General features: G+C 36.8%; 1 pseudogene across 1 annotated transcript; it reads right to left on the bottom strand.

The window, feature by feature from the left end:
* Positions 1 to 33,358: 33,358 nt before the first annotated feature.
* On the bottom strand, positions 33,359 to 45,949 carry LOC149194328 (BTB/POZ domain-containing protein At5g48800-like; annotated as a pseudogene). Its single transcript, XR_016254531.1, has 4 exons — positions 45,146 to 45,949; positions 41,751 to 41,817; positions 35,014 to 36,204; positions 33,359 to 34,369 (listed from the first exon to the last, which is right to left on the bottom strand). The product of XR_016254531.1 is annotated as a BTB/POZ domain-containing protein At5g48800-like (transcript).
* Between the last annotated feature and the right edge of the window lie 26,140 nt (positions 45,950 to 72,089).

Below are 72,089 nucleotides of genomic sequence, written 5' to 3'. Positions count from 1 at the left end.
GCATGATTGTGCCTAAGTTTTTCCAAAAGGTTGAATGCTATGTTTCTAAGGTGTTCTCTTCTATGGAGACATTTTATTTTCTTTGTTTATGTAGGCCATCTAGCCACATGGTGGCCACTATCACCCCACTGAAGAAAACTTGTCCGAGTTTCATGATTTTATGGAGAAAAATGGTAGACATTGCTAATATTCAGGTATATGTTGTATGAAATTTTTATAAATGACTTTAATTTATATTCAAGTGTTCATCGTCTTTCATGCCTTATACTTTGTATTGTGTCTTCTTTCATTTTTAGAAGAGGAAATCAATATTGTTGGTAAGAAGAAAAAATTGAAGAAAGAGGAGAACGATAACACTCCATCTCTTCAATTACAACTAGATTTTATGAGATTTTTTACTAAGCCTTGGTTTATAATTGTTTCATTGACAGTTTGTTGGCGGCCCAAAATGTGTTGGTTTCTCTCTTTTGACTTATAAAGGAGGAAGGGTTTTTATTTTTAAAAGTTTTGTTTAATATTATATATATTATGAACACACACATAATGTCAAAGCTACCATTTTATAATTTAAATTATTTCAGAAGTTTTTTTTACAAAAGGAAAGAAACAGTTCCTAAAACTGCTTCAAGAATCAGTTTTGAAACTAATCATAATAGTTAGGCAGTAGGGCTAGGCGGCAGGATAAAAGGAGGGAAATTAGATTTTGAAAGGGTTCAGAAGGTCATAGTCATCCATGATTGGAAATGTAAATAAATCATTCTCTTTGAAATCTAAAGATGAAATTGTAGTTTGATTCCAGCATTGGGAAGTTGCAGAGACTGTCTTTTTCTTGAGTTTCAACATTCATATTTATGTATTTTCCTCTCTTGGATAGTGTAAGATGCAGTAGGTGCTTTGGTTTAGTTTTTGATGAATTTACTTAATTGTACTCATTAAAATTAATCTTGAAGCCCTTAATGGGCGCTCCACATCCAGGAACCTCATTCATGTTTTCTCAATCTTACATCATTATTTCTACATATTTAAAGCCAAAATTATGTCTTCTCCATTTTATGCTTTACATCACCACCTTGCAACTCCCATAGCCTCTCTGGCCATTCTTCTTTAGAAGGCTAGGGTTTCCGAATTGGAAGCTTTGCTTCCAAGCCCTCATGGCCTGTACTTCTAGCCATAGAATTTAAATTGTTTTTAATTAATCTCAAAATGTCTCAGGCACTGGTTCCCCACAAATAGGAACTGTCTCCTGAGGTATGACATAACACAAATACACATTTGTCACCATGCTTGGTATAAGGAAGGCCAGATATATATTCCATGGAGATAAATTCCTAAGGTTGTTTAGGAGTAGGCATAGGAATGTACAAGCCTTGCTTCTTAATGGTTAGGTTGGTGATGGCACAGACAATGCAAGATCTGATATATTTTCCAACATCCTATTAGAGTTGTGGCTAATAAAAATACCTTTTCATTATTGTTACGGTTTTCTCCAAACTAAAGTGTCTTGTGATCCAACTATAATGGGCCTCCCAAATTAGCTTGGCACACTCGCTTAAAGGAACACAAAGGTGCCCTAGGTAGCATAACAATTCATCCTGGAGGTGGAAGTTTGGTACTTGCTTTTCATCCATGAGCCTCTAGTAGGTGGTGGAAAATTCAGTATCATTTATGTACAACTGTAGCCATCCAAAACTGTTCAGACCTCTGAAAGTTCACGACCTGAAAACTGCCAAAAATAGTAAATTGTTTTAGAAATTAAGAAACTGAAAGGAAATTTTGTTGGGGGGCAAATGGAATAGGCGAGTGGCCACCAATATCCAACTAGATTAGTCCTCCCCCCTTAGGAAGCAATGGTCCCCATTGTGTTGAGTGCCTACATGAGATGGGGAAACTTCTACTGAACTTGGTCCCTCATGAGCCACTTGCTTTGGTGCAGGAGCTGGCTGGCTTTGACTCCATGACACAATTGGATCCTCTGTTGCTGAGTGTTCTTAATTTGTGCGTCCGTGATCTAATCAGTCGTCGTCTATTCAATGCAATCTAGGTTGAACTCTGTTGTTGTCAGTTTCTCAGCAATGTCTGATGTGTCCAACAATGACAGAAAGTATGACCGAAGTTGGTCCAAATTAAACATTGGGTGCATGCCAAGGAATGGGGGAATGTTAACCTCGAATGAATTTTCACCCACGACCTTAGTGATGGTGTAAGGCCCATATCAGAGTGGTCAAAGCTTCTGATGGGTTCTGGTAAGACGTTTCTTCTTAAAATGAATCCAAACTGTGTGCCCACTTCAAACTTATGTGGCACCCAATGTTGATCATCATGTTGTTTTTACTTGGAATTGGATTTATATAGGATATCATGAACATGTTGGTGAATGTGTTGGATGTGCTCAATAAACTTGGTGGCTTTATCAGCTTCAGATTGAACATGTGTAGATTATGCCTTTGTAGTCATAAGAGGAATTGCAACATCAATGGGACACAATGGTTGAAATATCATGCCCACTTAAAAGGGGTTGTGGCTAGTCGAACTATGAAGAGATTTGTTATATTTTTGTTGAATATAAGGAAGACTATCATCCCATTTCGTGGATGCTTGGAGTTGTACATGCGTAGTATATGAATTATCATCCTATTGAAAACTTATGGTAGAAGGAAGGCCAGAGATATAGTCCATGGAAATGGGTTCCCAAGGTTGGTTAGGAGTAGGCATAGGAGTGTACAAGCCTTGCTTCTTAATGCTTGGATTGGCGATGGCACAGGAAATGCAAGATCTGATATATTTTCCAACATCCTATTGGAGTTTTGACCAATAAAAATACTCCTGCAGTATTTCCATGATTTTCTATAAACCAAAGTGTCCTGTGACCTCACTGTAATATGTGTCCCAAATTAGCTTGACACGCTCTCTTGAAGGAACTCAAGTGTGCCCCAAGTAGCATAACAACACATCCTGGAGGTGGAGGTTTGGTACTTTCTTTACATCCATGAGCATCTGGTAGGTGGTGGAAAATTCGGGATCATTTCTATACAATTGCGTCCATTGAGAAGTCTGGTGCTTACAAGAGTTGAGAACAGTCGTTAAAGCCACAACCAAGGGCTAACTAAGGTAATCTGTAACGTTATTGGTGATTCCCTTCTTATATTTAATGCTCAAATGGAATTGTTGTAGGTATGTGGACCATTTTTTATGGTGATTTTTTTGCACCTTATCTTATGTCTGTATAAATTGAAGAGGTTAGTGATCTATGTGGATGACCATCTCCTTCTCCATAATGTAATGTTTCCACTATCGGCAAACATGGATGATGGAGTACATCTCCTTATCAAAGGTGGGATTTTTCTGAATAGTATCATAGAGTGTTTCACTATGATATGTCATTAGATGCCCTTACTAGGTGAGAACTGCAACAATAGCATAGTCAGAGGAATCTATCTCAATTTCAAATGGTTGTCGTAGGTCTGACAATGTGAGTACTAGCGCGGATCAATGATGGTGTTTCAGTTCAACAAATGTCTATTGTTGTGCCTTAGACCAAAAAAACTTTTCTTTCTCTTCACCCGTGGTAACTTGACTCAAAGGCCAATTGATATGAGAGAATCCCAACACGAACCTTTGATAGAAATTGGTAAGCCCCAAAAATATGCGAAGCTCTATGAAAGTTGTTGGGGATGGCCAATCCTGAATAACTTGGATCTTAGTTGGATCCACATGCATGCTTTGCTCATCAATTACGTATCCCATATATTGGACCTAATTCATGCCAAAGGAGTATTTCTCCAAATTGGCACATAGTTTCTGTTGTCGCAGGGTTTGAGGGACCTGCTAAATATGTTGCAAGTGCTCTATGCAACTCTTTTTGAAGATGAGGATGTCGTCCAGATATACAACCACGAACGAGATGGTGAAAGGTTGCAAGATGTCGTCCATCATCCTCATAAAAGTTGCAAGGGAATTTGTCAACCAAAAGGGCATGACCAACGACTCAAAGACACCCTCCTTGGATTTGAAGGTGGTCTTCCATATATCTGTGGATTGCATAGGAACTTGGTGATAGCTAGACTTCAAATAAATATTTTTCAAGTATTTGGCCCCTTCAAGATGGTCCAGAAGGCCATCAATCTGTGGGATCAAGTATTTATTCTTGACAGTGATCTTATTCAGTGCTCAATAATGAATGCGGAGTCTCCAGGTCTCATTCTTATTTTGCATGAGTACAATTGGGATCCCACAAGGTGAGGAACTTGGTCGGATGTGCCCTTTTTATAGTAACTCTCGGATTTGTTTCTTTCTTTGTTTTCCAAAAGGGAGCAGTGGTATATCGACCCATTGGGTAGAGGTTCCCTAGGAGTTAGATCGATCGAATGCTTAATCTGATAGTGCAAGGGTACAGAAGAATATGTCCTCATTAGGGGAATTTTGAGGTCTAAAATGGGCCTCCTAAGGAAATTATATAATAATAATGGAAATAATAAAGTAATATTAGATTACATCATCAAATTTTATAGGGAAAAAGAAAACTATTTTTTTCAACTCGTATTTTCAACTTATCTCCCTATGGGTTTACTCAAATTTCAAGCAGAAACAATCATTGGATGTAGAACTTGATTCCTCGTCCAAGGAGTACCCATGTTGCTACTTTCGATGGACCCTACTACACGAAAAATGAGAAATACATGAAAGACGTAATTGCAATCACTTTTTTTCATGTATTTCTCATTTTTCGTGTAGAAGGTCCATCAAAAGTATGCAACATGGATACTCCTTGGATGAGGAATTAAATTTTTCATCTAACAAGTACACTCTCTCAAAATTTAAATAAAACCTTAGGGAGATAAGTTGAAAATACGTGTTGAAAAAGTAGTTTTATCATTTTACTATTTCTTAATATTTTTACTTTTTTACTCCAAAAATGGTGAATCATCCCCCATGGTTGACATCATCATCTTGAATCCTATTGGTTCTTCTAAAATTTATTTTTGTTGTGCATTTTTCTTAGGAGGCCCATTTTAGACCTCAAAATTCCCCTAATGTGTACTCCTCCACGACCTTGTCAACTTGCTTCAGCTGCAAAGGGGAACCCTTTCTAGGGGGCCATGGATGTGGTCATGATATTCCCCTTACTTTGAGAGTGAATTAGAAAGAAAACAAATTTCCTAGTCTAGGAGATGATATTACTGCATTTCTTAGCACAGATCAAATAAATGGCGGTAGGTGGGGCTACTTTCGGTACTCTGTCTAGTGTAAGGACCAGTTGTATACTATATATTTTTAAAATAAATCACAATAAAATACAACCAGAAGAGAAAGACATTGGAAATTAAAATTTATCCAGCACTGTCTATCACATCCCTAAATTTTATTTCACTGAACATATCATAAAATTTACATATATTTAACTAAGGCCATAAAGAAAGCATACAAAATAATATTGCAACACATATGTACCATTCACCAGAAGATGAGACTCTAATTGATTTGTCTTTACTTGTGTTCCCTTGTTGTCGGTCACCTCCAAGAGTGAATGATGACATACTTGATCCGAATGCGATGACCCACTAGTTAACCTCCCAGCCTACTCCTTGGGTACTCTTCTTCCCCGCAGACCCCCGAGCTGCAATGGGGTTGTAAAATGGAGGAATGCAATAGCTCGTAGAGGAGAGAACTTCTTGGCTCAAGAGTCCCCTCTATAAAATCCTCTACCTCACCAAACTCACTATAGTTTTGTAATCACTACTCTGACATAGTCTCATCCATCCAACAATAGGGTTCCCAAAAATTCCCTTCTCCCATGGCTTGCCCCTTCTTTTATAGGATTCCTCATAGGTGACACATGGCATGTCATGCATAATTAATTAACTTTTTATAATTCAATAGTTTGATTATTCACCCACCCATGTGTCACTCTCTCATCAAGGGTCTAAAAAATTATTTACTTAAATTTTAATTTAAAATTAATATTTTCCTCACTTCAACAAGATTCCTATTTCTTCTCCTAGTTGCCTCTTGATCTCCCTTTTTATTCCTTAATTTGTGTTCATTACTAACGTCAATTAATGAGTCAAGATTTGATCCCCTATCTACTCCCTAATTGAACTCAAGTTATCTCTTAGATGGATATTCTTATGTTGGTTGTTGCCACATGGAGGTTCTCTACATTTCTCTAAATTTAATTTATTATTTTTATTTTAATTCACCTTCCTCTTCTCTTAATTATGTTTAACTAGTTTAGGATTAATCTTTATCCTTACAATTATGTCCCTCTTTCCCCTTTTTCCTAATTAAACTACATAATCTACCTAATATTTTCCAACATGGGAAGGGTAGAGTTTTTAAGGTAACCTATTTTATTTCTTCATGTGATCCTCTTAACCCAAGTTTTATTTTTGATTTAATTACCTCAGTTTCTAACATCATTTACCCTTGATGTAAATTTACCTAGTTTTCATTTCTTGATTATATTTATCAACTCATTTATTTTTAATGATTCCATGGGTGCCAAGTTTGGTCGTGCCTTTCAAGAACTTCCCTTGAAGTTCCAAGGGTGCCACACATAATAGTTTATTTGTTATTCCAAGGGTGCCAAGTTGGTCGTGCCCTTCAAGAAATTCCCTTGAAGTTCCAAGGGTGCCACACCACTTGCCCTTCAAGAATTTAGTGACTACGAGGGGCAAGTATAGGTGAAACATCATAGACCACTATCATATCTTATGTTGCCTACCATAGTGAGACTAATGGTGTCGGGGATTAAGGAATCCGCCTTGATGCGTGCCCCCCGGTAAAATCCTCATGCGTGACCCAACTTTGGGACCTGCCCTCATGGCATCGTGATCTTCAAGGTGAAGGTGTTTCAACCTTTCCAGCCAAAGTCATAGCGGGAGTGCTAGTGGGTGAGATCAGGGACATTGTCCCACCCCTCCCATGTAGTTCCATCCACTTGTACAACCCTATCACCCATATGTGATTCATTCGGCCAAGCAACTAATCTATGCCTACAACCATTAACATATCATCAAAATATAGATAAACATATATAGCAGGTTTAAATATTGACTTAGAATTTCAAAGATAAAACAATATAAATTTTCATAAAACTAGGTGTCGTCAACTCGTCATGTGCGAGTGCCTCTGGTGGTTTCCTACCATACTCAATAATAATCAGTAACAAGGTTTCTCAGTGTTAGTTATTGTCATAATAGCATTATTACCACCACCTGGTCATTCTCATCATTGTTCATTGTGAACCGAACTCATGCAAGTAGGTAACATAGGGGACACATCCATCATGGCTATCATCATCATAACATCAAATAGATAACAAACATAACCATTTATACCACAATCATCAGAATATCAATAGAGAACATGCATAACCCTTAATGTTATCTTCATCATAATATCAATGGAGATCATACATAAACATCACAACCACTAATATCACTACCAATAAATAGAGTCATGTGTCCAGATCCTCAACCTGAGGTCCTCAAATAATAAAGTGTGGGCCTTAGGGCTAAATAAATTTTAACCTCATATTATTGTCAATCAACTAGAGCGGGGCACTACATACACCCCCTCTTAATAATAGACTTCGTCTCGAAGTCCTTGGAATAGGTAAGGAAACAAATGGTGACGCCTCTCCTCGGCATCCTCCCAAGTAGCTAAACTAAGACTATAATTGTCCCACTGGACCTTAACTTGGTCCACTAACCATCATCTAATCTGAAAAGTTTGCTAATCTCCAAATCTTTAGTGCATCAACATTTGCTGCCATTTCTAGATCATGGGTTGCGTAGTTTTCTTCGTGGGTTCAAATTTTCCTCAATGCATAATTTATTACTCTTTAACCATTGGAATGCCTCTCCACATTTTTCAATCCAAATGAATTTCTTTTTATTTCTTTGGTGCTCAGTAATGGGGCTTGCTATCTTCGAAAACCCTTTGACAAGTCTACAATAATACCCTGTCACGTCCATGAAACTTCGTATTTCATGAACATTGGTTGGTGTTGGCCATTCCATGATGGTCTTAATCTTTACCAAGTCTACTGCAATACCATCCCCAGAGATAATGTGCCCAAGATAATGAATCTTGGTTTGGAAAAAAGAACACTTTGAAAACTTCCGGTATAATTGGTTTTCTCTAATACATTGTAGAACTATCCTCAAGTGTTCGTCATGCTCCTCTCGAGTCTTTGAGTAGATCAAAATGTCATCAATAAAGACTTGTACAAACTTGTCTAAGTAATCCCAAAATATTTCGTTCATCAAACTCATGAACACACCCGGGGCATTTGTCATTCTAAAGGGTAGAACTACCAATTCATAATTCCCAAATATCATTTTAAAGGTTGTCTTCTAAATATCTTCTTCTTTGATTCTCAACTAATGATATCCCTATCTCATATCTATTTTTGAAAACACAGTCGACCCCCCTTATTTCACGACCAACTTGGCATTTCAGAATACCATTCAACATTCTTCCAACGTTTATAGACATTAATATAAGTTCCTTTCAAAGAAAGGATACTCATGTGCGTCATATGGCAGTGAAATATTTTGCATGTGTCAAACAGTTTATAGGAAAAACTTCTTGTACCCAAATGCAATTATCAAAACTTTTGATCTGTTGGGAGATTTAATGATGATTTATGTTAGAGGGGTGCCATGTTCTACATGTGGTTGTGTCATCACTATTATAGGTTTGGGTTTTTTCCTATTAAACATAACAAAATTCCTACACCAAGGACCAATTGCATGCAATCATGACATGGTTAACCAGAGCGAACTTAGTTTAGCTATTACTAGTTAATACTTGGGTGCCAAAATCAGCCATTGAATTTTTCTTCTTCTTCTTCTTCTTTTTTATTAGTCAACTATGAAATATGAAACTGTTCAAGGATATTGTTGATTAATAAACAATGTATATATCAACTGAATTTCTAATGGTTGAATATTCAAAATGGGTTTAAAAATTCAGGTCACAACATTTTAAAATAAAAGCATATCTCATGTAGGGAAGGGATTTCTTGAACCTATTACCACCGTTATTGTGGTAATTTTCATATTCAAAATCATAATATCCACGTCTCAACTCCTACAACCTTTGCACTCTGTAGATAAGACTTCACAAGCTATCATCTTCCGACTATGAGTCTGAAGGCCTCTTATTATTAAAAGTGACATTCAGATACCCTCACTCTAAATTGGACCAAAACCTATATTTTTTGAACTAGATGGTTTTACAATGATTTAGAATATTTCTTGACTTCATAAGCCATAGCATTAATCAATAACTATGCAATCTACACTAGCACAAATATTATCCTAAATTCCATGTTAGGATCCATGAAGTAATTGTACATTTTGTCAATCCAATTTAAGTACTAAAAAAAAAACAAGTAATTCTGCAGTTGGAAATGCTCTCTCAACTAGATAATAATATTTTCTTGTTTTCTGAACTGACATTACATTTATTTTTGTTTTGTATTAATTAATTTTTATTTTTTTGAGCTGACATGTGCCAAAATTATCCACTTCGCATTATATTACGACATGTTGGGTTGTAGAGAGCCAACATGAGCCCGCAATAATCATGTCTAATTATATGACATTTATGGTATACAGGGCGATAGAGCACCTCTTAATGCAATGAAGAGCATACAAACTCAAAAACAACTTGCTTATGAAAATATATTGAGTAGCTAACTGTGGTAGATGGGATCCAATTTAAAAACTCGTGTCACTTAAAAACTGAATTGTTGGTGTATAAAGAGTGTTGTTTTATAGACTGTTAGGGGGGGAAATATGAGACTCTAAATCCTATAAAAGGACTCGTTTTGTATTTTTAGCATAAGTCACTCGTGAGTTTGGAGTTAGTGTAGGAGAGTCTGGACTCTTGACACCAATTGTCCCTTGTTTTGGAGTATCTCTCATTTAATGTTTATGGATAAGAATGATGCCACTTATTCCGTATCACGGTTTGGTTTTAATTGTGGTTACATTAGTAGCTTGGCTTTCACAGAATGCATTGTTGTTTTTACTGGTATTCCATGGCAAATACAAATGAAATGTGTTTATTCTTTGTTGTAGTGGGGACCTTGGTGAATGCACTAGCTTATTTCTAGATTATTTGCATTAGGAGCCCTAATTACTATTATCTATTTATGTACTATTTGAATCACTAATCCCAAACCCCAATTGAGAACCAGAAACTCCGCATGACTGTCTCTGAAAAATAAGTAACATTAAATCTGGAAGCAACATCTTACCTTTCAAAAAGAGACTAATGTCGCCTTCTCAACTGTTGGGCTGAAACAAAGGTCTAAATTTACATTAAGGGGAAAGATTTCGATGTAACAAGAGAATGAAAATCATGAAAAACGTTAATTCATAAGTAGGTAAATTTCTAAATAGCCATCACAAAACAAAATCAGAATGGAAATATTGGATTTCTCAAATCAAATTTTGATCATATTCCCGAATTCGCCCGGAGCATTATTGAAAATGGACATTGTTTTATGTTTTTGAGAACATAAAAATTAATTTAGGAACCTTTTTTTCTTTAAAGAACAAATAAAAATATGGTGCAAATGGGTTATACGTGTCAATCAATGTGGGTTATACAAAAGAAGATCTGATGCTACTTAGCAATTTTGTAGGCCACTCATTCTTGCACTTCTAGTTCAACATCAGTTCAAGAAACCCTTTATCTTGAATATCTAATATCACTACTAGATTTTATGAAAGCATATGTGTCTTCAAAGATGAAGAGCATTGAAGAGTTTGGTCAGCGAGAACAGTTCAAATGTCTTCCTATTTCATCGCATGCTAGTGGAGATTTGTATCCACACACTGTACGCTATAAATTTTGGTGAAAGGAGTGTGGCGCTATGAGTAGATATTATGAAATAAATATGCATAGAGAACACATAGTCAAGTTTGGTAAAGGTAATTCATCGGTGGTATCTTACATACGGGATCGGTTATGGTAACAAGGAGCTCAACTCAAGTTATAGATTCAAAATTCACCCTTTATGGTCCCTGGGTTTTTATTGCATTTCATTTAATTTCATGGGTTCCTCTGCATTTTGTAATGGATTTAAGATCAGCGTACCGAGGTTGTCCACTCCTAAGAGCTTTATTATTAACAATGAGGTTTGGTGCAGTAGCCAAGAAATTTAAAGCGGTCATTTCTCCAATAATTTCAATTTGTCTCTCGCGATGGCTAAGAATGGTTCAATGTCTCATACAGATGCTCCAACAAAACATTTTTATAATTTTCATGAAAACAAATGTCAAGTTTATCCTCAAAACGAGATGGGTGATACGAAACACAAAAGCCCTGGGTCAATTCAGAGATACAAAGAATTGTTCTTACAAGTCTCTAATGTTTTTTTTTTATCTTTTGCTTTTCTCATTTGTTTTAGGGTTCTAAATGAATTATTTAGACGTAAATCCCTTTATTAAACCCTTATGATGATATTTGGGAACTGAGAGCTAGACATTCATAAAATGTTTTGGTCTTCAAACAACATTGCATCAAAATAGCCAGACTCGATGTGAACAACTCGGTCGTGATGGAAGTGAAGAGTGCGACTCGAAATCAGAAAAAATTTGGCAAATAAAAAAAACTTAGGTAACACAATATTTAGCCAAAAATAGGTTGTTAATGAATGAATTGATCCCAAAGGAATTTTGACGGATCGAGAAGCTCGACAGAAAAATTTGGAGGACTGAACTTCCAACAAGGAAAGAAGAAAGCATATCACTATAAATCATAGGGATCATCATATTGGATCCAATATATTTTTCGAATCAAACTCTGGTTTCGAGTCTAAAAAAAATCAAGAGCTATTCTAAAGTTCTGAGATTTTTCCAAGATGTTGTCACAGCGTGTTTTTGCCTAGCCGATTCTACTCGATAGTGGACACGGTTTTGGCATGGAGTCGTGTATGATTAACGAGTCGATGCCATCTTGCTTCAATGTAAGGTATGGCCATCCTGGTTGATATTATAAGTTGGGTTTCAGGGCTATTTATTTTTCCAAAGTCACTAGTAACTTTGATCTGCTCACTTTCCATTTTGAACTCATACCATTCTAAAGGGGCAAACTAGCGGGAAAATCCTCAGTCTCAGCAATAAACCCAACTCTCGGCTAGAAATTGCTCCATAGTTTAAAAGTTAAGTTGGAAATAATGCTAATCTTTAGATAGTAAATTTTCAATATTGAAGTAATACTAAAATCATGAATACATCTTTCTTCGTCTTTTATATTGTTTCTCAATACATTTGCCAACAGTTTTGTCATCTATCAGTTTCAGTTTACCTTTGTTCTCAATTTTTATGTATTCCTTAATTTTAAGGTTTTTTTTTTTTTTAATCAAGGGAAGCAGTCACATGGACCACCATAGTCACTGGGTACACTCAGAATGGACCCACAGAGGAAGCCTTAAATCTATTTGGGTGGATGCAGAGAGCACGAATGAGATTGAATGAATTCACATTTGCCAGCGTGGTCAAGGCAGGCGCCAGAATTGCGGCTCTGGAAGAGGGCAGACAGGTTCATGCTTCTATTCTCAAGATAGGATTTGATTCGGATATATTTATAGGCAGTGCTCTTGTTGACATGTATTCCAAATGTCGTGTTATCGAGGAAGCGCAGCAAGTGTTTGACTGTATGCCTGAAAGGAATGTCGTTTCATGGAGTGGGATGATTGCAGGGTATGCTCTGAATGGGAAAGATGAAGAGGCTCTCAAGGTGTTTAGGCAAGCATTGATGATGGGTTGAGGCTGAATGATTTTACTTTCTCGATTGTTCTTTCAGTTTGCGCAAATATAATGGGGCTTGATCAGGGCAGGCATGTTCGCTGCCTCAACTTAAAATCTTGATTTGGTTCATATATTTTGTGGGCAGGCTGGGTTCACATATGTATCATTCTGTTCAAGGAATGTTGAGGATGTGATTATGGCAGATAATTTTGACAAGAGAAAACATCTTCAAATTTTTGAGGTGTAAATCTTATGTAAACTGAGATTTCCCAATGGAACACTTTCCCAGATAATATCCCCATTCAGAAATGTTTTTGTAAAACCAGAAAGGTCCAAATTGTCAGAAACTCCATGCCTATTTATGTCTTTGGTTTCATTCCTGTCATTTCAATTTCTGAAAAGAGCTCAAGGGCCTCCTTTGTTAGCCCATGTTGTGCATATCCTATAATCATCGCATTCCATGCAGCGAAATTTCGTTGAGGCAATTTGTCAAACAGTCGACCTGCCTCTTTTATACACCCACAAATGGACCAACCCTATATATATATATATATATATATATATATTCACAAGTGAGACGCCTTCCCTTGGAACACTTTACTCCTTAACAATTTTCTGCTTAAGTTTTGTACAATTCTAGTCAAACTTGCAATCATTCTAAAGCAAGCTCTTAGTTTTAGCTGTGTGGGCTTTTCTACATTCCTACTAAGGACAAAATCACCAGCAAGTAAATCATAAAAGAAATGGAACACATCTGCATTGGGATTCTGGGAATCATCAATTGTTTTCATCTCAAATTGCTAAAGGACATGAACTCAGATGCTACTGAATGTTCTGCTTTAAAAAAAAAACGAAATGCTATAATACACAAGTTACAACAAAATAGTAACACAATAATGGAAGATCAGTGGTCTGCAAATGATCTACATGCAATATTTCACGATGATGCAGTACTAATATTCAAGGGATGTTCAACCACTAACAAAAGAATGGACATATAAACTCAAACTTTAAGAAAATTATAAATAGCTTGAGTGTTAAAAATAATGAAATATGTCTTATGAAATGGGTTCCTATATTGCACTGCTTGTATTCGGTTGTAGGGACGAACCTTCTTTATATGATAGCTGGTTTTTTTATCTTCAAAATTTGTCTAAAAATAAAACGTCAAAGATTCAGCAGTTTCTTAATCTTTTTGAAAAGCCAATCTTAGTGGATATAGTTATGCTTCCTTTGCAACCAAGTATGCAACATTAAAATAGGCTTCCTAATATTCAACTTGACTGCTGCTCTTGTTAATTGAAAAATTTAATGACAGGCCATGGGACATTAACATGCGAGAAATTGTTATGGTGCTGGGACATTAACATGCGAGAAATTGTTATGGTGCTGGCTTGTTTTTCATACAATTTACCCAAATTCCCCATGCCATAGTTGATCAAAAGAAGATAATTAACAAAACTAGTCATGCATGCATGGGCCCATAGGTCTCAAGGGTTCAACATAGCTCTGATACCAAGTGTAAGGACCAATTGTATACTATATATTTTTAAAATAAATCACAATAAAATACAACCAGAAGAGAAAGACATTGGGAATTCAAATTTATCCAGCACTGTCTATCACATCCTTAAATTTTATTTCACTGAACATATCATAAAATTTACATATATTTAACTAATGCCATAAAGAAAGCATACAAAATAATATTGCAACACATATGTACCATTCACTAGAAGACGAAACTCCAATTGATTTGTCGTTACTTGTCTTCCCTTGTTGTCGGTCACCTCCGAGAGTGAATGACGACGTACTTGATTCGAATGTGATGACCCACCGGTTAACCTCCCAGCCTACTCCTTGGGTACTCTTCTTCCCCACGGACCCCCGAGCTGCAATGGGGTTGTACAATGGAGGAATGCAATAGCTGGTAGAGGAGAGCACTCCTTGGCTCAAGAGTCCCCTCTCTAAAATCCTCTACCTCACCAAACTCACTATAGTTTCGTAATCACTGCTCTAACATAGTCTCATCCATCCAACAATAGGGTTCCCAAAAAGTCCCTTCTCCCATGGCTTGCCCCTTCTTTTATAGGAGTCCTCATAGGTGACACTTGGCATGTCATGCATAATTAATTATTTTTTTATAATTCAATAGTTTGATTATTCACCCACCCATGTGTCACTCTCTCATCAAGGGTATCAAAAATTATTTACTTAAATTTTAATTTAAAACTAATATTTTCCTCACCTCAACAATATTCCTATTTCTTCTCCTAGTTTCCTCTTGATCCGTCTTTTTATTCCTTAATTTGTGTTCATTACTAAAGTCAATTAATGAGTCAAGATTTGATCCGCTATCTACTCCCTAATTTAATTCAAGTTATCTCTTAGATGGGTATTCTTATGTTGGTTGTTGCCACATGGAGGTTCTCTACATTTCTCTAAATTTAATTTATTATTCTTATTTTAATTCACCTTCCTCTTCTCTTAATTAGGTTTAACTAGTTTAGGATTAATCTTTATCCTTACAATTATGTCTCTCTTTCCCCTTTTTCCTAATTAAACTACATAATCTACCTAATATTTTCCAACATGGAAAGGGTAGAGTTTTTAAGGTAACCTATTTTATTTCTTCCTATGGTCCTCTTAACCCAAGTTTTATTTTTGATTTAATTACTTCGGTTTCTAACATCATTTACCCTTGATGTAAATTTACGTAGTTTTCATTTCTTGATTATATTTATCAATTAATTTATTTTTAATGATTCCAAGGGTGCCAAGTTTGGTCGTGCCCTTCAAGAACTTCCCTTGAAGTTCCAAGGGTGCCATGCCTAATAATTTATTTGTGATGCCAAGGCTGCCAAGTTGGTCGTGCCCTTCAAGAAATTCCCTTGAAGTTCCAAGGGTGCCACACCACTTGCCCTTCAAACATTTAGTGACTACTAGGGGAAAGTATAGGTGCAACGTCATAGACCACTATCATCTCTTACGTTGCCTGCTATAGTGAGACTAATGGTGTCGAGGATCAAGGAATCCACCTTGATGCGCGCCCTCGGTAAAATCCTCATGAGCGACCCAACTTTGGGACCTATCCTCATGGCATCGTGATCTTCAAGGCGAAGGTGTTTCAACCTTTCCAGCCCAATTCACTGTGGGAGTGCTAGTGGGTGAGATCAGGGACATTGTCCCACCCCTCCCATGTAGTTCCATCCACTTGTACAACCCCATCGTCCATATGTGAGTCATTCGGCCAAGCAACTAATCTGTGCCTGCAACCATTAACATATCATTAAAATATAGATAAACATATATAGCATGTTTCAAAATCGACTTAGAATTTCAAAGATAAAATAATATAAATTTTCATCAAACCAGGTGTCATCAACTCGTCATGTGTGAGTGCCTCTGGTGGTTTCCTGCCATACTCAATAATAATCAGTAACAAGGTTTCTCAATGTTAGTTATTGTCATAATAGCATTATTACCATCACCTGGTCATTCTCATCATTGCTCATTATGAACCAAAACTCATGCAAGTAGGTAACATAGGGGACACATCCATCATGGCTATCATCATCATAACATCAAATAGATAACAAACATAACCATTTATACCACAATCATCAGAATATCAATAGAGAACATGCATAACCATTAACGCTATCTTCATTATAATATCAATGGAGATCATACATGAACATCACAACCACTAATATCACAACCAATAAATAGAGTCATGTGTCTGGATCCTCAACCTGAGGTCCTCAAATAATAAAGTGTGGGCCTTGGGGCTAAATAAATGTTAACCTCATATCACTGTCAGTCAACTAGAGCGGGGCACTACATCTAGTTTTCTACCCAAAGTAATAATAACAGTGTGAGGTCTGGACTCATACATAGCATGATGCTTCCACAAGTATGGTTGACCTAATAAAACATCTCATACTTCAAGAGGAGAAACATCACAAAATACCTTGTCCGTGAACGACTTGATGTTGTAGGGAAGATGACTCTGCTGGCTGACTTGGATTCTCATCCTTAGTGAAGCCACCTTGTGGTTTATAGCTACATGTGTGGTTTGATTGGAAAGCCCAACTGCATAATGAACTCTACTAAGATGAGGTTATTTTGGCTCCCATTGTTGATAATGAACTGTAGTGGATAACCCTTCACCCACATCTGTGAGTGGAAGAGATGCACCCCCTCCTCTGGATCTTCAGGCTCAATCTTATGGACCTTGGTGGTAATAACTGTGGAACTATGTTCTGTATCACTAATTTGCTTCCCCTTGTCATTCCTCTTATTGGGTTCTGGCTCAGAATCAGAACATGCATTTGACTCTAAAGCTTTTAGCTCAACCACCAGTGACTGCTTAGCACGACATTCATTTGTGTTGTAGGTGGGGCTCTTGTGGAACACACACCAGTTTCCTGTGTCATTATTTGTCTTTGTGGTGTTATTCTTTGCTTACATGGCTTCAATGGATTGTCCTGGGTCACTCCACCTTGGCTCTATCCTTTGTTCTGTAGTTTGGAGGTACCTTTTCCCTGCTTCAAATTCGTAGATCCAAAGTCACAGTTCTTCTGTTTAAATTTTTGTTTGATCCTTACAACATATCGGTACGCTGCACCAAGTGAAGAGATGTCCAAAAACTCCATTTTCCTAGATGCATTTGTGTAAACAACCACGATACTTGAGTATATGATATCACTCACAATCCTTAATACCCAATTCCATGCATAGGGTATGGAAAATGTTTGTGAACTCTGGCAGATCTTGGTCCCTTCCCTGTCGTAGTGTGGTCCACTTTATGTACTTATCTTCATAGCTTCCAATAGGGTAATATTGTTTCTTGATGATATCTTGAAAATAATTCCAAGAGGGTGCCGCTGAAAATAGTGAGGGTTCCTCCTCGTCCCCTTGCTCACAGTAAGTTTTCGATTAGTCCTTGACATGGGAGGTGGGTTTGAGGAGTGCAAAAGTATTTTTTTCCCTATAAGAAAAATTATGGACCAAAAAAATCCTTCCAGCATATTTAACCATCTATCTAAGGCATCTACATATATTTGGCCTTCAAATATAGGAATGTCAAATTTAACTTGTACCTTAAAGGGGGAGGCTCCTTTGAAGTGACTGTTGCATGAAGACGCTTCGCCTACTGATACGAATTGAAGGATCTGAGAAAAATTGTCTATCATCTCATTCTTTTGTCACTCAAGGGTTTATTCAAGCAAAATTTTGAAAGGATCTACTCCTCTTTCGTCTTTATTTTCTTTCGCCATGGGAGGCCATCGGGTTCGGTAAGGCTAGTCTTGCAAGGGTTCAACCAGTTCAAGTATCAACTCCTCACACCCCAACCTCATTGGAAACATGCACAGAAAAACATAGAAAGAGTATACCACTTTGATACCACTGATCTAGATTTACGAAGGAACAAAATGAAATACAAATTCAAACCAAAACACAAAGATAAAATGAAACAAAACTTCAATTAATAAATAGCAATTGTTGAAAATTGTTTACATACATAAGAGAAACAAACTAGTTCATGGGATGGTAGCTTATCTTTGAGAATAGATGTGACCGCTACATACCTTATGAATTGTGTTACAATGAAGCTCGTAGACCTTTTTATCAATAAGAAACAATAGAAAACCTTAAACATCCAAAAACCTAACCTTAAGAGATGAAACGTCAAAAGTTTGTGGACCTCGTTGGGGTTAGTTGGAACATCAACTTCCCAGGGTTGTAACTTTGACATACGATCTTTGTTTGGCGCGTATGATACCATGTTAGAAATATCTATCTAAGGAAAACAACCTTTGAATGAAATCCCTTAGTGTAGACCCTTGGTTTTCCCATTTTCCAAAAAAACGTCATTTAGGGCCTCAAACAGCTCCGGAAGTTTGTGATCGGAAAAACTACCAAGAATAATAAATTGTGCTAGAAATTAGGAAACTGAACAGAAATAGAGTTGGGGGTCCAAGTGGAATAAGCAGGTGGCCACCAATATCTACATGGATCAGTCGCCTAACAATGAGCTGAATGCTCCTGGTTTGGGTAATGTTGTTGATTAAAGATAGTTGTCAATTGTTTTTGGGTTTTGGGATTCTTCTCGTTAATGTGCGCAGCCTGCATGAGGTTACTTAGCTTTCTCATGTTGTTGTCTTTTTGTTTTTGCCACTATCTCCTGGCCAACAAGTCTGGTAGGAATGAGGTCGGGAACATTTTGTCTTTCAACTCTCCACAATGTACTTTTATGATTAATTAAGAGAAAATATTGATTTACAAAAAAAGACAAAAATGTCATAATTACTTTAGAAATAAATTTAATATGTATATTATTTTTTTTGTAAGCTTGGTAGGACTGTCCAATTTTCATGTCCATTACACACCCTGCTACGGGGGAAGGGTAGCCCAAAATTTGAACCCAAGACTTCTGGTTCGGTGAGACTTCATTTCCACGACCACTGCCACTTGAGCTACCCCATGCAAACTTAATATGTATATTATTATAAATATTCTAGAATATTATATTGAGATTAAATCTCTGTCATCTAACTAGTAATTATTAATAATCTAATTGAAATTATAAAAACCTTATTCCAAAATAAAAACATCTATTAACTTAGATATAAATTAAATCTCAGTGCAATACACAATAAAAAGAAACTTGCAAAGCATGACACACATTTGTCCTTTTAACATTCCAACAATGACTCACTCAATTCAGGCAGAACTACAATGCCTATATTTTCACACAAAACAAGATACTCAAAGGTAATTTGAATATCCTTACATAAATCATTGTGATCAAAAGGAAAAGACGCCTCATCTATAAGGACCCCTGCTACTTCTATGCTTGCATCTACTCACCTAACAACAACAAATATATATATATATAACAACAAATATATATATATATATATATATATATATATATATCCCTGTGCTAATGCAACTGTCCAAACGTACCCCATATATATATATAAAACTGGAAAATGTAATGAAAGCACACTATAATGGCAGACACTAGGATGTTGGCATTTTTTATTGTATGCTGCAGGTAACCCAGAAGATTGACAATTCATGTTTTCTAAAGCCGTAGTCTAACTAGCCGGAGGAATTGGCCGGAAAGTTATGGAAATTCTAGTTATATTTAGAGAAAATCTGTGAAGGATTTTTGTTAATCCAAGTTATAGTTGTTAAACTTCAAAATTTTAGGTGTTTTAGGTGTTTTTGATGGTGCTAAATCCATTTCCACCATCAAAAACATGATTCAAACACTACCTCTACAAGATTTTTTGAATTTTTTTTACCTGAATTCCAGCCACTTTTGATTGTCCGGGCAATTCCTTCACCTCGGTAGACGAATCCTCTTCTAAAGTTTTAACAATTCGATGTAATGTGTCCAGATGGTGTTAACACAATATTTGCCATTATATACACTTCGATAGAACCCCATTATGATATGGAATGTCGTCTTCTCCTAGAATTTTGGTATCCGATGATTGATATTTCTTTGTCATTAAATTTAGAAGAGATATGGACAACAAACTAGATGGGGAGGCGATCCTTCCTTTTCAAGTGAAAATATCTTGAAAGCAATTTAGCAAAGGAGTCGTCTAACGAGGCCCGGACGACCAAAAGTGGCTGGAATCTAGGTAAAATAATTTCAAGAAATTTTGTAGAGGCAATCTTTGAATCGTGTTTTTGATGGTGGAAATGGATTCAGCACCATCAAAAATGTCTAGGACACCTAAAATTTTGAAGTTTAACAACTATAACTTAAATTTACAAAAATCCTTGCCGGATTTTCTCTAAATATCACCGGAATTTCCATAACTTTCCGGGAAACTCCTCCGCCTCGTTAAACTACGTATTTAGCAAAAGCCATGACTCCATATCTTATTGAAATGAAATTTTGCTTTATGATTTTTTTAAATATTAAAAAAAATTACACAAGTGTTTGATTTGAAATAATGAAATTTTACGCTAGTGTTTGAGTTTTTACCATTAATTATGATTAATGTCAATTTCTAATATTCAAAATAAAATTTTATGTTAAAAGTTGTAGTTTAAGTGAAGTAAGATTTTTAAGTGATTTTGATAATTTAAATGGGTTTAAAAAGTGGTTTCATAAATTAAAATTAATAGAATAAATAAATAAAAATATAATATTAAAAAATATATATATATAAATTATTACTTTATAAATAAACATATTAATTAATTAATAATTAATCAAATATCAATTATTATTCCTAAATAGTAAATAATCGATATATATTTTAATAATCACAAAATTTAAAATGAATTTAATGGAAGAAAAAGAAAAAGAAAAATGTTATTAAAAATGACCATCATCCTTTATTATTTTCATATTTTTTAAACTAAATTGTAAAATGTTGTTTTCATTTTATATATTAATTTTTTAAATAAATATGGGTAAAGAATTTAAAATTTTTAATATATATATTATTAAAGTATAATATTTTATATTTTATGATTTTTTTCAAAATTATAAATAAATGAGGTAGAATTATGTTAGGTGATGGGCAAGCTTTGGAACAAGATTTTCGTGTTTCTAAAAACATATTGACTTTATAATGTCTGGGGCAGAATTTTCATAAGATTTCATAGTAGAAGCACTATTGGTATTGCAACCAAGTTGGGTGGAGCCAGGTTGGGTGGTCATTATGACCAATCTGGCCTGGACTCCTCCCTATGACATCAAGGCCTTCAATCACCTAGTATTGAATGGCCTAAGAAACCGAAAGGCTAAGCCCTCTCAATTTGTCAAAAATTTGGATGAGATTCTGAAGGTAGATGTTTCTGCCCCTTAAGTCATATCAAGGGATTTACAATTCATAGAAAGAGGATTAGCGGGTTAGTTTATAGGTTTTCGACCTTCCCCTCGCCTAGTAAGACTGTGGGTAGAGAAAAATTGGAAGTCTCTTATCAAAGGAGAGATCTTATTGGGTTAAGGATTTTAACCTTCCCCTCACCCAATGAGATTGTGGGTAGAGAGAAATTGGAAGCCTCTTGTCAAAGGAGAGATCTCCCCCTCCTCCCATGGAAAAGGATTTTTGACATTTTATTATGAAAATAAGGCAAATCGAGATCTGATCTTTTGAAGCGAGCAATATTTCATGGGAGCCCAAGGATTGTATTTGGACCATTGGAGTCCTAACTTCAACATTAATAATGATGTCCCCTCTACATTTCCAATATGGGTTAAGCTTCCTTTCATACCTTTGCACTGTTGGAACGATGCAACCTTCAGAAGTATAGGTATTGCTCTTGGGAAATACATAGAACGTGTTGAACCTCATGAGGGTTTGTTCTCCTATGCTTGAATTTGTGTTGAGGTATATTTGGACAAAGGATTTCCAATAGCCATAAATCTAAACCTGGATGATTGGTCTCATATTCAAGAAGTGGACTATGATTAACTCCCATTCAAATGTAAGTATGGCCATGAATATGGCCATTTTTATAGAAGTTGCACAAAAGGTCAAGAGGAACAATCCAAACAAGGGGAATCAGGAGAACAATGGCAACAACCTAAACAAAGAAAAGGACTAGTCAGATCATAACCAACCAGCACTGCACACACAAAAAAGTATAAGGAGAGGCAATGATAAAAGTACCCCTTCACCAAATAAATATGGGAAACGTTGCGGAGAAGTTACAAGTAGAAAAAACCATGGAGGTGAAAACGAAAATTGATTTGAAGTACTAAACTTGGAAGAAGAAGAAAGGGAAATCCATCCCATCCTCGCCCCTTTCCCAAGCAAGCGCAACACCAAATTGCTAAAGACGGCACCTCGAGGATGTTGAACCGCCCTTGGATCAGAACCAAGATATGACCTACCCAGAACCTCTTATTAGAGATAGAGGATGAATTCCTTTCCCCGCAGAATGTTAAGGAAGGCTCTATGCTTCCCAGCTCAGCAAAAGAAAAATCGAAGGACCAGAAAAGAAAAGAGAAAGAACAGAAGAAGCGAAAGACAAGAAAAAAAACAAACCAGAAGGTACGCACATAACAAACATAAAGAGAGAAGGAAACGAGTTATCAATACACTATAGATCCGAAAACTATAGATTTGAGAAGCATTAGGAAAGGGAAGAGCTCTACCCCATCTCATGGGGCCCCTCAAACTCGCAGCAAATGATGAAGGTCCTTTCCTAGAATTGTAGGGGATTAACGTCAAAAAAAGGAACGACAAAAGTAAAATCTCTTCTAAAAAAGGAAAAATCCCAAATAACCTTGCTCTATGAGATGAAAATGGAGGATCCATAAATCCTCCAAAGGTATCATAAGATCTAGAAATGTAGTGCGATCATGGTAGTCAATTCAAGGGGATCTTTTGGAGGGCTTTTCATAATGTGGAATCCTAAATACTTCAAGTTACTGCATCAATCCAATACTACCCATTGGTTGGACATTCAACTCCAGCATCTTCCCACCAATTAGGGATGCTCCAAAATCAATATTTATATGCCTTTTCAATTTAGGGAAAAGCAAGAGTCTTGGCCCTTGGGAATCCCTATTAGCTTTGGGTGACTCCACATATCATGCAAATTGTATTTTGGGTGAGGATTTCAACACCACTCTTCATAAATGGGAAAAAAAGGGGCTCTCCCATCAAAAACCCTTTTCAAGAAAATATGGAAGGTCTCTTTCAGAAACTCAAGCTTATGGATGTTAAGCCCTCAATCAAAAAATATACTTAGAACAACATAAGATTCGAGCCTAGTCATATAACCTCTCCTCTGGGTAGGTTCCTCATTTCAGACTCTTTCCTCACTCAACGCCTCACAGCCCGGTCACATATCCTTCCATGGTGAACGTATGACCATAGACCAATCACACTAGAATCTTGATGATGAACCACACTGGATGGTTTGAAATGCATTGACAAAGAAGCTCTTAATGTGATTACTTCCAAAAAATGTTCCTACAATCTTAATTATGGGTCACATAAGCCTAAATTCCGAAAGAACTATTAATTATGGACATGTCCCCTTTATATTATGCCCGGTATGGATAGTGCACCAAGGGTTCAATAAATTAGTATAAAACTCATGGAGGGAGTGGGTCGCAGGTAACCCTATCACCATCTAGGAACCAAAATTTATGAGGCTGGAAGGAAAAATAAAACAATGGGCCAAAGAAATACATCTTGAAAAACAAATGGCCCTCCAAAAAGTTGAGAAGTAGTTGGAGAAAATACAAAGTAAACTAGCATCAAGCCAAGTAGCCTATGATATACTTCATCAAGAGAAAGAATCCTTTGTTGAATATCACACCTTGTTGAAAGAAGAAGAGGAAGTGTGGAGTTTAAAGTCAAGAAGCCTTTGGCTCAAAGTTGAGGATCAAAATTCCAAGTTTTTCCATAATTAGGCAAGAATCCAAAATGGAAAAGCAATATCCAAGAAATAATGGCGCAAGGGAAAAATATTGTGGACTTCCAACAAATCAAAAGTGAGGTAGTCCAACACTTTTATATAGTCAAGAAGACATGTCCTCAGAAGAATTCGAGAGTTATATTTTGCAACACACCCCTAAATTAATCACAATAGAATGGAGCTAAACACTCATACAATTCCTCTCAAGTGCAAAAATCAAGTCGGCCATGTTCTCTTTTTTCCTGGACAAATCCCTAGGGCCTGATGGCTTTCTGACACATTTCTATCAATTTTATTGGGATGTTATCCAAAAATATCTTCGCAGAATGGTGGGCTACTTGCTAAAGTAGAAATGCATTGGTGGAGGAATTAATTCATCTTTTCTAGCTCTCATCCTGACAAAGTCCAATCCTTCTCATTTCTCTCGCTTCTGCCCAATTTCTCTCTACAGTGTTTCTTACAAAGGGATATCAAAAATTATTTGGAAACCATCTCAGCATATTGAACTTCCACAAATCATCTCTGAAAATCAAGGAGGTTTCGTCCCTTAAAGACAAATCCTAGACAATATTGTCTTGGTTCAAGAAGCAATTGATTCCATCTAGAAAACAGATGACAAAGGCATGGTCATTAAATTAGATATGGTAAAAGCCTTCGACTGGGTCAGACATAAGTTCTTTTTGTTTTCATAAAACAATTAGTATTTGATGAGTAGTTCATACAATAGATAAGGATTTGCATCAATTCCCTGTGGATTTCTCCTCTTGTGAATGACAAACTAGCAGGTTTCTTTAAATCATCCTAAGGAATCCTGCAAGGTTTCCCTCTCTCCCCCTTCTTATATATAATTATGGTTGATAATTTGAACCGTAGGATAAATCACGAGTAAAGGATAGGGAACCTTTTAGGAATTTGATTCACCGAAGAGATAAGGAATCTCAATCACTCATAATTTGTTCATAATACTCTCCTTGGAGGTGGATTTGTTGTTATTGCAAAACAATTTAAGCAAATCTTGGACCTCTTTGTTTGTGCCTCGGGTGGACAAACAAACTCAGAAAAATCTCAAATATTCTCCTAGAATATTTGTGTCCTTAAGCAACGCCAAATTGGAGAAATCTTTGGCTTTCAAACAAACTAGAAGGGATTTAAATACCTGGTAATCCCTATTTGCCTTAAATGTCATTCAGCACAAGCCTGGGCAGGTGTTCTTTCCAAAGTCAAAGGGAAGTTGGAGGCTTGAAGAGCCCTTTGGCTCAATCTTGTTGGTTTCATTGTGCTTATAAAAGTTGTCTTATCAACTTTCCCACTCTACCAATTCTCTACTCTTTTAGCACCCTAGACTCTTCTACAGCAACTAGCTAAAGAGGTCAGGGATTTCCTCTAGGAAGGATCCAAGAACAAGATGAAAAAGTTCCATATGGTAAATTGGGTCGTGCTCTGGGTGCCCAAACATCATGGTGGGATAGGTATTCATGATCCAAGTGGATCCCTAATGGCCCAAAAATCGAAGTCCTTGGATCTCGATGAAACCAACGTTGGATCAAAGAGCTCGTTGCAAGATTCCCAACATCACAAACAATGCCTCAATCAAAGTTCGTATGTGGATGTTATTCCTAATCAAATTTCTAGTCAAACCTGGCTAAAGGACAAAAGTTAGCAAAGCGCCAAAAAAAATTAGAGCATTGCCAAATTGGCAATCTAGACACACTGGCAACCAAACTTGGCGTGCCTCGGTTAAAATTAGTAAAGATTTTTAACTGGAGTTAAATTTGGCAGCACCGCCAAATTTGGTGGAACCCTCGCAAACTTGGCAACAATTTGTGACCCAATGATATGGGGCAATGTGGCCCAGTGAATGGGCGCCACATGGAACCCAATGGAAGACCAGTTGGGCCCGGTAGATCAAGAGTTTAGTGGATGGCTAACGATGGTTTCAATCGACAAATTTTATGGTTTTGAAAATATTTTAAAAACATTGAAATTTCGAAACGACATGGCCAAACCAACGATTACATTTTGTGATCGGCGGTGGTCATATTAAAAATATCAACAATTATATCAAAAAGTTCAGCAGAAAATGTTATATTGTTAATGGATGGACAGAGTTTTGCAACGAGGGTACCAGATTATATAGCGGTTGTTAATCGCCAACTAAATTGAAACCATATGTCAATGATATTAATGGGTCACCAAAATGGAGGATGGTTAAACAAAGTGTAGTTGTTATGTTAAACAGTGGTAATGGCGGGGCTTGTTATACAACCAAATGGAACTGCACAGGGTTTGAATCGACGATTATACCTTATTGTAATAAAATATGTAATGGTTCTATAACCGCGGCGGTCAAAGGTTTAATATGATGGTGGCTAATGGTTTATTAAAACAAAATGTTCCATTTTATATAATAAAAAAACAACAATGGTTGAGGGTTCGTAGGGTTGGAACCTTGGACCCTGCCAATTGAAATTTTTATATGCCTTCTACCAATCAACCGCCTATCAGTGGGCTTTATAACCTCCTCTAACACACATTTATTTAAGCTTGCACTGTTTCATTCGACGAGGCAGTGATAAGTGGATTTGTGAGTGGGAGCAGAACTTAGACAACGGAACTAGGATGAGGAATGGAACCCTACGCGCATGAAACTAGGAGGATGCGGTTCCCAATGGTATATTATAGGGGAATATTCCTCTTTTAACACTGTTGTGGAATCTTGAAGATTCCCTTGGGGGTCCAGGGATGACAATGGAAACATATTGGTGAGTTTATACTCATTTTAACCAGAATTTTGGAAAGATTTCGATGGTGTAGTCATATTTGGGATCTAAGTAATGGATCTCAGGGGTCATGGCAGAAAACTACATTTCTCATTAATTGTTGGACACGAAGTATAAGAAAATAATGCACCTTTTAGAAGTGGGTCATGTTTATAGTCAAAAGTCTCAAGAGGAGGAGACAAACCTCCTAGTGTTGTGATTGTTGTGTTTTGAGCAATGGAGCTTCAAGTCACTCCCAAGAATGAAGGTATAATGATGTATTTCGTCATGTACTTTCCTTTCTTTTTTATGAGATGAATGAAGCATCGTCCCCACTATTGAAGTAGGGCCCAGAGACATAGTCCACACTGGACAAACTCTGTTATCAAACTATTGTGTGCATTGTCTTTATGGTCTCTTTTATGTTGCTTCTTCTTTAAGTGTTTGTACATATGGTTTTTACATGCTCTTTCATGCAATTATGTCTCTTAAGGGATATATAAAATATGTCAATCATCCCCCATGGTTGGCATCATCATCTTGAATCCTATTGGTTCTTATAAAGTTGATTTTGGTTGTACATTTTTATTTTGAGGCCCATTTTAGACCTCAAAATTTCTCTAATGATCAACTAAGTAAAAGATATTGGATTATGCTGGTATCCAAAGAATACCATATCAATTCACAAGCCCATTCTTTTGAATCAAGTGATGGGTGCAAAGTTATCTTGATGTTTCATTACCCAACCTACTAGCTAGTGGTTAAAGGTGTTGCAATCCAAATATTTATTGCCTAATCACAATAGGAGTTTCAGGCATCTACAACCCACTAGGACGGGATCTACAATCTAGAAACTTATCTCCTTGGTGGCTTCAATAATTTGCAAGAATCTCTATTGGATCCTTGGGAATGGTGTTCATATCGATATTTGGTTGGTCTCAATCATGGGAAATCCACCTCTTGAAGAAATAAGGGAACTCATCTTTCAAGGAGGCTCTCAGGGAAATATCTCCTAGTGGGACGTGAGCAGACATCAGATTGGATGGGACCTTAGTCAAATCCCCAACAAACTTACTCATTGTGCCACTATCCTTCGGGATTTCCTGGTTGGTTGTGCTCCTTGGAACCAGCGAGCGGATGATCAGATAGGCTAGAAAAAATCACATTACTCTATCAAAGGTGGTTATGAAGCTCTACATTATGCTACACATCTACCTCCCAAATCCTTCCTCTGGAAAAAGATATGGTACAATAATGCTAATCCAAAAGTCAATGATTTATACTAGTTGTTCGCCCATAAGAAACCTATGATTGCTAAGAATCTTTTGAAACGTGGAATCCAAGGGCCTTCATGATTTTCCTTACGCAAACAACATGAAGAAACGCTTGTTCACCTTTTCTTACTCTACCCATTTACTAAATGTGTATGGATGCAAGCTCTCTCTCCTATGTTCGATTGCATTAGATGGCCCTCTAACCCTTTTTTCTTCTTGGTCCAAATTCTACGATGGCTCATTCGTTGGCAATCGTCTCTTTAAATGGTAATGGGATTCTTTCCTTAAATTCTTGTGCTAGAAAATATGGTTGGAAAGTAATTGTGCCACTTTTAAAAACCATCTCCCTGTCCCTCAATCCACTGCTACGAAAGCGTTATGTATGTGTGCTGAATATGGAAATCTCATCTCAAGCAAAGAATACCAAAATCTTGCTAATAGAGAACAAGAATGGTTACAAAAGCTTGTAGATTATAAGCAAAGGTGTTGTTGCAACTTGTAAAATCAATCGGGTTGATTGCAATTGGCTTCTTAGATTTTCAAATCATGATATAGCAATTTAGAATAAGAAAATGGAAATTTGGATTCTCTATTTTGATGTTGCCTTAAAGCAAAATCCAAGGGTGGCAGGAGGGGGAGGGGTTTTGTATAACCCTGATGGAAAATTGAATACAAAGTATGCCTAGGGGTTGGGAACTATGACAAAAAATCAGGCCGAATTGCACGACACGTTGCAAGGTTTGTTGTTGACAAGAGCTCTTCAAGTAACCAATATAACCATCCTTGGAGACTTTCTTATTTTTATGCAACATCTCCACAAATGCACTTTGTCAAAACATTAGAGAAATTTTGAGGTCTAAAATGATGATGATGAATAATAAATACATGAAAAACGTGATTGCAATCACATATTTTCATGTATCTCTGATTTTTCGTCTGGTAGGGTCCATCGAAAGTATGTAACATGGGTACTCCTTGTATGAGGAATTAAATTATGCATCCAGCAAGTGCTCCCACTCAAAATTTGAGTAAAACCATAGGGAGATAAGTTGAAAATACAAGTTGAAATGTTCTTTTTTCCCTCTAAAATTCGATGGTGTAATCTAATAGTATTTTATTATTTCAACTATTATTTTATAATATTTCTTAGGAGGCCCAATTTAGACCTCAAAATTTCTCTAATGGATAATCATCTAGAAAATATTACGAGGATAATCAAATCATTGCTGGAAGAAATTCTGCTTAAGGATTTCTTCCATATATTAAGGATGCAAAACATTAAGGCCAATTAGCCTACTAGCCGAGCTTGTCAACTCAAAGTCAGGGAATTAGAAGCCAATGGCATCCAGAGTTGGTGTAATTTTCCATAACTTGAATCCTAATCATATGGCAATAAATCATATTAAGATCTACACATGCCAAATCATTCCAATTCCAAGGCGTAATCTCCATATGTCAAAGATAATTATTGGAAATCAATCCCAATAGGTGGTAGGAAGATTGAACCAAGTCATGGCATCCCATTATTACCTCCACCCTGAAGTTGACGCATGCTACATCTTCCTAAACATAATTTCCCTATCTGGAGGTTGCAGAACAAGTACAAAGGTCATTCTCCTATTGAAAGCATGAAGGATGTTTGTAGTAAAGGAATGACGAATAGGTTTGTGGCATTAAATCTCCTCGCAAGTGGTTTATCTAGGCAGCATCAAGTCATGATGACCATGCCTCTGCGTAGCCATAGAAACTCATCCTTTTTAAGCGAAATTTTGGTGGATGATGGTTGTAGAGAAAGGCATGCGCTATGACTTTAAAGTCAAGCCGCGGAGGTGCATTCCTAGTCGGTGAGACTCAATTTCATTTTGGAAATTGCAAGTGGGGAGACAATTCACATTCCTGAACCAAAGCGAGAGGCCTAGACTGACACCTTAACTTTGTTGGTGGTACTCTTGGTAAATTAGGATCCAACTCCACATTTGGAATGTCCCCCTTGATAACTCGAATAACATAGGCAAGCAAGGCAAGGTGACAAAAGGTGCAAGTGTGGTGTCTTCAAGGAAAAATTGTTGGTGCTCACACCGTCCAAGGAATCCTCTACAACGTAGTTAGGCTCTTAGGCATCCTTGGGCTGGCATAGTCTCAAATATCTACTTTGATTTGGCGAATCAACAATCTTCATGTTGGTACGCAAGTAAATTTACAGGGCATAACCCTCTCGCACTTGTTGGCAGGTGTAGGAGGACTAGGGATAGGTTGAAGGTGATGACAATCCATGGAGGACCAAGAGTCAGAATGTGGAAGCGTTTTATAGAAATGGAAGAAAGTAGCCATGGAACTGAGAGATTGAATTGTGCTAGCATAGATGTTGTTACACAATTGAAGCAGAAGATTGACACTATGCATATTGACTTACTTGTCTTCAATCTGAAGATAAAGGATTATATGTTGTCCATTGTCCAATTGTAGGAAGAAAATCATTCCCTTAAAAAAAAACTTACCAAGTAGGATGATGAATTGGAAACTCTACACAATCAAATCCTAGACCTTCAGGACCAAATCAACCTCCTACATGCACACCTCTCTGAGAATGAAGATGCAGCTAGAACTCCTGATGACCCGCGTTTGGACCTTAATAGACCAACTACAATAGAGGAATTCAAATGCATTTGAAATGTGTTACAATTGTAAATTTTTCTTTTTATTAGGTAGTTTTTGTTGTATTTACAGTTTCATGAATGTTTTTCTATCTGATATAGTTAGGTGTTTTGTTAGTATGTTATCAGTTGTCCTTAGTTCTATAGACATGCAAGATGATGGACATATTGTAAATTTCTCGTGTAAGCATTATGTCTAGGCATAGATTTAATATAAAACCTACTATATCCTATCCTGTTTAAAAAAGTAAATAAATTATATTTTACATGTAAACGGGGAATGGGGGGGTGTTAATGGGTGCGGCCACCACTCTTCATGCATGTCAATCACTCTGTCATTTTGCTATGTATTGAAGGTCCAATATAGTGTGAGATAAAGAACCTAAGTGAGGTTCATTCCAAGGAAGTAGGAAGGAAGAATAGGAACTTCATCTTATCATATGTTCGATATGATTATTTAAGGTGAGGGTATAGTGAAAATACCACCCAACATTTGGCCAAAGAATGCATTTTATGGTGGTAGAGTACTATAAATAGCTTTTGTGATGATAAGCCAAAGAGGAGGGGACAAGATGAGGTCAACATCATGGTGTTTTCTATTGGGATAGGTGTCTTTATTCTATGGTTCGACAGCAACATTAAATTTCTTGAGCAACCTAGAGAAAGATGGGTTGTACAGTTATGTGACTAGCACTTGATAGCCACATGGAGCAATATCCCATTGATCAAAGCACCCCTTTTTTTGTTACCTGTAATGTTTTTAGTTATTGTTCTAGGTTGGTGTGAGGGTGGATCGCTAGTGGTTTGATTTGGGTAAATTAGTTAAATTCGTATTCTTCTCTAGAGGGGTGGTGGGGTCTCTTTTTGTTAGAGGTATAACCACTGGATACCCCCTCCTCTTAATGAACCCAATTTTGACCATTGTGTTGATAGTGTTGGTTACATACCTATATTTGAGTGAATTTGCCTATGCTATGATGAATTGTAACACAACCAAGAATGAGAATAGGAGAGGGAAAAGACGGGGCTGGTTCTTACAGGGGCCCAACATTAGGGAACCCAAAACAAGTCTCCAAAGTAGAAAAGGAGACAAACTAACAAAAATATGATGAATCTTAGTGCAAACAAGGATGGGAATGAGACAAAGAGAAAAGACCACGCTGATTCTTGTAGGGCCCCAACCTTAGGGAACCCACAACAAGTCTCCTGAGTAGAAAAAGAGAAAACTTAATAGAAAACCATGGCATCTAGGAACTTAAGGGGTGGGTTGAAGATTTGATATATTTTCATACCCATGAAACTAAGTTCTTTAGAATTATTGAGACATATTGGTTGGTTAAAATCTTATTTCTCCATGCTCGTGAACACAAAAGGGAGCAACAAGATATCCTTCATACCATTAAGATTTTTTAGAGAAAGTTTGAGGTTGTTTGTAAAGTGGTATTTGGGATTGAGATATCTATCACGTAAATACAAGGAAAATTGAAAACGTGAAACAAGAGGAGGGGTTCTCTCAACTTAGAGGGAACTCAAGTTGACCCTATTGTTCTAGTTGAAGATCCAAAGCCCTCAATGATTATACTAGATGAAAAGAGGGAGACGAATGTGCTTGTACATGTGACCAAAAGAAAGTGCTCCCCTCACCCCAAACTACTTGATGCCTGATTTGTTTTTTTGTTATATTAATATCGTGAAATGTTATATGTAGTTAAGACTAAGAGTAAGATCAATATACTTATAAATGTGAACATGAAACTCACTACTCAACCACCCACTACTTGATGTTTGATTTATTTTTTAATTATACTAGTATCAAGAACAATTATATATTAAGCCCCAAAAATAGCTCACTTGGTAAAATTCTTATTGCTAACTCAATATTGTTTTAATATAATTATTATTAAAAAATATTAATATTATCAAAATTTTCCTATTAAAAATAATTATAGTTAAATACAAAATAACACATATAAATTAAATATAAATATAAATATGAAGTGAAGTCAATAAACCAGAGCAACCACTCAGTGTATATACCACCCTTCCTCAATAAATTATGATATCCCTAGCAACCACTCAGTGTCCATACCACCCTTAATAAATTATGATATCCTTAGCAACCACTAGCAACCACTCAGTGTCCATACCACCATTACTCAATAAATTACTCAATAAATTATGATATCCCTAGGATGAAGCGGCCACTCCTATTAAAGCAGATATATTTATATATATATATATATATATAATTATGATATCCCTAGGATGAAACGGCCACTCCTATTAAAGCAGATTTATTTATATATATATTTATCAAATTTGGAAAAATATTTTTAATACCGTTTTAATATAATTATTATTAAAAAATATTAATATTATTAAAATTTTTCTATTAAAAATAATTATAATTAAATATAAAATAGCACGTATAAATTAAATATAAATATAAGGTGAGGTCAATAAGCAGTAAAACACTTGGAACAGCCTGAAATAAATCCCTTTTAACATTCCAACGATGGCCGACTTGGCCCACTTAACTCAGGCAGAACAACAATGCCTGCGTTTGCCCACAGACATACAAGATATTCAGAGATAATTTGAATATCATTACAGAAATCACTGATCAAAAGGAGAAAAACACCTCTATAAGGGCACCTGCTGCTTCTATGCCTGCATCTAATCACCTGACGAACAAACTGTATTTATGTATTTATAAATCCGTTAGCCTGTGCTAATGCAAATGTACAAACGTACTCTTACAAATATATATCTGTACAATTGACTCCAAAATGTAATGAAAGCAGGCTGCAATGGCGGGCAATGGGATGTTGGCCTTGCTCATTGTACGCTGCAGGCAACCGAGATGATTGAGATTCCATGTCTTCTAAAGTTTTAACAGTTCGATGCAATGTGCCCAGATGGGCTTAACACACAAAATTCGCCATTATATGCACTTCCACAGGAGCCCATTATGATATGGAATGCCGTCTTCTCCTGGGAGTTTTGGCATCAGATGATTGAGATTTCTTGCCATTCGATTTAGGGGAAATATGGAAAAAACTTAACTTCCCAAATTTCTTTGACAGAGAGCTCAAGAACTTGGACGAGGCGCGGGACTTCTCCATGCCTCGTTTCATGGAGACCTGTTCCTTCTCAAGATCGTTCAATCTCATCCTCATCCGCGCGATTTCGAGCTTCAGCTCCCTGTTTTCGCGCCTCAGCGATGCATAGTTATCGCGTGGGGACATGGCCGCGCTGGGCGCCCCGCTGCTTATTCTCTGAGATGCGTAGGCCATTGTGGTTTCTCCGGGATCTGTATAAGTTCCCGCCAGGGCATTGCGGAGACGCAATTGTTCGAAGTAGAGGACTTGGACAACCAGCTGGACGGGGAGGCGGTCGTTCTGTGCTGCGTGTGAGCATGCTTCTTGGGAAAGCTTCTGGCAATCGATGATCTTGCAGAGCTTCCTGCGTTCCATGTCTGTCAATCCGGGATGGGCCTGCACATTAAAAATGTTGTTACAATAGTTCATGGACATTGTTACAAAATTTCATCGGTGACCACAATGAGGGAAGTGTTTGAACCCATAGATTTGGTATCAAGTAATCCATGGAGTGTCTGAACTTGGAGAATTAAGTGTTTGAATTTGGAAAGTTGTTTATGAAAATATTTCTGATTGACAGAAATGGGGTGAAACAATTTACTGGCTCTTTGTTTCATATTTTTTTAAATCTGCAAGATGCCTCAAATTCTAAAATATTCTTAAAATTCAAAATTAAGATAATATTTTTGAAATATGCAGGAAGATAATTTTATTTATCAATAAATTTTCTGGCTTATGGAAGTTGGAAAATGACAAATGATGAGGATATGCATATATCAACCAATGTGGTTATGCTAATTTTATATATCAAAAACATTTTTTTATATTTATTGTGACATTTTACTTCCATAAATTCCATGGAAGACAATAATCTATTTTTCTCCAGAATTTCAATTAAGAAAACACATATTCTGCTATACTTCAATACTCAAAACCTGGGCAACGCAAAATTCAAAATTGAAAGGATAATAACAGAGCAGTGGAATATGGCAGAGAGATCCTGATCCTAAAATATAGGATGGAGGGACCTCGGTATTTACCTTCAAGTAGATATCAATAGCTCTATACAACCCATCGTCCACCGGGCGTGCATACTCTGGCATCAATTCAGCAATGGCTATGAATTTCAAAAGCTTGAGATTTGCATCTGGTGCTATTTTTGCCAGGTAGTTATCCAACAGCTTGGAAACTTTGATGATGGCAGCCTGAGAAGGAGAATCGGCCAGGCCATCAGACTCGTATCCACCCAAGTTTGAATCCACCGCATCCTGATTCTCATCCTGCTGTAAAAAATTCCCTAATATTCTATGCACTGCATCCACATCAAACAGAGTATCTCCGCTGTGCGAGAAGGAAGGGATAAGCAGATCATCGAGGCAGGCACATTCGAGCTGACGCCCAATTCTTTTCTCCAGGTCCAGCCTGCAAGCAACGGTGGTGTCGAGCATCACAGCAGTACGAAGCAGGCCGAAGAGAAAGGCGATGGGTATGGCGTTTTTCTCTGTAGGCAAGAGGCTCACAATAGTCTCCACCACGATTCTCTGTTCGTGCTGCTCCAAGGCAGCAGCAGGGCTAGGCAGCTTTGTTCGAGCAGAGGCATCCCATTTCTTGGCAAGCCCTTTCAGGGCCTATTCGGCATAATGCATGAGCGATGTCCTGATGCTCTCATGCCTTACGCCTCTGGATTTCATGGCCAATATTACTTTCTGATACATTTCGATACCAAGAACCGACAAATCTTCGATCCACCAATCTCCGCCTGAACAGTTCTGTTGACAATTCTTGCTCTGCAGCCTGCCAGAGCTGCTGTAATCCAGACGTGACAGGCTCGATGCCATCTGTTCCCTACAGGCCTTTGAAGCAATTGCATCAACGCATTTGCTTACAATTTTCAGTTCCTCTGCAAGGGGAAGCAGATTCCCGCAACTGTGTATAACTTCTATAGATTTTTCAAGGCTTTGGGCCACAACTTCGTTAAGGTAGGCTTCCGTGCGAGCCATTAGGTTTTCTTCTGCGTAGTCCTCAGTCATTTCAAGATATTGGGCAGCACAGTGAAGATGGGCCACATTTGATGAGGTGATTTCAAAGTTGATGCCATAGCAGAACTTTGCTGCTAATTCAAAAGTGTGTGCTCCGCCGGGTAAGTCAGGGAAATCTAGCTTTAAAGTATCCTGGTCTCTTGCGTCTGCTACTAGCTTTCGGATCCGCCCGCTCCGTGATACCAGTGGGAACTGTAACCAATTTGCAATTATATCACAACACAAATACCATCCATTAAAACCATCTAATTAATCGAAGATTTATTGTTACCAAGAAGTGCATTTCTCTCATCAACGAGCATAAGCAGAGAAACAATGAAATTGGGCATAAGAAAAAGAAACGCTCGCAGTGATCGACGAATTTCACTATGCAAATGCCTTTCTTCAAAAAGGTCTTAATGATCTGAGTTTGCAAGAAAGCTTAGTAGTCTTGTATTTATAAAAGGACATTGCAACCTTATTTAATGCACATCCTGCAACAAATGAAGAATGAGGAGAAGTGACTTTTATTTTTGTGTAGGGAGGTCCACTATCTTGAACTTAACTTGATTGCACATTTTGGGAATATTTCAGAATCTATGGACAGCAACGAAGGCAATTGTTTGCCGTCACTCCTGTACATCAGATTTTTAAATATTCCCAAAATCTGCAATCAAGATAATGATCGCAGATGCTGTAAACTAATCCAGAGTTAACTAACTCCTAACCCACCCTTGACGATGGCAATTAAAACAGATTAGTAAGCCCGGCTGAAAATATTATCCTAGTGCCAAAGAAAAAAAGGAATCACTGTTCAGAAAAAATCACTAACATAGAGGATTGACTTGACTTTTACTTTTACTTTTACTTTTAAAGGTATTCATTATAAAAGAAAAGCAACATACTGGAGGATCGATTTCCACTTTCATGTTTGAAAATTATAAAGTATCCAACAAATTAGGTTAATTACTTGACAAAAAACACTCTAAACTCTTCTGTAGAAGAATTAACTATGTATCCCTGAGCCTTGACTTGACTCTGGCAGTGACAAAGAAAAAAAACAATATTAAGCCCTGGCCTGCTGAAAATATGTCCAACTCCTGCCAAAAAGCAAAGAACAGTTACCGTGAAAAAAGGACTTAAAATAAGGCAACGGTACCCACCCACCCAAAAGGTTTAAACTTTAAAGGCAATGCACAAGAAATTACTTGACTTTCACTTCTGTGTTTGCCCAAACAAATGGTTTAAGGCAATCCACCAGGATATACTTGAATTTTACTGTTGCGTTTGCCCAGACAGGAATTTTTGTTAAGAAGAAAGACGAGGAAGAATGGGGCAACAGTACCTACCCGCTCTAAAGATTTATGAATTTTGGATATTAAAAAAACAATGGGTAAGAATTCAGTGCACATCCGGCAATAAATCAAGAGCCCTTGAGAATTGACTTTTACTTTGTGTTTATCGAGACCCTTTGAAAATCGACAGTTTCCTTTTGTGTTTCCCAAAAAACAGAGTGAGTTATTTAAAATAATAAACGAGGAAGATAATAGCAACATTACCTACCCACCCAATAGGTTAATAATTTTCTATTTACTGGTGAAAAAAGGGCTTACTGTGGAAGATAAAAAAGTCAATAATCTTGTACTAAAAAAAAGAATAGAAAAACATTACCTACTAACCCAAAAGTTTATTAATTTTGTATTTAAAAGAAAAAGGTTATGTATAAGTATTTCAGAATGTGTCTTTCTTTGAAGATCACAGGATTTAATCAGGAAGCGTAGAGTGAGATCAATAGGATATCTGGCTAGATATAACAGCCAAATCCTTATAGGGAAGGAATTCATTATTCTACAACTTCAATTTGACATCTGACTAGACTGTGCTTTTAAATTAAATTATTGTTATATATATGTGTGCGGAGCCAATCCAACCAAATTAATGAATTATGAAAAAACCATTGGTAAGAAGGCCCACCATACTAAGAACCAGGTCTAAGTTCCATGAATTGCACGTCTGGTACTCTACCCTCTGGCTGGATGGTTGACATGAATTATGAAAAAGTTAAAATTCCATTGGTAAGAACACTAAGAAGAACGGCAACAAATAAATCCTATGCTATCGGGCTGTATTGAGCGGCGGCTGTATATGTCCACCATTCGAGCGGCGGCTGTATATGCCCACCGTTCGAGCGGCGGCTGTACAGTGGGCATATACAGCCGCTGCTCAATACAGCCCGATAGCATAGGATTTATTTGTTGCCAAGAAGAACGTACAAGTTCCATGAATTGCAAGTCTGGCACCCTACTCTCATGGCTGGATGTTTGACTTATATCTTGGCAATGTTTTCCATTTTAGTGTGTTTTCACAAAATTTCTCATAAGTAATTTAACCATTCCTGAACAGAAGAGAATGGAATTGCTTAGTGGTTACAATCTTATCCACATTTAAAAAATATATATATTCAGATTAACTGTGTCTTTAATTATTATTATCCAATTTAAAGGTAACAGCCAAGCCAGACACCAAATTGGAGTATGAGATCCCCTTGTTTGTGGGACAAGAGACCCACCTTTGCGCAGCAATTTCACTGCTAAGTCTATGAAGGCATACATACTCTACCCCCCTCCGGTTTTAAACCTTAGACCTCTTAGTAAACATGCTCTTAACCATTTGGCCCACTCAAGCTATATAAAAAGAACATTCCACTTTCTTTTTCTTTCTTTTTTAAATAACTAGCGGAATTGATAACATGTCGGCTCTCATACTCGCGTGACACCGGGTCAATCCTTGACGACTTCCACTATAACCTCCAGGTGCAATTGCACCGCCCCCAAGCACATTGCACGGGTAAGTCGAGGATTGAACCTGTGACCTGCACAGCGGCACGAACGCCTTAGCAGTGCATTCGAGGGTCTTTGATGGTCTTCAATTTCTCTGGGCACTTAATAGAACAGAGGTTAAGATTGACATAAGTTAGATTAACCATGTCTTTAAGCATCTAGAGATCTACACTTTGTCCTTGACGGTCTCTGATTTCTCTGGGCACTTAATAGAACAGAGGTTAAGGTAGACCTACACTAGGTTAGCTAGTCATAAATAAATAAAAAAAGAATGGCTTGATCCTACAAGGCTACAACAACCTCATTATTCAATAATAAAACCACAGCCAATCTGCAGCGCAAAATCTTTTTTTTAAACATAACGTAAACATTAACATACCTTCTACCTTGATTCTTGGATTTGGAGCTCCTTTGAAGTTTCAGATTTTTAAATCGTATGGGATATTTGAATTTCTATTTTCCCACACGGAGCTAAATTTACTACAATATCCGTTGCTGGGGCAAAATTGGTGGGCAAGACAAACAGTTCTACTCCCATAATTCTTCAGAAGAAAACTGAGTGAACTAACGTTTGGCTACTGCTTGGCTACAGAGAACAACGTACTCAGGGAGAGCTATCAGAGTCAATGAACTTTAAAAAAATTAAAAAGGATTTGTTGGAAAAAAATATTGAGAAAAATAAACTTTCACAGTTATAAGGTGTGCTAACTAATATCAAATGTACTAACATCATAAGAGCTATCAGAGACAATGCACCTCGGAAAAATCAAAAGAGGATTTGTTGGAAAAGTTAATAACAAAAGTAAATCTTCACAATTATAAGGAATGCTAACTAATATCATATCTGCTATCCATCTATCTTTCAATAAATTCAAGCAAATAGTTTTTATATCAATGCCCATATCTGTAATTTTCATACCTAAAACATCGTTGCCATATTTTTCCATAATTTTTACTAGCTAGCTATCCCAATCCTCCTAAATGTCTAACCTTGTACTTGTGATATTATACTCATTGGAAGCTGTACCATATGAAACTATCAATATATGTAAAGCAACATCGGAGATTTTATATTTATTCTGTTGTTAGCTTTGAGGAGATAATCTCTCTTCAAGTTTACACGTCCTGTGCTTTTGCCCCTTCCTTTCCCTACGTTTATTCTTTCCTTGCTTTATTTTATCATTTTTCCTTCCTTCCCCTTTCTCATCTGCATTCTTTCTCCCACTTTCTAATGCACACTTTAGTATCTGGCGTGTCCCACACATGTCTTTGTTTATTGGTCTACCTTTCATTTCTTGGATGCATGCTTATCCTCTGCTCCCATACTCTTCAGTCATTGACTGCAACATCCTAGCAGAAACCCAGCACAAAGGAAAAGTAGATAAATGTTTGATCCAAGTGCAAGTTTGCTAAGCCCTGGGGATGCAGGTATCTGCAGAGTGCATTAATAGTGTTGGTATTTCAGAACTTTCATTTCTCCATCCACGAACTGACTATAGACATCCTGGGTCAGTGATTTCCTTCTGGAGATGTTCCTTTTTATTCAGTGCTCAAGATCAATCACTGCCTATACAGGCCTACTGAGCCCATGAGCATTCATATAAAATGGAGGCAAGCAAGTGAACCCAGAATTTAGATTTTCTAGACTTGCCCATTTGCTTGATCTTGTTAGGTTTAGAGGCAACAATTCTCATAAATTTTCTGTTTACCCTTTCCATTCATCAGCTTCTGTTATGCAATATTATGAGATCAAGTTCGTATGCAGGTTTAGTATGTCCTTCCCTGATTTTGTTATCCTTTTTTTTCAGTTTTCCATTTTGTGTTCTGAAACACACCTTGATCGTATCTGTTTGCAGATTCATCGTTGTTTAATTATGAACGAGTTATCAAAGTGTAAGCCTTTTCGACAGGATTCCTGTTCATAATATATAACCAACATTATCACCTGGTCAGATTCTTACCAAGTCACCAAAATTGGTTATGGTATTATGATTCGATCATGCTTAATGCACACAATTTTTGCATACAGTTAGCACATTTGACTGAGATGATGGACTTGCAATGGACCACCGAGTGACCAATTCCACCATCTCTTAGCTCTGGTGAATAATTATGTTCCTTCCTACCATCCAAACGAGAGCTCAACCGAGCACGGAATAGAATAATAATCAGTGATTGTCACATATTACCAATAGTACGAGGATGCCACGACATGGCACTGCCGTTCATAACTTGGAAAACCAAAAATCAGAGCAATGATCCAGGATTAGCAATAGCCTCGGTCAAGATCCTTCCACGTGAGTGTGCCAATCCAGCAAATTCCCCTTGCAACCTTCGAGCGCAGCAATGCTTGAACAAATACAGAGATTATTCTTGTGGGGTAAATACTAAATACAGTTTACTATGAGATCCTGACGTTTCCCAACCATAGAATGTCACTGTTCTTCTATTAAACGAATTGTCAGTTACGACGTCTCTTTGTATTTTTCACCTATAAAAGGAGATTTTGTTATATGCTTGAGGAGTGAAGGCATGTTGTCAACATCAACCATCCTTTCTTTCAGGCATTTGATATAAACATCTAACCTCAAAGACCCACTAGTTCACAGAAAGCAAAGCATATATTTCAGTAGATATTAAACAAAAATAAATAGAGAACTCAATCATGAAAGGGTTGTTCTTAATGCCTGCTGCAGTGGTGTACTTATGTGATCACAAAAAAAAAAACTTTTGGCGATATAATTGGTTAACAGTTACGTCTGATACAAAAATACACCATACGTGCAAGTTCCATTTTCCTTGGCAACCGAGAAAGAAGGACAAGAACAGATATATAATGTGTGAGATGCACTAAAGCTAGTATTTAGAGTCAAAAATAAGTGTGGGCGTTTGAGTTCTGGTAGAGCATGAGAAGTTTACCTTGTGCAATGCAAGGCATCCACCATCGACATCTATAAGAATGTCACTTGGAACATCTGAAAATATCCTGCAGATGAGTTTTCAAATAACATAAATCACTGTACTGGTTTGAACATGAAACAAAATAGAAAAATTCTTGAAAACTCTTAGTCAAGTTTAAGCCCTAATAAGAATATGCAGAAAAGGAAAATAGTTAGGGCTTTCCAGGAGACTTAAGTCAATGAAGCATTGTCAGATGATATTCTATATTTAAGTCAAGTTTATGTATTGCATTGTTGACACATTCTCTCATCCTGTGAAAGAAAATCCACCAAGTGAACAGGGAAAACCTTCAACAAGGATGTCAGATGGAAAATGATTAGACCATTATACTGAAGAATATTTTTTCACAAATGACCGCTCACAGGGCATACAGCAGACGGTGACAGGGTGTTCTGTTAAGGCACTCCGTGGTGTAAAGCTCACCAGTTTGAAACTCTGTGGGCAAAACTCCAGCCATGTTAAGGGCTGGTGTGGCTTAGGCTGGGTACTATCCCGGGTGATTTTGATGGCTTAGATGGCCCTGGGTTGTGGTTACTCAAGGCACAGGTTAGGCATGCCAGTCATCTAAGGACTCACATAACTTAGCAAAAAATAAAAATAAAAATATTTACAAATGACCTAGTTGCATGGGGCTTAGTAAAATCTTTGCTACAGACTTCATACAACTCCCAGACATGAGGATGCAGTCAAAAAGGAACTTGTTGTAAGCACTGGCTAGTGATGAATGGATCGTAACTCCAGCAGAAAAAAATAAAAGACTGGGGCCTTAAGATAATTGAGAATAAAATACACTAGAAAATCAGCAAAGTTAACTACTTTTATATCACACTGTGCAGTGCTCCTCATTTAACTAACACTGCAGTTTAATAACTTCAGAAAGGGAAACCCAAAGCATGATTGTCAGGTTTTCATTGTCACTGAACTTTCAGTTTTCAATCATGAAATTTGAAGCCCGCTTTTACTATGGTTGCTTGCTAATTAGATTCGGAAGCGAGCAGACAAAAGTATTCAACCTTAATATCATCAATCAGGCTGCTAATGGGAAAAGTTCCTCAAATGACTGGATTTTCCAATGGACGGAACCGCAGTAGGACTCCCGACATACATACTGAGGCCCAATGAGTAATGCAAACTGAGGCCTTAGGACAACGAAGAATGAACTACACTAGAAAATCAGCAGTGTGATAGTTAAAATGCTTTTGACTCACTGTAAAATGGACCTCATTTAACCAACGCGAGTTTAATGACTTCAAAAAGGTAAATCCAAAGCATGACCCTTTGGTTTTAACTGTGACTGAGCATTCAGTTTTCAATCATGAAAAATTAAAGCCCACTTTTATTTACAAGTTAGATTTGGAAGTGAGCAGACAAAAGTATCCAACCTCAATATTATTGATTGAGCAGATAATGGGAAAGGTCACCCAAACGGCACATTCTCCAGTTGAATGAGACCCCAGTATGGCTCTGAAAGTCCAAATAGCACCCTCATGGACATAGCAAACAGGCTGATATTTGCCACTACACTACTCTGGAACATTATTCTATAAGGGTAAACAATGGAAGTGCGTGTACTTTCATGTCTACTTGCTATAATATTAATTCTCACAAAGCAAATGTAAGATAATTGCAAAGTTTACAGGCCACGCACAATACCCTCTTGAGGTATGCACTGAGCTACAGTTATATTTACCCCGAGGGCCGATAGGCGTCTATATCTCCACTTAAGCAGATATCTCACAATTTCTTTAAAAAATTATAGATGTTTAAGTACTTTTCATATTCCCTTTTCAGCCAATGAACTCAGTGAAGCGCGATCTCTTCCCCGTTCTTTTACAAGCTGTAGAGACAGGTCAGTGTTCTGAATTAGTTTTCCAGAGGGGTTTCATCATTTTCTTAGTGCTTTCATGCTGTAAGATTTTTTTCACAGAATTGCTTTCGTTCAACACCACTTTGAATTGTGGTGCAGCACTTCAAGTATACTGCTTACATCTTCTGCAAGTCAGCGTACATTTCTATTGGGTCAACTGTCTCTTCGATTCCTATCTGCCTACACCAACCATCGATTAGTGTGGTTGTGCTAGTATTTCCCTTTATCTGGCATTTTAACCTTCCTCTAGTAAGGAAAGACAGAACAGTATGCCCCACAGAAAATCTTCTGCATTTGCAAGTTTTGAGAACTTAAGCAAGTAAATATAGTATGAGTCTGACGAAGGAAAGAGCTAGTTTGTTCAAATTTTCAAATTTGTAACGGCCAGCGTAGACCTCCCAGGCCAGGGGCGGAAAGTAGGTGAAAGTGGGCTACAAATATACAGGGAGTTATGTTTGAGCTCTGAGCTTTCCCGGTTTAAAAAGCAAAATTCAAAGTACGCTAAATAAAGTGATTGTAAACTTTTGGAAAGATAACATAAGCTCTGAGATCGAATCAAAAAACGGCAACAGACCAACTAGCATGCATTTTTAAGTTGTTGCGACCTTTTTTATGGCTTCCTGATTATGAGTTCAACATTTGCCCTGCGATGACAGACTATACTCGGCCAGGGGAAAGTAAAGTTCCAATCATACATGAATTTAAATTTAACATGGCTTCTTCTTTGCAGAGATGATCTCGCCGCTAAAAATGCTACATACCTTTGCGAAGAGAAAATAAACTAGGTCTTTCTAATTGTGAAACAACCAGAAAGTTGAAACACCCCAATCCAAGAAGGAACGACCGGCTACCAGCATATCTAGACTCTAGAGTACTAGAAAACTCTAATAGAAGATTAGGGCTCTTGTCTGGCCATGACTAGCGTGCTCTTGAGCATCTTTTGTCGTCTAATACCAAATGGTTTCCGAGTATGGACTGGAGTAGCTTGAAAAGAATCTGCAATACAAGTACGCTTATCTGCTGTTATTGTATTGGCATCTTTCGTTGCCAGATGTTTGCTTCCCCTGCTTTTGCTCTGAAGCCCATGTGAGGCAAGGGCGGAACCTTGCCTGTGATCAACCTAATCCTTATATGGATCCAATAAGAAATGATGAATGTAATCCGTTTGAACACAGGGAAGTGATAGCTGAGCTGACTTCACTGAAACAAAATCTCGAAAGAAGCCAAACAGTATTTGAATGCATATGTAAAGCGAAAGTGGGACTAGTTTAATGCCAGGAAACAATTAATTGGCTACCCGCAGTACGACAGCAGTTCCATTTTCATGTGAGTCCTTATATTAACTGGGTGCAAGGCATTTCCTGGCCTAAAATACTGAATGCTAATTCAAACCTAAAACAGCTTAATGGGTATTAAAATTGTGTGCGCGAATGCGCTTTTCTGAGAAGAGGAAGTAGACAGTGATGGGAATCAAGAGGAGACATACCATTTGCTTCCCTGCTTTCCCAAGAAGCTGGGTGGGTTCGAACGCTTGAGCAGCACCAGGGGCTTATCGGCCTTGCCAGTCCCTGCCATTCCCCTCCACCTTAAAGCTTTGAAGTATATCACTCAAGCCTCCAAACAGAACAGAATAGATACCAACTGTGGCAAAAGTGAGAAGAAAGGGATCAAAGTGGGCTTCTGGAGTTTCACAAAACAAAAGCATTTATGCTGCTGGAGATGGGTTTGAAGATGATGCGGAAGAAGGAATCCTGGATAGCGAGGGCCCCAAAAAGTCTCTCGCTCACTCCCATCTGGGTGTAACAAAGCTCGTTTGAATGTGAAGGCGTTCTCTCAGGGCCCATATTAGAGTTTAGCATTGTATTAAACTAGAGGGACCCAGACATCCTTAAACACAAAAGGATGAATGTTGGTTTTCTCCCACACAAAAAACCAACTAACTAGGCCTCACTAATTCAAATCAATGGGCCACTGTGGAGGTCATACAACTAGACAAGTCAACGAAAACACCAGCTCTATCACACACCTTCAATTAAAAATACATATAGAGTTGCACGAGGGGATTACTGACAGTGAATATGGAAATATTAGGAGTTCAGACCTGGTTCTCTGTATACAGGATATGGCTCGTAAAAAGAAACATATCAATCTTCTTTTCATTTGGGCTTATTCGGCTCTCTTTGTTAGGTATGTTGCTTATGGTTAATTGTTTGTCCGCATTTGATTGTGGGCATTCAGGCCTGATTCCAGGTCTTGCAGAATCATCCTTTAATATTTTTAATGGGTTTTCCACAGTACTCTTTAACCTTTTGTCTGCCAACTCAACACATTACCTTAAGCTGCCCTATCACACTATTTAGTCCCCATTTCTAATCAAGGGTTGTCAGGAGAGATGGCATATATATATATATACATATTTTGCCCTTTCGACCCCCGAATATCGGGAGACCCACGCCATGCCACTAGTCAGTTGCATTGAATTATATATATACACATTGTATATACATCATGGATTATGTCGTTAATACCACGTACGCAGGTATTTCTAAACACGTTAGGCGTGAAGCGGCCGTTCCTTGGGACGTCCGCATCAAACGCTGCAAACAAACATCATAGTCTATGCAAGAGCAATTCTTGGAAGTTTTACCCAATTCAAGTACAATAGGTTACACATTGTATATATTACACGTGTATACCTATGCCAAACGACCAGACGTTTGAACGACCGAGTGGTCCTGAATGGCACGCATAATCTGCATTCCCTATATAGATTCTTCTTTTCCTGTACCATTTCTCTGCTGCTGCGCGGATATTAAATTGATCCCTTTGAAAGGGAATTCCTTTCGCCGTAGTTTACTGTTCTATGTTATGGAGTGTTTTGGTTTTGGGATGGTTTTTTAAGTTGAATTTGTTTGAAATTCAGGTGGAATTATTATTTTATGTTGTTAAATATATCAAGTTTGAATGTTTCAATAAAATTTAAGTGTTAAATAGTTTAAATATTTTTTTTGTTGGCTTGATTTGATAGGATTTGGATTCTGAATTTCACAGTTTACATTAATTTATAATATAGAACTGTATTAATAAGTATTAAATAAATTATAATATTTTTTTAAGTGTTTGATAAATTCGAAATTAAAATATATTTAAATTAATATATTCAAAAATACATTTTAAATAACAAAAAATTTATAATTCGATACCATCTTTTATTTTCCAGCCTTTCGATTAAAATTTAAAAACTTTAACCACGCCATTTCTCACACCATTCCTCCTTGATCTGAAACCATTCCTCTCTTTGAACACACAGATCTGAAACCAGTTCTTCGCTCATGAGACAGTCGAGATTTCATTGATTGTTGAATTATTATAATGATCACTCTTGCCTCATTAATTACCTTAACTCTCGATTGATAAAGCAAACTTATGCCAATTTTTTATTAAAAATCTTGAAACAAGAAAACAAACCTCATAAATCATTTAACAAACTAACTAAATTACCAAACCATGTATTATTTTGCCTGGTTGTTATTATATTGATTTTCATGCTTCTTTATTATTTCAGTGGGTCAATGTTTGGCTGAATCCATTGCTCTCCTTTCAATGTGTGTTCCTATCAGTTGACTCTGCAATGTTAGCCCAACACATTGAGCAAATCTCGCAACATGGCAAGCCCCCTCTTACACTTCAGCTGCCCATTTTGCTTCTATTTTCCAATATTGGCTACTTTGGGCACACTTTTTTTTTAGTGCTTCCTCACTTATGTCGGCCATAGTAATGGTAGGGTTGTAATTCAGGTCACTCATTGATTGGGGTTTTCATCATGAAAATTAATTTCATAATGATAGTACCATTTAATATTTGTTTTTTAATTAATTAAATAGTGTGCCTTCCTTGTTTTCAGGGGTGGCACTGGGGACAATTAGGACATGAGATCATACGCACCAAAGTGATAATGATGGGCTATAGGACTTGACTAGTTAAACACCTACCAAAACACATGAAGAATTCAAAAAGTGGGGCTATTAATGGTAAAGTTGGATCAAGACAAAGTTCAATGAAACATCTTAAAATGATGAATGATTATAGTGGGCAATGATTTTTCATGTTGTCTCTTGTGGAAAGGCTTTAATCGGTCTCAAACCTTTTTATTAAAATGATAACGAATTGACCATAGAGAATGATACAGATGGATTCAAAGATCATCACCATAGAAAATGGATTCCCAATAATTCAAAGATCATCATCAAAACCTTATCCTTATGGACAAAGGATATTGTGTAGCCTTTAAATAAGCCTAAGACATGATATTTAAATAAGCCTAAAACAAGATATTTTGAGGGAAACATTACATGATATTTTAATAGAAACATAGTTTTGTTAATAAAAGGTGGGAAGATAGATTTATTTTTAAAATAATTATTTTTAATACTTTTAAATTTAATATTAGTTAAACTATTAGAAATATTTTTAAAATATATTTTATTAAATTTTTGTAATATTTTTTTGTTTTTTTTGGGATAATTTAGGTTGGATGGAAGGTGTTACATTATTTTAACTTGATTTCTATAGTGGGATCAAAACTTCCTCAAAACAAAAAACAAAAAATTCCACTATTGCTATTGGTTCGTTGAGAGCTTTTGAATTATAAATTTTATCTTAATATGACATTCATATCGAAAGTTTGGCCAGTAACTCCACACCACATCAACAAGCCATGTTGCATGGAACCCCTTATCTAACCTATGAAGTGTTGCCACCTCACCAACAATGTCTGTCGTGGCCTATACCACGTCACTGTGCCATCGCATCTTCCTGCCTTGTTTGACTACTAAAGGTTTACATCTCCCAACCACCCAAGGCGCGACAAACATTTTTACATATGCTACTAGGAAATCTTCTCGTCCCTTGGCTCTATTACCATGGCCTCCACTGTGAAATGCACGCCTAAACCTTCTAGGGTCCATAATCGTGATGACAATTTTCATGATAAGTTATGAAGATATTTCTCATCCCTTAGCTCCGTCATCCACGACCACCACCATAAACACATGCCTTGAACCTCCCAGGGTCTATGATGATGTCATGTTGATGTCATCTCAGGATGATGTCACACACAGACGCTATTTTGTGATGATTTCACACTTACGTCATGCCACCACATGAGCCCCTTCGAGGATGCCATGTGTCACTCAAATTTAGGTCTTTTGGCCCTCCAAAAAGGCATTATGTGCCTACCACGTGTCACAAAGGCTTTTAACGTCAACCGTCAGTCATTATTCCCACTAGTAGAAAATTAGAAATTAGTAACTAGGTGACTAAAAAAGTTAGTCACCGTAGCTTTTCCAAGTGAAATACTACCAAAAATAAGCAGTATTAAGTGAACCAACTAAAAATGACTAACATAAACAACTAATTTAGTCTTGGGGTAAAATATATGACTAGCTAATAAGTAATACAACTAAAAATAGCAAACGTGAATGACTAATCTAGTCTAGGAACAAAAATACAAGTATCTAACAAGTAATACAATAATATGAATTAGTCATTTATGTTAGTCATTTTAATTGTGTCACTTCAACAAAATAAACTTACAAGTGGTAGGGTATTTAAAGGTTGTCATATATTGGCTGAAAGGTTATGTTTCCTTAAACACTTCTTTATTCAATTTTCATCGAATATCCAACATTTGACCAAGTCAATTATCTATTCGTTTGAAAAATCATTATGAATTCTTTTTAATTTCTCATTCTTGTCATTATTTATATAGCACATCATCAAATAAAAATTTCATCTTACACAAATACTCATATAATTTTATTCTTATTTTTATTAATAGTTAACAATAAATAGTGCAACTTACAATTTAATGAGTGTATTTCAAATATCGTTAAAGAAAAATAAATATTCAATAGTGTAACTATCTGAGAATAAATCACCACACCATAGATAAGATCCTTATAGAAAAACGGTGATGCGCACCATTCGAACCCTTCAATCATTAACGTCTGACAATTACAAAACCCCCAAAAATAACAAAAGAAACACCAAGAGGCTCGATCATGTGGAGGAAAAATTACAACAAAAGGAGGCTAAGTATCTCAACTAGAGAACTGGGCATGGCAGTGAGACTTCGAAATAAGAGGATAGAAGCTATGACAGTGACACTCCAGGGGAGTCAAACCCAAGACCTTTCTTGGATCTTATGAATTATGTTTTGAGAACAAGTTATAATGTTAATGCAAGCCCTAGTCGTAACCCTAATCCAAACCCTAACCTGAACCCAATTCCGTAGCTTTCTAAGACCAAAAGCACTTAGGACGATGGTGAGGTCAGTGGCTCAACCTTGGAATTGCTCAAAGCTAATGTTGAGTGTAATGTCGATAACAAATTTGTTACCAGTAAAATGGAGATTTATATCAAGCTTTGCAGTGAAAATCAAAAGAAAATCGTAGATGATATGGGAGGAAAGCATAAACCTAAAGCAGTGTTTCAAAAGAAAACACAAAACAAATCTTGGATGTTTTTGTGGATAATCGAGTAAAGTTTAAGGACTTAGGTGGAATGGATGGAGTGATCAATGAAATCATGGAGGTTATTTATCCTTTATATCATCCACAAATATATCCTTGGTTGGAAGTTCATCCCATCAAGGATATTCTATTGCACGGGCCACTAGGATGTAGGAAACCGAGTTGGCACATGCCATAGCTAGTGAGACGAGCTTCCTTTCTACAAGATTTTGACTACTAAAGTGGTTTATGGAGTCTTAGGTTGGTGTCAATTTTATCTTTTAAAAATTGTTGCATATTTTACTGTTAATATAAACAATATATGCATATAGGGAATTAAAAACGGGCTACCAAGTAGGCACTATAAGAGCAAGAAAGTGGCAGTGGCCCTCAAAATAACTACTAGAACTATCTTAGATGAAAAATGTGTAAGATCAAACCTCTTGGAAGTTGGAAATCTTCAAAAAGATAAACCATTTGAAATTTAAAATGCCACAAAAGCCCACATGATATAGAAGTAAGATAATCAAAACAAAATATCAAGTTGTAGTCAATATCAAACTAGAGTTGGGTAAATTATGTTTATCATCATTAAGGAGCTTCCTCGCCCCTTATTTTATGACTCTAGTCCAAGAACATTAAATTTCTAGCTATTGTTCTCTTTTCGCTTATTAGTCTTAGGAATTGCCGATGGGACTCTGGGAATTTGTTGTCCAAGGGGCAAGTTGGATGACTATGTGGCTGGCTATGATGGCACTCTCTTTTCTTTCTCAAGCTCGGGCAACTTGATGTCTTCATTGGGATCCACTGTGTTGATATTGTTATAAACTTTCAATTTTACTAGAGGCTAGTTGGAAGAAATTATAAAATCTAAGAAACTTATTTAAAATTTTGAAATAATATAGTGTACGAGCAAAATATTTTTTGCTCCTGAACCCAAAATCCTACAATACTAGCATACCGAAACCTTATTCCAGTCTTTGTTTTCAAGGATATGTATTGTTTATGGCGATGCATATTGATACCTCGATGCATATTGATACCTTCTCAAAGAATAGAAAACCTAAAATTCCTCAGGCCTCATTTCATTCTTATTTGTACATACTTAATTCATTCCATCTTTAGAGGAAAAGCAATGGAAAAACACTGAAAATTTTAGAGACATTCATAGTATAACATGTATTTTGTTGCTTTTTTATTTTTTATGATATAAAATTAAAATATAACATAAGATAATTTTATTATTGTCCAGCAAATGACCTCAAAAGTAGGTCAATGGGTCTATAAAAGAGTACATCTATAGTGTAAGTATATTATGGGAGTGTCAAAACAACTTCTAGATCAACACTAAAAGTAGAAAAAGATAAAGAATGTGTAATTAACTCTTATATTAATGCTAAATGAAGAAAAATATAAAGAGACAAGAGATAAATGTCTAGCTAAGAGAGAATATAAGCCAAGTTGTAGGTACAATAAAGATGTAGGAAATTGAAAAATCTCAGTGCTAAAAAAAATAGAGGATGTCAACCTACTAGAGCTGGCTAATGAAGATGATTGAGAAGTTTGAGAGGAAGGTTCTCAATCTCAGTTATTTTCGGCATTTTATAGGAGCTACGCTTGCACTCCCACATTGTATTCATATTGGTTTTATTCTTCAGTCCCATTGACCTACTTTTGTGGTCATTCATTGGACACCAATAAAATTATCATATCTTATCATCAATCTTGTGCTTTTGCTATGGATGAATCTTTTGCCTAGCTGCATGGTCATGTTATCCCTTCACATCCCCTTATTTCTTTTACAAACTTCTTTAAAGAGTACCTAAATATTTAATTAATAAGAAAGCTATGCTACTATTTAGCTTCAAAATATGTTCAGTACTATGATACAAAATGAAAAATCTTCATTATTATACTACTTTTTAGGTTAATATATTTTGTTCATTGTAAACAAATGAAAAAAGATGCGTCCACCATAATTTTTCTTTTTGTTTGTTATGTATTTACCTTGATTCTTAATCATATCAATGCTACTATCATTAGTTGTAGTGTCTTTCCAAGCTTATTACTCTTTTTTTGCTGCAATTATTATTTTTGTAACATTTTACAAATCTTACTTCCTATTGTTGAACTTTGGGCATTTTTATAGACCAATACATGTTAGTATTGGGAGTCTTGAGCAACTTCATATAACAAATTTTAAGATTGTTGAGGTAATCTGTAACAACTCTCATGAAAATTCCATGTAATAAAAGTTAATAAAGGAAAAATACTAACCACCGTTGATGGGACACTTATTCCAAGCTGAATGATGGGCAAAACATCCTAGTGTGGATGTTCATTTGGTTATTAATGGCTAAGGAAATTGGCAAAGGCAATGGGTAAGGCTTTGGAAAGGCAAAATGGCATTTTGGCACAATTATTTATGAAATAATGGAAATTAGGAGAAAAAGAAGGTGAAAGGTCACAGGTTGAAAGTGAGGAGGAAATTGAAGGAAAATAATGGAAAATGAAGAAAATAGAGGCCTTATTCATAAAAAGGCTTATGAGGATCAGTACACATACTTTTTTCAATTCAGTATGGAGCTCTCTCATTATTCTCTCTCTCTCTCTCTCATAATGTTGGAGACGTAGAGTTTTCTTTGAGCACTCTTAGAGGGTGTGGTATACTTGGATTTTTGGAGCAAGAAGGCCAAGGAAGACAAGGAAAGCGCAAGAGTAGATCGACATCAACAACTACAGTAGTTTTTCTTGCAGGTAATGAGTATCATGAATGTTTACCTCACTAGTTTTGGCATGCATGACATATGCATGTGAACTTTTGGTCATGATCTATCACTGGCATGGAGGATTGCTTGGATTAACAGTGGATTTCCTAGCCTTTCTATTTCCTTGATAGCCATGAAGATTGTGGGTTTATTTCCTTGTTTTGTTTTGGTTGGTTCTCATGTTTATTTAGCTTGGGTTGAGTTATTAGGTCCTCGGAAGCTCTGGTTCGACAAACGCTCTGGAAGCCCTGTAATAGCTTGGGTTGAGTTACTAGTCCCGGAAGCCTTGGTTGGACAAACGCTCTGAAAGCCCGACAACAACTGTGGGTTTAGTTACTAGTCTCGGAAGCCTTGGTTGGAACAAATGCTCTGGAATCCAAGGAAGTCTTGGATGGAGACCAATTTGATGATGGTTTTGTGATATCTGACCATGAGGTGGAATCATTGTTTGATGGGTTGAGGTGGATGGCCTCTGGAAGCCCTAGATGGTTTTGTATTGATGTGTTCTATGAGATCCCACATTCATGCTTGGAATATGGAACGGGGGTGAATGGTTGAAGAGAGATTTCGCTTAGCCATTCTACAGTCTAGTGGAACGTGGAAGTCCCATCCTAGGTTGGATTTTGCATCATTAATATGAGATTATTTCTACTTGTATTTCTATGAGTATTATACTAGATTATATGTGGTTTATATGGTTGTGATTTCATTGGTATTTATGTTGCTATTATGTTTTTTATGTATGTGTTTTATGATAGTAGCTATGTATAGCTCTCACCATGTTTTCACTTGTAAACAAATGATCAATGTATCTATGACCTAATGGATGAAATGGTAGTTGATGTGTTGAGGCATCAATGTTTCTTAGCGATTCTTAGCTAAGTATGAGACCCCTATTCTCATATTTGTTATTTACACTTGTAGATTACATATTCATGATATGTTTGACGAAATTCCTTTCATGGATAGTAGGAATCCATTCAAGGTCTCATTCGAGCGATTGCTTTGGTTACATTCTCGTATGTTTGGTTACATTCTTGTATGCTTGGCTGCATGTATCATTCTTGTAGGTTTGGTTTCAAGTGTTGCTAGTGTATGCTTGATCATATGTGTTTATGCATGTGTGTGGACAATTATACATCGCTTATGCATGTTCATGTTTGCATGTTGTAAAGTGTACAATGATGTAATGGTTGTTGTTATGCATGAGGTCCTAGTATGCATTGTTGATAAGGTCATGCATTGAATACTGGACCCTAGCTAGAATTATGGTTGGATGGTTATATGCTTATGTGTTATGTTTCTATATTTTATCATGATTATGTTATACATGTACCATGCTGACTTGTTGATCTTGTAGACAAGGTATCCTCCCCGAGCTATACTAAGGTACGTAGGTTTATTGTGATTTGGTTTAGCTAACATGATATACCTTGTAGGAAGAAATATCAAATGGCTAGCAAGATGGTAGAATAAAAAGACTCTCCCTATGAATCAAAAGAGCAATATGGTGTTGGGAACTCTTCTGATTTAGAAGTTACACTGAGAATCTTAAAGGAAGAAATAAGGAGTTGTAAGGTAGATAATGATAGAATCATTCAGGCACAGGAGAAACAAGCAGAGGTAAATGCAATGATACTTCACAGTTTGTCAGAATTGCAGCAACAAGGACCACGTCAGATCAGCCATGAGTAATAGGACTAAACTAATGGGGCATATGGTAGTAGGTCGCATGGTGGTCACAGGTCAGATAGAGATCACACGGTTAGAGATGGCAGGTTGTTGGACACTCCAGATAGGAGAGGGGATAAACGCAGGTATTATTCTAGTTCTAATTTAGATAGGCATTATGATCATCATCGTTATCATCCTTACATGAGGAGTGATAGCGGATACTTTCCAGATGAGTTTAAGAAAGAAAAGCCACCTACTTTTGATGGAGAGATGAAGAAATCACATGATGTAGAGGCATGGTTATTTAGCATGAGGAGGTCGTTCAGGTTACATGATTATTCAGAGAACATGAAAGCCATAGTAGCTACATTTAGTCTCAAAGGTAAAGTAGACATTTGGTGGGAAGATGTGAAGAATATCAGATGTATTCATGAGGAGGAGTTGACTAGGAGTGAGTTTGAGCAGTTATTCAAGAATAAGTATCTTTCAAAGAGATACTTTGATGACAGGGAACAAGAATTCTATGAGATAATGATGGGATCGATGATAGATGATGAGTACACTAGCAGGTTCTTGGAGTTACTAAGGTATGTGCCTTATGTCATGGAGGAGAAGGCCAAGATTCATAGGTTCATTAGTGGATTACCGGTTGCATTTAAAGACAATATTGAGTTCGATGATCCTAGATCATTAGAGGAGGCCATCCGAAAGGGAAGGCATTGCTATGAGAAATCAAAGCATAGATCTGAGACTAAACAAGACTGTAAAGGTAATGAAAATAGTAAGGGAAAATGGGATAGAAAGAGAGCAATACCTCAGGGTATAGATAATAAAGAGAATGCAGTGCCATCTAAGAAGTTCAATGCATCAGATATAGGACAGGGATTTCGATCAGGAGAACAGAACAAGGAGGAAAGTTAGAAGCCTATAGAGTGTTGGACTTGTGGCAAAGATCATCGTAGGAGAGATTTTTCGCAGAATCAGGTTGGTAGGCCTTAGATATACAGTCCACAGGATGCACAGACTATTGGGGATGTTGGTTAGAGTATTCCTCGTATTTATGCAGCATTGGATAACAAATAGGCAGGCCATCAACCATTTATCATTGAGATGGACAGTAAGCTTTGTGATCAAGTTATTTCTATTTTTATTGACCCTAGATATAATTATAGCTATGTTAGTCCTCACTTGGTGGATAAGTGTGGTTTGAGTAAGGAATTGCATGCAGAAACTTGGTTAGTGCAAGTGGCTATAGGTATGAAGAAGCAAGTTCATCATTGGGTAAGAGCTTATGCATTTGATTTGAATGGTATGCCTACTGCAACACATTTGAATGTATTACCATTGGGATCATGTAGTATGTTGTTGGGCATGGATTGGTTGTACCTTCACTGAACCAAGGTAGATTGTTATGACAAAGCAATTGAATGTGTGGATGACAATGGGGAGCCAAGAGTCTTGCAGGGAAAGATGAAAGCCACATCAGTGAGGATGGTAACAAATATGAATGCAAAGCATAGCCACAGGAAAGGGTGTATGTTATTCATAGTGCACATTTCTAATGACAAGGGTAAGGAAGTTGAGGGTGCAAATTTTTTGAGCAGGTACCCAATTCTACAACAGTTTCAGGATGTATTTCCTGAGGATATTTCAAAGTTTCTGCCTCACAGGGAAGTAGACTTTTCCATTGAGTTGGTGCCAGTGGCAGCTCCAACATCAAAAGCACCTTACAGGATGAGTACACCGAGTTGGTAGAGTTAAAGCTACAGTTGACGGAAATGTTGGATAAGGGATACATTAGGCCAAGTGTATCACCATGGGGCGCACCGGTATTGTTTGTTAAGAAGAAACATGGTACTCTCAGATTATGCATTGACTACAGTCAGTTGAATAAAGTAACCATCAAGAGCAGGTATCCATTGCCAAGGATTGATGACTTGTTTGATCAATTGAAGGGAGAAACAATGTTCTCGAAGATTGATTTGAGACCCGGATATCACTAGGTATGCATCAAAGAGGAGGACATTTACAAGACAACTTTTCAGACCAGGTATGGGCGTTATGAGTTTTTTGTAGTTCCATTCAGTTTGACTAATGCTCCAGCTACAATTATGTGCTTGATGAATAATGTGTTGTGTCTGTATTTGGATAATTTTTTTATTGTGTTCATTGATGACATATTGGTATATTCTAAAAATGAGGAACAGCATGTCGAGAATTTAGCAGCAGTGGTGAGGTTGTTGAGAGAGCATCAATTGTATGCTAATCTCAACAAATGCATTTTATTTCAGACTGAGGTACACTAATTGGGACATGTTGTTCCATGGAGGGCATTGCAGTAGACCTAGAAAATATAAGAGCCATCATGGAGTGGGTAGCTCCTAAGAATGTAGATGAGGTGAGGTATTTCATGGGGTTAGCAGGCTATTATAGGAGGTTCATCAGGAACTTCTCATAGATTTCTTATCCTATCACATCATTTCAGAAGAAATCTAAGAAGTTTGAATGGACAAAGGAGTGTGGACTAGTTTGGAGAAGCTCAAGCAATTGTTGACACATGCACTAGTGCTACAAATTGCAGATCCAAATTAAGAGCTTGTAGTGTGCACAGATGTTTGCAAGAGAGGACTTGGTGGAGTCCTTATGCAGGATGGACAGGTAGCATGCTATGAGTCGTGAAAACTGAATGAGCACGAGCAAAACAACCCCACACATGATTTGGAGTTAACAACAATCATACATTCATTGAAGATGTGGAGGCACTCTCTTTGGGGAAAAAGGTTTGTGTTGATGAGTGATCACAGTGGTTTGTGGTATCTATTTTACCAACTTAATCTTAATGGTAGGCAGGTTCGGTGGTTGGCTATGATTAGTGAGTTCGATTTTGAGATCAGGTACATCAAAGGAAAAGATAACAGAGTGGCATATGCTCTTAGCAAGTGGATATAGTTAAATCACTTAGCAGCTATGAGATCATATGGGAGAGACTTACAGGATAGGATCTTGGAGGCAGGTCAGTAGGATGTCAGATATATGGAGATTATGCACAGGTTGAAGTAGAGTACAAGTTATGGTATAGGTGCAGGTACAAGTCACGGTACAAGTACATGTACAAGTGCCGGTGCACAAGATGCGGACTATTTCCTTATAGTAGATGGACTGGTTAGATTCAGAGATATGATACATGTGCTAGAAAACAATGAGCTTAAGAAGGTGATGTTGAGAGAGTTTCATGCGAAACCATATTCGGGTCACCGAGGTTATTAGAAGGCACTGACAATAGTAAAGAGATTATATTATTGGTTGAACCTAAAGAGGAATGTAGTAGAGTTTGTGGCTAGGTGTTTTGACTGTCAACGTGTGAAACCAGAGTGTAAGCATCCAGGTGGACCACTACAACCAATTGTGATTCCATAATGGAAAAGGGAAATCATTTGCATGGACTTCATCACAGGGTTGTCAAGGATGAGGAGACAACATGATTCAATCATGCTTGTTGTGGACACGTTGACAAATGTTGCACACTTCATTCGAGTGAATTCTACATTCTCAACTAACAATGTAGCACAGATATTCATCAAAGATGTGGTGAGATTGCATGGTGTTCCAAAGAATAATATGTCAGACAAGGATGTGAATTTCACTTCCAAGTTTTGGAAGGAGTTATTTGTAGGTTTGGGCACAGAGTTGGCCTTCAGTACAACTTATCATTCACAGGAAGATGGATAGATAGAGAGGGTCAACAGGATATTGGAGGACATGTTGAGGATGTAAGTGATGCATCAACAACGGCAGTGGAAGAGTACCTTCCACTAGTAGAGTTTGCTTACGATAATGGGTATCATGAATCTCTGAGGATGAGTCTGTTTGAGGCATTGTATGGGCAAAGTTGCACTACTTCCATCAGTTGGAGTGATCTAGTTAACAGGGCACTGATTGGACCAGACATGGAACATGAAATGTAGGTGATCAAGAAGAATCTAAAGGTAACACAGGATAGGAAAAAGAGCTTTATAGATCGGAAAAGGTTGTTCAAGGATTTCTAGGTTGGGGAACATGTGTACTTATGCATTAAGCCAAAGAAGAGCTCCTTATGGGTTGGATCATGTGCCAAGATGGCACCATGTTTTTGTGGACCTTTCAGTATTATTGAGAGGATTGGGCTAGTATCTTATCAACTTGCACTGCCTTCGACAGTGAAATTCCATGATGTTTTCCATGTGTCATTACTTAAGAAGTATGTTAAAGATGTTGATGATGTGATTGAATGGTTTGTATTGCAAGTGGAACTAGATGGGGAATTCCAGCCAGAGCCTCAGTGAATATTGCAGAAAAAGGTGCTCATGCTCCGAAACTAAGAAATCAAGTAGGTTAAGGTGCAATGGAAGCACTTTGGGCTCGATGAAGCTACATGGGAGATGGAGGATCAGATGCAGGCTATGTATCCTTCATTGTTTGCAGGTTGAGGCAAAGTTGTTTTGATATGGTGTTTTGGTATATGGCTTGGTATATGTTTTGGTATGTGCTTTGGAGATTTTGGTATGCGTACATATGTATATGGATGTAAATACCGCCATGAGATGTGTTATAAAGCTCCAATAAGCGGTATGGGTGTCATGTCATTATGGTGTTATGTTTGTTATGTTTTCATGTTAGTTTGCTTCTTAGTAGGATGATCATTGTAAATACTACAATGAGATTAGTTATAAAGCTCCATCGACAATATGTTTTGCTTACAATAGTTTTGTGGTTATAGTTGTTGTTGAACATCGAGGATAGTGTTCCCCCAAGGGGGCGGGTTTTGTAACAACCCTGGTAAAATTCCATGTAACAAAAGTTAATAAAGGTAAAATAATAACCACGGTTGACAGGATACTTATTTCAAGATGAATGTTGGGCAAGACATCCTAGTGTGGGTCTTAATTTGGTTATTAATGGCTAAGTAAATTGGAAAAGGCAATGGCTAAGGCTTTGGAAAGGCAAAATGGCATTTTGGCACAATTATTTATGAAAATAATGGAAATTAGGAGAAAATGAAGGTGAAAGGTCACAGGTTGGATGTGAGGAGGAAATGGAAGGAAAATAATGGAAAATGAAGAAAATAGAGGCCTCATTCATAAAAATTCTTTTGAGGATCAGTACACAGACTTTTGTTAATTCAGTTTGGAGTTCTCTCATTATTATCTCTCTCTCTCATACTCTTGGAGACAAATTTTTCTTGGAGCACTCTTGGAGGGTGTGGTATACTTGGATTTTTAGAGCACGAAGGCAAACGAAGAGTAGGAAAGCACAATAGGACAACGAGATTAGCAACTATAGTAGTTTTACTTGCCAAATTTGCATGTATGTTTTCATCACTAGTTTTGGCATGCATGGAATATGCATGTGGATTTTTTGTCATGATCTGTCATTGGCATGGAGGATAGCTTGGATTGATAGTGAATTTCCTAGCCTTTCCATTTCTTGGATAGCCATGGAAATTGTGGGTTTATTTCATTGTTTTATTTTAGTTGGTTCTCATGTTTCCTTAGCTTGGGTTGAGTTATTAGTTCTTGGAAGCCCTGGTTGGACAAACGCTCTGGAAGCCCTGTAACAACTTGGGTTGAGTTACTAGTCCTGGAAGCCTTGGTTGGAAAAACACTCTGGAAGCCCTTGGTGAGTTGAGTTACTTGTCCTAGAAGCCTTGGTTGGACAAACACGCTGGAAGCCCGATGATGGCTGTGGGTTGAGTTACTAGTCCTGGAAGCCTTAGTTGGAACAAACACTCTAGAAGCCCTAGAAGGCTTGGATGGAGACCAATCTAATGATGGTTTTGTGATGTCCAACCGCCAGGTGGAATCACTGTTTGATGGGTTGAGGTGGATGGCCTTTGGAATCCCTGAATGGTTTTGTATTGATTTTTTCTATAAGATCCCACATTTGGGCTTGGAATATGGCACAAGGGTGAATGGATGAAGAGATATTTGGGTCAGCCATTCTATAGTCAGGTGGAACGTGGAAGTTCCATCTCGGGTTTAGATTTTTCATCATCAATACGAGGTTATTTATACTTGTATTTCTATTAGTATTATACTGGATTATATGTGGTTTATATGGTTGTGATTTCATTGGTATTTTTACTGCTATTATGTTGGTTATGTATGTCTTTTATGACAGTATCCATGTATGGATCTCACCATGTTTTTACTTCTAAACAAATGATCAATGTATCTATGACCTAATGGATGAAATGGAAATTGATGTTTTGAGGCATCAATGTTTCTTAGTGATTCTCAGCTAAGTATGAGACCCATATGCTCAGATTTGTTATTTACACCTGTAGATTACATATTCATGATATGTTTGACGAAATAACTGTCATGGCTAGTAGGGGTCCATTCAAGGTCTCATTCAAGTGATTTCTTTCATACTGTCATTTCCTTGTTATATTAAAGTTATGAAGATGTGAATCAATTCTAGGTAGTGACCTGGGCTTTGGGCCTGAAAAAGTGGCTCAAATCTCAGGGACGTTGGCACAACACTGAGAAAAAGAGTCATTGGATGTTGGCTTGTAGGCTTGTGAGAGCATCCAGAGGTCAAGTGGTCCAAACATTCAGTGGGACCCAGGGGCTGGTTGGTAGAAAGGTTGGATTGGTTCCTGAGGGTACTAATGTTGATGTTGAATGTCTGTATTGTGTGTTTCCGTCGGTTCCACTTCCTGAATGTGACTTAGGAGGTCGAATCATATCATAGTGGCCTCTCATCGCATGTTTACCCCGGCTAGCCGATTGCTTGGTTAGATGTGGGAGGAGGGTGTTATATAATCGTCCTGAAACAATCATTCACGGCCCTGATGCATTAGTTTTGCCTTCAATTTTTTTCTATGGGTAGATCTTAGAGCTATAGTGACTTCTTAGTTTTCCATTGTTTTGAGAAGTGCCTTAAAATTATTTTGTATTTCTTATATAATTTTTAGTTATTTTTATAACTCTACTTACCTTCTTCTTTTAGTTTCTTTTTGTAATGATAGTTTTTGTCTGTCTCTTACAATCCTTCTTTAACTAGTTTGAATCAAATTATTGTGATCTAATGTTAATTTAGGTGGGTGTTGAAGTTGTGGTCAATATCCCATATTTTCCCTGCATTAAGCATTGCTTTAGAATTTTGTTGCATAGCCTATAATTGTGTTGCTTATATCCACTTAATTGTCTAGAACTACTTTCATTTGCTTTCTTTTCATAATAGTGTTATTGTCTTTTACAAGTTTATAATTTTTTAGAACCTACTTTCACTACAACAAATCCATGTGATTAGCTTCCTCTTTAGCTCCCTTTTTGGCTTCCACTGTTTGTTTAAGTGTATAAAATCAACACTATTTATAGGGATGGAGCTATTTTTGGCATTTTATTCGTTGATCAGAACCAATCAATGCTAAATATTGTCGACTTCAGCGCTGACGTAAATGCCCAGTTTAACCTCTTCTTGAGATCATGATGTAGTTTAATGTATAGCTTCCTATGTATATTCCTATTTTTCTCCTCGTTATGGCATTGTTTTTTAGCATCCTTAGTTTTAACTTCCATTTTAGCTTCCTCCTTAAAGTCCTATTTTTCTCCTCATTATGGCATTGTATTTAGCATCCACTCTAGCTTCCTTTTTAGCTTTCGTTTTAGCTTCATGTTTAACATCCTATTTTGCTTCCTTATTTCTTGTAAAAGCTTGCCTTGAAACTCTCTCATTCAAATATGTTATGCAACCAACTAACAAAATAAAAGAATAAGATAGATCAACGACTTCAAAAGTAGCCTCTTTGAGGGAGAAACCTCCTTTAAATTACATAAATGAACAATTCTTGGATGATACAAATGAAAAGACCTCCTTTCTATATATAGGAGTTTAAGGGGTCACATATAATCAGATACGACATAACAATAATAATGTAAGGGCACAAAAATAACAATATTTGGCTTCTATGGGGCACAATAATATCAATATGAGGACAACATGGGCACAACATGGGCACAACAATAACAATAAGGGGCTACAATGACAATAATAATAAGGGAATACACTAGTATTATAGAGACCTAACATGCCCCTCTCCTTCAAAAAAGTGTTGTCCTCAACGCTTGAGTAGTTTTGGATGCTTCTGTATAAAATTCTCATTCTCCCACGTGGAATCTTCAGTGGGTAAGTTCTTCCACTTGATGAGATACTTTGAAATTGATCCATTTTGTAGCTTTCGAGTTCTTGTTTCAGTGACTGCTTCAGTTTCCAATATGATTTTTCCTTCCTCGTCAAAGTTCTAGAGATATTGTTTGAACTGGGAGCTTGTCACCTATAACCTTCTTTAAGCATGAAACATGGAAAATTGGGTGCACTCAGGAATATGTAGGAAGTTCCAATTTGTATACCATAGTACCAATCTTTTGCAAGACCTTGTATGAACCATAATACTTTGGTGATAATTTATTATCCTTCTTAGCTTGCTTGAGGGACATTTGTTTGTATGGTTGTATTCGTAGAAATACCCAGTCACCTACATCAAAACTTCTTTCACTGTGATGTTGATCTGCATGTTGTTTCATTCTATTCTATGCCAAAGTCAGGTTATCCTTTAAGAGTTGGAGAACTTTTTGTTGATGCTTGATGTGATCTTCCACTGCTTGAACCTTAGAATTTTCTCTTAAATATGTTGTGATGAACGGTGGATGATATCCATAAAGTGCCATAAATGGGGTTATTTTTGTTGCAGTATGGAAGGAAGTGTTATACCACCATTCAACCAGAGGCAACCATTTGACCCATTGTGTCTGTTTATCAGATACAAAGCAATAAAGATATCCTTCCAAACATTTGTTCACTATCTCAGTTTTCCCATCAGATTGAGGATGATAAGATGAGCTATGAGCTAACTTAGTACCCAGATAAGAAAATAATTTTGTCCAAAAATTTCCAGTGAAAATAGGATCTCTGTTGCTTACAATAATCTTTGGGTTTCCATGTAGCTTTTGAATTGTTTCCATAAATGTAGTAGCAACTGTACTTCCTTTAAATGGATGAGATAATGCACAAAAATGTGCATACTTGGTAACTCTATCAACTACCACCATGATGACACTCTTTCCTCCAGACTTGGGTAAACCTATGATAAAATCCATTGAGACCTACTCCCAACGTTGACTTGGAATGGATAAAGGTTGTAATAGACATGTGGTCTTAATTGTTTCAACTTTATTTTGTTGGCAAACCAAACATTCTGCCACAAACTTTGAATATCAGATTTAAAGCCATCCCAAAAAAATTCCTTCTTAACCCTATGGTAAATTTTTAAAAATCCTGAATGCCCTCCTAAGGTATGGGTGTGCGACTCCAGAAGAATCTTGTGTTTGATTTGGGAATTCTTACAGAGGTATAAGCCATCTTTGTACCATAACGAATCATTTTTCTAGTTAAATGTATCAGATGTACTAGGATCTTACTACAACTTTTGAATGAGTTACCACACTTCTTCGTCATTCTTCCATTCATCCCTTGCTTCATTTATCCAATCTGGTTGGATAATAGAAATGGCACAAAGCAATGCTTCCACATCCTCATCCTTTCTTGAGAGTGCATCTGCAACAACATTTTGATTCCCTTTTTTGTAGATGATTTCAAAGTCATAACCCAACATCTTTGTGACCCATTTTTGTTGCTCTTCTGAAGATAATCTTTGTTCTAAAAAGTATTTAAGACTATCATGATCCATTTTTACCTTGAAGTGTCTTCCCATTAGGTAAGGTCACCATTTCTTAAGTGCATGTAGTATTGCCAACATTTCCTTCTCATAAATAGCTTTGTGTAAATACTTTCCTTTGATTGGACGACTTTCAAAAGAAATGGGTCTTTCTTCTTGCATTAAAACAACACCAATTCCATTTCTTGAGGCATCACATTCCACAATAAAGGTTTTTGTGAAGTTTGGTATAGCTAAGACCGGTGCTTGGCACATTTCCTCTTTAAGATGTTCAAAGGCTTTCAGTGCTTCTATAATCCTAGAAAATGCATCTTTCTTCAGTAATGTTGTTAGAGGTGCTGTTGTTTTCCCATAATTCTTAACAAACTTGTGATAATACCTTGTCAACCTGAGAAATCCTCACAAAGGCTTTATGGATGTGGGGATTTTCCATTCCTTAATGGCTTTAATTTTTCTAGTGTCTACCTTAACAACTTCATGAGATACAATATGACCCAAATGTTCCACCTCTTGTACTCCAAATAAATATTTGGAGGTTTTTGCATATACTTTTTTCTCCTCCAATAGTTTGAGCACTATATCAACAGTTGAACAGGATCCTTCCAAGACTTGCTGTAGATTAGTATATCATCAGAAAATACTAACACAAATTTTCTAAGGAAGGGTTTGAAAATGGAATTCATCAAACCTTGAAATGTAGAAGGTGCATTTGTAAGGCCAAAATGCATGACCAAAAATTCATAATGACCCTCATGAGTTCTAAATTCTATTTTCAGAATGTCTTCAGTCTTCACTCTGATTTGATGATATCCTAAACGAAGGTCCAACTTGGTGAAGTAAATTGCTCATGCAATTCATCCAATAATTCATCAATGACAAGAATGGGAAATTTATCTTTAATAGTGAGCTTGTTGAGATCCCTATAATCTGGACCATGCGCCATGATCCATTCTTCTTGTGCACCAATACTAATGGACGAGAGAAAGAACTTTGACTAGGTTGAATTATACCAGCCTCTAGCATTTCTGCAACCATACCCTCAATTTCACTATTTTGGGCATAGGGATATTTGTAAGGTCTGATGTTTGGAGGAACACTTCCTGGAATCAAATGAATAGCATGAGCATGATCACGAATAGGTGGTAGGCCTTTGGGAGTCTCAAATACCTTGGAATGATTTTCCAAGACTTTTTGGATATCTGGAGAAATAGATGATTTCGATGTGGGAACCTCTAGCAAACATAATTGTGCAATTACGCCACGTTGTTAGTTATTTGGAAGCTTTGTCGTACCATTAGAGCTAGTTATCTTTCCTGGTTTCCCTCGATACCCCTTAATTCAACTTCCTTTCCTTCTGAATTTATTTTTCAAGAAAAGTTCTTGAAAATTAAGAGCTATCATACCCAAAGATTATAGCCATTGGACTCCTAGTACAACATCAACACCACCCATTAGAATGGAAAGCATTGGACTATTCAATGCATATTCTCCCATGGATAGCTTGATATTATGGCACTTTCTAGAGAAATTTATGGTTCCTCCATTTGCAACCATCACTTGACACTCTGGTGCTGGATATAGGAAGAAATTCAATTCCTGCATTGTCTTACAATGCATAAAATTATGGGTACTGCCTGAATCAATCAACACTATTACCTTTTTCTTCTTGATAGTTTGAGGAGTGGTAATTTTGGCCAATGCATTACAAGATATGGTCGAAGTCATTTCTTCTTTCTATAGGTTTTTTTCCTGGTGTGTATCCTCTTCTTTTGATCTTTCTTGTTCCTTTTCTTCTTCCTCTTCACAATCTATGTAAAATAATTTCTTCTCAGCACACTTATGACCTTTAGTGTATTTGTTATCACAACTATAACAAAGCCCTTTTTCTCTTTTTTCTTCCAATTGTTGTGGTTTCAACCTTGTAGGTTGTGGAAGGATAGGGGAAACAACACTTCCATCTTTATAGTTGTGATTGGTAGGCTTCCTTGTTGCCATGATTTTTCTTTCAATTTTTCTTGCCAACCTGAATGCCTTCTCCAATGAATCAGGTTCCCAAAGGTGAACCTCATGTTGGATGTTATCCTTTAAAGTCCCTATGAACACATCCATCATATGCTCCTCTGGAATATCTTTTACCCTTATATTCAATTTTTGGAATTCCTCAATGTGCTCCCACCATTGAACCCTTTTGTTTTAGATTTATCAATTGGATAAAAAATACTTTAATACTAGTGTATTCCCTTATTTTTATTGTAATGAGTATTATAGGGACCTAACAAAATCACATGATGGCTATATAGAGAGGTTAAGTTTCTCTCCTTGTGATGCAATTCAAACACACATACATTACTTATCTATTCTTCTATGTGAAGTGGTCCAAGATTTGTAAGATTTTCTCATTACATTTATGATATGAAATCAATGATTAGAGATCTGATCAGTATACTTATGGTATGAAATCAAAGGTTCGAGATCTACTCATAATACTTATGATTTGAAGTTTGATATCTGTGGCATATATATTGGTTCGAGATCTAATCTATTTCTTTGAGATCTATGGCATAAATATCGGTTCAAGATTTTGTCTATTTCTCTGAATTTGTGGCATATATATATATATATTGGTTCAAGATCTAATCTATTCTTTGGTATAGTCATAGGATTAGCCTTGCGTTTGTGATCTTGTTAGAAGACTTTGTGAAGATGATCTTAGCACTTATGGAAGCCATCTTGTAATCTTAATGAACTGTTGAAGGATCTCTCTAAGGAAAGGAAAATATTTCTTTTGGAGAACTTGGGACCACCATTTAGAGGGTTTGGTTAATAGTCTCCAAACTAGGTTTTCCCTAAATCTAGTTGCATGAAAATAGGGTACTTTAAACTGATACCCCCTTCCTCCTTTTATCTTTTAACCGTGCTTCAATTAACTAAGTTGTATTTTTTTCATTGTTTTTTCCACCTTTCCATAGAAATGTTCTTACACCTACTAATCTGATCCACGATTTCTTTAGGGGAAAGACGATTGAGCTCTTGAATATATACAAAGTAGACAAGGTGGATTTTATCAAGACCACTTTGCCAGCCAAATTTAGTCAATTAACACCGAAGGAAACCATTTTCATTTGAATTTTTGAAACTATGTTATGCCTGTTTTTAGTAGTGGTCCCTTTCAAAGATATTAGAATACCAAGGTATTTAAAAGTCTTCCAGTCCTTTTCACAACTAAATATTAAGATATCAAAGAGTTAATTTAGATTTTGAGGAGTGCAATAGCATTCAAAAATACTACATAATTATACAATGCCTAACCTTAGAATATAACCTTGCATGAGGTTAGACAAATAACAATGCAAGTTGAAGCAAAACCTATACACAACTTTCACATAATGAAAGTTGAAGCAAAACTTGGAATGTTGTATGAAATCTAAAGTAGAATATTTAAGGATCAAAGTAAACACATAATAATTCAAAAGAGTGTAAAATAACTAAATAAATAGTCTACAATTTGAATCAATAAGATTGGCCAATAAATGAAGCATCGACCTGCATTTTAGTGAGGCAAGGCAATTTTGGTCTACTTCACAAAAATTCATGACCAACCTTCATTACAAGTCCAAATTGAATGATTTAGATTAGAGAGTACTTTTTTACTCATAATTAACATTAATTTTGCACATATAAATTTATGTTGTCCAATAATATGCCAAATTGGATCGATTTTGTAGGGTTAAATTCAAGGTTTGTGTACCTCAAATAAATGAACACCATGACTTGTACTTAATTGAATGTGTGATAATGATCATTCCAACCTAAATATAAAACCATTTTATGCAGCATATCACAATCATTTTCATAAAGGAAATGTTATACGCTGAAATCCAAGTCTGCCAAAATAGTAATTGATTATATATTCCAATGATCACAGTCAAAACAAATATGCACTCCCGGGCCAAACCAATTACACTTCTGGTAATGAAATTTGAAATGGAACACGATTGAACAATTCCTAACCTTAGGTATAAACTTACATCATGTCTAACAAGTATTCTACATAACTATGTTTCCCACTTATACACAACTTTCACATAAGTCAAGTCGAACAAAACTTAGAATGTTGTATGAAATTTGAAGCATAAATATTTAAGCTCAAGGTAAAGATATAACAATATAAAAGTGTGTGAAATAACTAAATAAACAATATAAAATTTGAATCAATCATATTGGCCAATAAATGAACTATGGGCATGCATTTTAGTGAATTAAGGTAATTTTGGTCTACTTCAAAAAAATGCATGCCCAACCTTCATTTCAAGGCCAAATTGAGTGATTCAATTTGGAGAGTATTTTTTTACTCATAAGTAACATTAATACAATTAATTTTTTTCTAAATTATTGATATGAAGGTTGAAGTTAATGTAAATGTAAGTGTAGGAGCAATCATAATCCACAGTGTCTCCCCAAAAGTGTCAACAATTTGTGAACAATATAAACTTACTGGAAGCAAATTAATGTGTAAAATTAGTAATTAAATAGTATACAATTTGAATCAATGATATTTGCCAGGAAATGAAGCCTGGGTGTGCATTTTAGTGAAGCAAGACAATTTTGGCGTGCTTCACAAAAATGCACGCCTAACCTTCATTTCAAGGCTAAATTGAATGATTCAACTTGGAGAGTAATTTTTCACTCACATGTAACATTAATACAATAAAATACTATTCATTTTTCACACACACACACACACACACACACACACACACACACATATATATATATATATATATTGTGTTCAAGAATACTCCAAACGACATGGATTTCATAGGGTAAAAGGTAGGGTTTGTGTCCTCAAATAAATGCACACCAGGAATGTTTGGGAACAAGGGGATGGACTAAGAAAAATCAAATTTTAATTTTAATAGTTGAAACTTATATTTTCTTGGTTAAAACCCTCACTACAAGAAAAAATGACATTGGCGAGGGGTGAAAAATGTCACCATAAGCTCATTGGTGAAGGTAAAAAGAGCATTCGTCACCAAAAACTAAATGTCACCAAAGGTAGCGTTGCCAAAAGTATAGGTGTTGTAGTGACATACAAATTTCGTCACCAATAATGATTTATAATGATGGATAATGACTGTCACCATTTCATATGAGAAATGGTGATGGACCGTAGCCTCCGTCACCAAAAACTGAACGTCACCAAAAGTGGCGTCGCCAAAAGTATAGGTGTTGCAGTGACATTCAAAGTTCGTCATCGATAATGATTTATAATGAGGGATAGCAACCATCACCATTGCATATGAGCAATGGTGATGGACCATAGCCTCGGTCACCAAAAACTAAACGTCACCAAAGGTGGCATCGCCAAAAGTAGAGGTGTTATGGTTACATTCAAGGTCCATCACGGATATTGATTATAATGACGGATAGTGACCGTCACCATTTTATATGAACAATAATGATTTACTGTGATGCATCTTTAATGGTCGTCACTATTGGTGCATATATATGGTGACGTTCATTGACCGTCACCAAAAGCCGCATTGCTATAAGTATAGGTGTTGTGGTGACATTCAATGTCCATCACGAATAATGACTATAATGATGGACAATGACTGTCACCATTTCATATCAACAACAACGATTTATGGTTACGGACCTTTGAGGGTCATCATTATTGATGTGTATATATGGTGGCATTCGTTGACCGTCACCATTTCATATTTTTGGTGAGGGTCGAAAAATGTCACCAAAGCTCATTAGTGATGGTCAAAAGAGCCTCTGTCACCAAAAATTGATCATCGCCATTCCATATGGATGTTAGGGCACGATGGAATTGAACCACCAACTTCCTTCTTGTAAAGCAGTAGCTCTTCCATTGAGCTAGCACCCTTTAAAGAATTATATTTTTTTAAATTAGACCTTGAAACTTCATAAATTATAAATTCTACAACTTTCAATAAATTAAAGTCTCAACAATATTTTACTAAACAAGCAAAGCAACATTGAAGATGTAGGTCCCTACCTAATGGTTATTGAAGTTATGAAAATTGGATGGAGGGAAAAACAGTTATGTATAAGAGAATCAATATGTTTAGTTGAATACTCAATTAGAAGTGAAACTCTAAAGACATTTATAACTTATAAATGACCTATAACTATCAAATGCACCAAATATTGTAAAGGAAATGTCATAAGTGGATATCATATGGAAGAAGAGGAGGCAGGGACTTGGAACCCTTGTACATCTTGGCATGCCTTAGCACTTGTCACTTTTTAGCTTGTTTGACATGTCTTCATACTATCTGGCACATCTTAGCATGCCCTAGCATTCCCTAACACACCTTGGCAGTCATGACCTCACAACTAGCATTGCATTTTTCCATGACTTGGGAACCTTACATTCACTAGAACACCTTGGCACTCCCTAGTTGTCATGCCCTCTGTTATCCTCCATAATGTCCCAGGTTGATGAAGAGATCGACGGAGATAACCACAAACCAAGCTTTTAGTTTGGTAGCTAGCCCTACCAAACCAGAGAGGGCTCTCTCTATGAAATCACAACCAAGAGATGATTGGAATGTAAAGTATTTTAGGCTAGATAGTTAGGGTCAGGTGGGTTTTTGGAAAATTTAGGGACTTGGAACTCTATCCACCGGTGTCTTGTTTGGTAGGGGCTTTGTCAAGGAGGCAAGGAATTGGAAATCTGTCTAGGATAAAGCACCTAACATGCATGACAAAAGCTCCCTAGAATAGAGTACCTCCTACCTAGAAGAGTGTCCCCTGCTCAAAATATAGAACCCTTCTCTACTGTGCACTTTTCTTAAAGTTAAATCTGTGCATAGAATAGTACTAAGAAAAACAACTAAATTAAGAAAAGTGAGCATCTAAGTCAAACTATAAAAGTATAATAAATATGGCTCTATATAAATTTGGGAAACACTATACAAGCATGCTTTCATACAACAATAATAAGATGCCTAAAATCGATGCGATTCTTTCATCGTTGCTATACCCTCACAAAAAAAATGGAATATATACCATGTACCCCAAGGCTGTATGCATTTGCTGTAGGTGTAGATTGAAAGGATCTACTGAGATGAAGTACTATTGAAGGAGAAACACCTTCAAAACTGTTAAAATTGGCAACCAGGGCAAAAATTCATGTGGGTCATCTTATTTGTTATCTCAAAATCAGACCCTGGAAGGCTGCAGACCAGGAAGATTTCAAGTAACTATTTCAGACCTACTTTAGGTTGAGGCTTAGCCTCCTCAACCTGAGAGGGCTCTCTCTAAATGGGTTAATGATTTTTACTTAAGATAAGATGGCTAACTCTTTGTGACATATCTGTGATAAATATGGGTGCTGGAAAAACATCAAACAAATTTCCATTGGGCCTATGGAGTCAACAACACTTCAGTAAACAATGGTACTGCCTTTACATAGAAGTCAGGGCACTTAGCATTTGAATATTCAGAACACAACACATATGGAACCACAGCTCATAAATGCACACAGGAAATCAGAGCACAATCAGTGAATTCTGAGTGATTGTACACCTATGCAACTGTAAAAGACATTAAGGAAAAGATAAAATCATACATTCTGAACATGGAAATCCTTCATGAATCCTGAGAAGTAAAGCAGCTAAATTATATTACTGAAACTTTGTCTTTACATAAGCCAAAACAATGCTCTGTTCATCAATTTTCCAACCCTCATTACATTGTTGTTTCAGCTATATATAGAATCCTTAT

Source organism: Pinus tabuliformis, chromosome 2_2, assembly GCF_031772625.1.
Source record: "Pinus tabuliformis cultivar Carrire ecotype Pingquan chromosome 2_2, CPIR1, whole genome shotgun sequence".
NCBI classification, from domain to species: Eukaryota; Viridiplantae; Streptophyta; class Pinopsida; order Pinales; family Pinaceae; genus Pinus; species Pinus tabuliformis.
This window is presented reverse-complemented; position numbering and strand designations above follow the sequence as displayed.